Genomic DNA, 72,089 nt, shown 5'->3' with positions numbered 1-72,089 from the left:
AGGACATTGTTGTGATGGAGGTAATTACAGAGGGAGCAGATCTGCCGATGCCTGGTTTCTGATGCCTAATTCAAACGCTTTATCATTGTCACACGCCTATGTATGGCTTGATCCATCTAGGGGCTTAAGAAATTAGTGCTTAAGAAATAGAATCCATCATTTAACCAACAGTTTTATTCATTCTTTTTATTGCAAATAGCCATTTGTCTATGAACCTACAATTTCATTTGTATCACATATAATTACTCTATTATGGCCAGGTCTAATTGAATTCAGAGTCTGGGCTTCAGTTTAATGTATTCTACAGCTGATACCCTTTACAGAGACCATAAGATGTTTAGTATGTTTTACTTTTCTTTTCTTTTTTTTTCTTTCTTTTATTACTTTTTTCTTTCCGTCAGAGTCTGGATCACTCTTTTGTGATGCAATTTAATTGTACTCTTCTGGCCTGATCAAACTTTTTCATATAACATACATGCAATGGATAAAGTAAATAAATAAAACTAAATGTGTGTCTGTTTTCAGTTTATCCTGCAGGTTGTCCTCTGGTTGTTTCCAGACTTTGCTTTTATGTGACTGGTGGAAGAAGCCAAGAATAACATGCCTCTAGAGCTGGACTTCCTCAATGAGGGACAAAACGTTGAGAAAATAGCATACATGTTCAAGCAGTTTAAGTTTTTGAAGGTTTGTGAAAGTGTTATTCAGTGTGGCATTTAGCAAAACCATAAAAAAAGTAAATATTTTTTCCCAATGACAGTCTTTGGGTATACGGCAGCAATTGGTCTTTTTAAAAGATCTTAGTGTCTTAAATGACCTTGGCTTTTAAAATGAATCACAAGGACTTGCTACCCAGGTTCATAAATGGCAAAATTACTTTCTTGAAGTGACCACTGATTTTTACTTTGTCAACAGCCATCAGGAATGAATTCAGTTGCTCACTTTCATTTGGTACGACTCTTAAGAGTAGTGTGCCCTTCAAGGTTGCATGAATGCAATGAAAACTCCAGCACTACAAAACAAAAAGCTCAAACGTTTTTGACATTTCAACATTTTATTCTTAGAATTTTGTCAACTTTCAAGTGAAGCAAGTCACATTACAAGTCCCGTTAAAACACCATAGCTTCAACTTACACTTTTCCACACTGTTTTGGCTAGACGCCAGTACCCTCATATTTCTCCCCAGCAAAAAGACTTTGCAATAAATAATCTGTCATTACAACTGCCAAATGCTTCCAGGCAAGTCCCTCTTTCATTTTTAATGAATAACAAAAAGACCTGGCTGGCCCTGCAGGGTAATGAGAATTGCCTGGGTTTACACCCTCAGATTTGTGCCTCTAATGCACACTATTAGCTCTGTCAAAATGTTTGACAGCGTTGCACAAGCTGCCATGTCAGGAATAAATCCCAGGCTCTCTGCATCAGCCTCTCACCCTGTAAAACAAGCATGATTATACAGTGGCGGCAGTGCAGTGGAATCGCAGGCAGTTCATAGCATTTGGCTGTTGCACAAATGAAAAATGGCTGGGTTATATGGAGGTAATGGAGGGATTTTTTATAGTTGACGTTTGTTTGATAAGAAGAGGAACTAGGCTGAAAGTGTGTCACCAGAGGTGGTGGCAAAAGCCAGGCCTTAAAAAAACAAACAAACAATGAAACTTCCTCATTATGTAGAGAAAATGTTTAATTAGTGAGATTAGGTGGTAGAGCGATGCACCAGATAAGCAGTGATGTTCAGGAACAGGAAGCTGTTGTATGGAAAAGGAGGGTCATCTAAATCATCAAAAACGCCTGCTTCTTTGAGCTTTATGTGCAGATTATAGCTAATTCTGCGCATCTGCCATTATCCGTCACTGAAAATCTTATTGCTGGAACCCATTTTCTCGATGTCATTGTCTAGAGGTACAGATAGGCCACATATACATTACAGCTAAACTCATTTGTCAGTTCACTTTTACTACTTAATCGCGTTCTGTACACACGATTCACTAAAATACAAGAGTGACTGCCACATTTGACAACCACATTAACTCCCGCAAAATACAGGTAGTGATAACCGCATTTACAGAGACTCTGTGTAGTGTGTATGGAACCGAACTGAAAAACAAGTTGCTAAAGATGATGTCACGAGAAGCACGCACATGTGTGTATATTGTCAGGCGTCAAGTGTTTGCCTCAGATCTGACAGGATAGAGGAGAGAGGTGGATTGTGGACCGAATGGTCAACAAAAAATACTGTAGGCTGTTCAATAGCAACAGTTTAAAGAACAAAACTAGATTACGACGCCTCTCCCGACGACGTTTGAAAACCTGTGCCCTAGGAACAACCTAACAATGCTTAAAAAAAATACACTTCTCCCTAGCAACCACAAAGCAACACTCTACAAAACATTTAGAACTCCTTAGCAACCTTATAGCAATGCTTAAAAAAAACACTCAGAGCGCGCTAGGGACTGCACAGCATAAAACCACTCAACTCTCTAGTAACCACATAACAATGCTTAAAAAATACTTAGCTCCCTAGCAACCACAATGCAATACTCTAAAAAACATTTAGAACTCTCTAGCAGCTGTATAGCAACCATACCAATACTATCTAAATAAATACAATATACTAAAAATGGTTTAACTACTTCAACATTTTATTCCTAACTGGTTCACAGAAGTGCAAAAATGTTAAATGTCAAAAATAAGACTTGGGAATGGGATTGTGCTTTAGAGATCTTTTTTTTTTCATTATTTATTTAAAATGCATATCTAATTTGCCTAGAACAACTGAAATAAGATGTGGCACAACTTATCCCACTCTCTCATCCTGTAAAAACTGACATTTGCTTTGTTTTGTTCCTGGAGATTCACTGGGATCTTTCCACCAAGCGTATTCTAACCATGGACTATGCAGAGAAGGGTCAGGTCAACGACCGAGAGTACATGAGGAGAAATGGCATCAATGTCAATGAGGTAAGAGAGACGCCCTTACCTCTGTGGAACTCTAAAACAGAGCACCAGTTCGTCAGAAACCCTCAGAACAGCAGCCCAACAAACAGCACTTGTCTCAGCTCCACCACTCAAGATCGCTTAATCAGTAATTTCACAATGCCGAAGTTAATTTGAGCATGGAAAAGTGTTCGGGAATGCTAATGAAGCAGTCACGTTCCCTGCGATGTTTGATGCCATGGGTTCTGGAAGCTTTGAAGACTTTTCTCTTTGCTCCATACTGAGAGGCTTTGACATCACTGCTTGGTTTGATGAATTATGCCTCTAAAATATCATTTCATTTTTCTAGCCCTTAGCAGATGAGCACTAAATTAAATCAGGCTCTTTTTCATATTTTTATCACAGACTGTTTTTCCGTCGTGGCTGCAATTTATTCTACTCCGCCGCTTTTGTAAGCACAAGGACTCACTGTGAGATTGAGCGCCTTTTTAATTTTGCACTTTCGTTAAGGTGACTCTGGTCTCAGGGTGAATGCGGTTGCACACAATGGCTTCGGTTAGAATGGAGGCCCTACTGAGTGAGCTAATCTGTAGTTATGTGGGGCCAGGGGACGAATAAACTGAGGGAGATGACTTTTGTGAGGCCTGGAGGATAACGGATGCTAATGGACTATTGATCGATGGACTAGTGTCTGTTCACACTGGGATATTTTACATCAAGATTGCCATTGCATTATCATTTTCTTGTTATTTGATGATGGTGAATAGGGGAAACTGGAGTAGGGTAAATTTTTTCAGTTAGTTGGGAATAGTTAAATTTATAAATGGATAAAAAATATAGATTAGTGAACTTCACTCCTCCTAAAATATAAATCACAAATTTTGTAATGCTCTCATCATTGCAATGCTCACAGGTGGGAGTTATGACCAAAATCTTATATAACATTTTATATATAAACAAAAAGTTTACATCACAGTATCTTGTACAGTTTACAAATTTTAAATAATGTGTGGTAATGCCTGTTTTTGGATGATATGGAGCATATTAAGTATATTTAATCCATTGTTTCTTTTATTAGGTCCAAAAATAGTCTTAAATGGGTTGCACAGGTCTTTGTTGACATTTGTTGATGGAAACACTCGAGATTTTTCTATTTAGGTGTTTTCGAAGTCGAAGTCTGTTCAAATTCTATTTAAACTTTGTAATAAAATGTCACAAGTTTATTTCCATGAAATATGATGATGCCTATATACTTATATATTCCAATAAACTTATATAAAAAAAAATTCATTAAAAAAAATCTATTTTTGTTCATATAATGAAAGTCAGTGGGGTCCAGTGTTGTTCGAATCTCAACATTCTTCAAAATGTACACACAATATATATACCATCTTGCCGCCCAGCTCTAGTCTCCTCAACACTTCCTATAAACATGGATACTGTTCATGGATGCCATCTTGTTCACCCAAATATAATATATTAGTTATTTTACAAGCAGCTTCCTTCATCATATTCCCTGATTTCATGGATGTCTCACCCATGGAAGAGAGGGAAATATTGAAAGCAGACAGCGAGATGGTTAGAAACTCAGAGCAAGGAAAAGACTGCGGCTGCTGAAAGCCGTGCAAATGTGCTTGCTTTTGTTAAATGACTAAATGGGATCATTTTAGCACCTGCTTTGTTTGTGTCACTCTGTCATTATATTTCCTCCAACCTGTTTTGTCTGTCTGATTTAATATGCACATTTGCCGCCAGTTTGTTTAGCAAAGCTCGCTGAGGCTTTAAACGGCAACCTTTCCTTATCGTTGTACACCCAGGCATCAGTGAGCCTGACAGACGGGTAAACACGGTCTGAAACCGGTCTTGTAAGCCACTGAGCTGTGCTTAAAGGGCACTGCACACCTTTGAAAGACGGAGGAGGGAACGGTCGGCGGGTGGATGGCACATCAAGCGTTTACCACACCCACCTCTCACTCACACTCGCACGTACACACAAGTGCACATAACATTTATTTTCCTTTACACAGTGCCTAGCCATTTTTCTTTTTCTTTGGAGATAGAGGACTGGGTTATGGGCGGGACTGATTAACTCATGTTCCCGGTACAGTGTGGCAAATGAGGATGCATATTAAAAGAAAATGGCGTACAAATTTTATGCAGAGCTTGAAAATGCAATCAAAGGGCTCAGTTCATCAGACTCATCTGGAGTGCAGCAATTTAGCGAATGTTTCCGTTTATATTTTCCCTGTCTTGTTTTAGTGTGGTGCTGTGGGTGTGTGTGCGCGACTACGTCTGAGCGCTTTTAAGAGGATTTTAGAGGCTCGAGGGAATAAAAGTGAGCATGGTATTAGCAAGCGTGCCACGAGACCGCTCAATGGGGCTTTGCTTAAGAGACGCTCTCCATTGGAACAAGTTGAAAAGGCAGTACAGCCCGCTTGCTTAAAAAGACACTTTATTTTGAAATTGCAGAGCTACGGGGGGTTAGCAGAGCTGGTGGAAAACAGAGCTTGAGGCTGCAAGAGGAAATGAGTCTGCTCTCTGGAAGGGCATCCAAACAGCGGGACCTGAAGACTGTGAAGAGCATATTTTTGGTGGCTTAAACCACACCCACAGTCAAGGTTTTGCGTGAAAAGCTTTACTTTATATTCAGAAACGAAGCAGAAATACTTTTGAAATGTATTTGAAAATATCTATGTAAATACAGTAGCCCCCAAAAAACACACGTAAGCCATTGTTGTATAAATATCTTTTTTTATACGCCAAACTTTCTATCAATTGGGATTTATTTGAAAGAAATATTATATGAGTAAATTTTTTTATTTTATAAATTATTATATTTTAGTGAAATGTTAGTGGAGCCATTTTATAGAATACTGTATTTCTGTCTAATATTACAGTTATAATATTATGACATCTTTGTACCTTCTTATTTACATGTTTCTATAATTGTATTTATTAGTTATAATGAATATTATAACATAAATTATTTCATAAATATTAGCAGTTTACGATTAAAATGTCTGTGTCATTGCATTTTTATATCTAATGTGATTTTTATTTGACAATTATTATATATGTGTGTTTGCATATACTATATATATATACACACACACATGCACACATAAATCTTGTTATTTAGTGTCAGCAATAAATGGCGGCGGCTATATTTTCGCGTTTATCACTGAATCCATTCAAATAATAATTCAATTCAATTCAATTCAAGTTTATTTGTATAGCGCTTTTTACAATACAAATCGTTACAAAGCAACTTTACAGAAAATTAAAAATAATAATAATAATACAAGACGTAGTCAGCTAGATGATGAACTATCAATATTATTAATTAATAGTAATTATATGATGCAGTCACACATGTAGCAATAATTGTTAGTTCTGTTTGTTGATTCAAGGTTAGGATCATCTGGGGTCCTCTGAGGGTCAGCATCATCTCTTCTCAGGTGTTCTGGATCCAGACTGGAGCTTGTGTAAATCCTAGTTACCACGGGATGTAAATCCCGTGGCAAAACATAGAAACAAGATAGAGACATCATTAGCATAGCTGCTGATCCAACAAAGTAAAATTAGTTTAACCCAAGCTAAAGAATAAAAATGCAGATGCAACTACACTCACAATTTAAGAGATACATTATTCGAATGCTTGGCGAAAGAGATGCGTTTTTAATCTAGATTTAAACAGAGAGAGTGTGTCTGAACCCCGAACATTATCAGGAAGGCTATTCCAGAGTTTGGGAGCCAAATGTGAAAAAGCTCTACCTCCTTTAGTGGACTTTGCTATCCTAGGAACTACCAAAAGTCCAGCGTTTTGTGACCTTAGGGTGCGTGATGGGTTGTAGCGTGGTAGAAGGCTAGTTAGGTACGCAGGAGCTAAACCATTTAGGGCCTTATAGGTAAGTAATGATAATTTGTAACAGATACGGAACTTAATAGGTAGCCAGTGCAGAGACTGTAAAATTGGGGTAATATGATCATATTTTCTTGACCTGGTAAGGACTCTAGCTGCTGCATTTTGGACTACCTGTAGCTTGTTTATTGACGAAGCAGGACAACCACCTAGAAGTGCATTACAATAGTCCAGTCTAGAGGTCATGAATGCATGAACTAGCTTTTCTGCATCAGAAACAGATAACATGTTTCGTAGCTTGGCAATGTTTCTAAGATGGAAGAATGCAGTTTTTGTAACATTGGAAATATGATTTTCAAAAGACAAATTGCTGTCTAATATAACACCCAGATTTCTGACTGTAGAGGAAGTAACAGTACATCCGTCTAGTTGCAGATTGTAATCTACAAGATTCTGTGTGGTGTTTTTTGGTCCAATAATTAATATCTCTGTCTTATCTGAATTTAATTGGAGAAAATTATTTGTCATCCAATCTTTTACATTTTTAACACACTCTGTTAGCTTAGATAATTGGGAAGTTTCATCTGGTCTCGTTGAAATATATAGCTGAGTATCATCAGCATAACAGTGGAAGCTTATTCCGTATTTTCTAATAATATTACCAAGGGGCAACATGTATATTGAAAATAGAAGGGGACCTAGGACGGATCCTTGTGGCACTCCATATTTTACTGATGATAAATGAGATGACACCCCATTTAAGTAAACAAAATGGTAGCGATCGGACAGGTAGGATCTAAACCATCTTAGAGCCTGCCCTTGAATACCTGTATAGTTTTGTAATCGATCTATGAGTATGTCATGATCTATGGTGTCGAACGCAGCACTAAGATCAAGTAAGACTAGAAATGAGATGCAGCCTTGATCTGACGCAAGAAGCAGGTCATTTGTAATTTTAACAAGTGCAGTTTCTGTGCTATGGTGGGGCCTAAAACCTGACTGAAATTCTTCATACAGATCATTTTTATGCAGGAAGGTGCTCAATTGAGCAGACACAACTTTTTCTAAAATTTTAGACATAAATGGAAGATTTGAAATAGGCCTATAATTTGCCAGTACACTAGGATCTAGTTTTGGTTTCTTAATAAGAGGCTTGATAACCGCCAGCTTGAATGGTTTTGGGACGTGACCTAAAGATAACGACGAGTTAATGATATTGAGAAGCGGTTCTTCGCCTACAGGTAACAGCTCTTTTAGTAATTTAGTGGGTACAGGATCTAATAAACATGTTGTTGGTTTAGATACAGTGATAAGTTTATTTAGCTCTTCCTGTCCTATATTTGTAAAGCACTGCAGTTTATCTTTGAGGGCGATGGATGAAACTGAAGTGTTAGACGCTGTAGAATCTACATTCGCTATTGTATTTCTAATGTTATCTATTTTATCAGTGAAGAAATTCATAAAGTCATTACTATTTAACGTTGGTGGAATATTTGAATCAGGTGGCGTCTGGTAATTTGTTAATTTAGCCACTGTGCTAAATAAAAACCTTGGATTGTTTTGGTTATTTTCTATGAGTTTGTGGATATGCTCTGCCCTAGCAGTTTTTAGAGCCTGTCTATACCTGGACATACTGTTTTTCCATGCAATTTTAAAAACTTCCAAGTTAGTTTTTCTCCATTTGCGTTCAAGACTACGAGTTACTTTCTTGAGAGAGTGAGTATTACTGTTATACCATGGCACAGTACGTTTTTCTCTAACCTTTTTCAATTTGATGGGGGCAACAGCTTCTAATGTATTAGAGAAAATAGTGCCCATGTTGTCAGTAATTTCGTCTAATTCATGTGTATTTTTGGGTACAAATAGCAGTTGAGATAGATCAGGCAGGTTATTTGCGAATCTGTCTTTGGTGGCTGGAACAATAGTTCTGCCAAGACGGTAACGCTGAGACATATAATTAATATCAGTTATACGCAGCATGCACGATACAAGGAAATGGTCTGTAATATCATCACATTGGGGTACAATATCTATAGCAGTAAGATCGATTCCATGCGATATAATTAGATCTAGTGTATGATTAAAACGATGAGTGGGCCCGGTGACATTTTGCTTGACTCCAAAGGAGTTTATTAGGTCAGTAAACGCAAGTCCTAATGTATCATTTGCATTTTCAACGTGAATATTAAAATCTCCCATGATTAGCGCCTTATCAACTGTAACTAGAAGATCTGAGAGGAAATCTGCAAATTCTTTTAGGAATTCTGTATACGGCCCTGGTGGTCTATACACAGTAGCCAGAGCAAGAGATACATTAGATTTCTTTTGCATGTCTGACAGTGTAACATTTAGCAAAAGTATTTCAAAAGAGTTAAACCTGTATCCTGTTTTCTGGGTAACATTGAGAATATCACTATATATTGTTGCAACACCTCCTCCACGACCAGTCTGACGGGGCTCATGCTTATAACAGTAGTTTGGTGGAGTAGACTCATTTAGACCAAAATAATCATTTGGTTTTAGCCAGGTTTCAGTCAAGCAGAGTACATCAAAACTATTTTCTGTGATCATTTCATTTACAATAACTGCTTTGGGTGTGAGTGATCTAATATTTATGAGCCCAAACTTTAAAAATTGTTTTTGTTCATTTACTTTACATTTTTCTGGTTTAATTACGATAAGATTTTTTCTAGATCCTACATTATATTTTGACCTCACTATTCGGGGAACAGACACAGTCTTAATAGTTTTTACAGCACAAGTACTTTTATCATTTAAGCGGGTGGAACAAAAGTCATCATAATAGTTATTTGAGAATTGTCTTACTAGTCACATGGAGCGAAGTGTCCTGGAGATGTTGTCAGAGAGCAGCTCCGCTCCGATTCTGCTGGGGTGTAATCCATCAGCGCGAAACAGCCTAGGACGCTCCCAGAAAAGATTCCAGTTATTAACAAATAGCAGTTTCTGTTCTTTACACCATGACAACAACCATTCATTTAAAGCAAAAAGTCTACTGAACCTTTCGTGTCCTCGTCGATACGTGGGCAGTGGTCCTGACACGACGATCGTCGCCGCGGGCGTCGTGCTGCGAACCGTCTCGATCAGGCTGCTGAAGTCCCTCTTCAGCGTCTCCGTCTGCCGCAGCGTGGTGTCGTTAACCCCGGCGTGAAGCACGACCGCTCTGGGGCTCTCGTCGACCTTCAGGATCGCGGGTATCTGCGCAGAAACATCGAGAACACGAGCACCAGGCAAACAATGAGTGTGCACTTTACCTTCGGCTAACGTAGCACTTACGTGTCGGACGATGGAGTCTCCGATGATCACAGCGTCGCGTCCTGTCTCGCGGAGGGGAGCGAAGCGGTTCCGGATGGAGATGTCGAAGGCAGGAGGGGGAGAAGTCGTCGCCCGGGACCCGGCTCGCGTCCTCCGCTGTGGATGCACCCAGGGTCCGTGGTGTCCCGGCGTCGCAGTGAAGGACATCTGGGAAGATCGCGTCCTGGGTGCACCGGGCCTGTGCAGAGAAACACACGGAGTAGACGTGGTGGGACTGTTAACAGATCGCTGTATACTTACCCCGGACTTGTGAGCGTCAGCCCGGGATGATTCCAGCGCGGTTCTCCGCTCTCTCAGCTGGGCCTGCCTTACCTCCAGGTCGCGAATCTGCTTTCCCACGGCCTCGAGCTCGAGCTGCACAGAGTGGAGACATTCATCCGCCATTAAAGCAAGTAACAGTGAGTACAGCAGTGGTAATGTGTGTGAATAGAGTATTAGCAATGTTAGCGCAGTTAGCTGCAACCACGCCGCTGATGCTAACGGGCTAAAAGCTAATAGCGGACCCGGGAGATCAAAATAAAACTAGTGATAGCGAGGCGCTCTGATTGTTTTTGTTGTAGAATACAATAGAGGATATATTCACACGTTATATAAACGGAAACGATGATGTATAAAATTGTTTTTTGAGTTAAAAATAGTCAATGAAAAGAATATAGTGACGGAGCTCAAACGCAGTACAGCCGCCAACAACAAACAGGAAGTGACGTCCTATAATAAACATCTCAGGTTACGAATGTAACCATGGTTCCCTGAGAGGGAACGAGACACTGCGTCCTCTGAGGGGACACTATGGGGAACACCTCGTCGTGACCCGTGTCTGAAGCATACTTTGAAAAATGCCAACGTGTTGGCCGGCGACAGCCTCTGACGTCACTACCAGCGCGACTATAAATACGCGCCCGTAGGACCCGTCACTTATCTTCTTCGTGAAGCTTGCGTCCGAAGCATGGCAGGGAGCTAGAGGACGCAGTGTCTCGTTCCCTCTCAGGGAACCATGGTTACATTCGTAACCTGAGACATTCCCTGTCAAGGGAACTTCGAACTGCGTCCTCTGATGGGACACTATGGGGAACAGTATTCCCACGCCGCCATGCTGAGGGGAGTGCAGACCAGAATCATGGCAAACACTAAGTACCAACTCTACCATTTCACCAGGAGGCACCCCTGGGACGGTTCGACGGCTGTCTATGACATTATCCCTTGTGGCCAAAGGCCTAAGCTACATACCCAACTTACCTGTAGGGCCCTGGCCCGGGGTAGAGGTGAAGGCTTGGAATCACAAAAGATTCCTTTAAAGGGATACGACTAAGAACCTAGCACTTTCTTCTACCAAGTCTTGCCTGTCACACAGGGGCTACTGCTAGCTTTCGCAAAAACTTGCCGAAAGAGCTGTCCCAACAGTATTCTAGTAGCGGCGCCCTGTTCTAGATAGGTATCAGATGATACCTGGGTGGAGTGGTGCCCAAGATGAACGGGGCTTTAACCGACTCAAGAAAGGGCACGAAGCAGCCACGCGAAGCCCTTACCATATAGGATTTTAGAAAGAACGCAGAGTACTAGCGTGCAAACTTACCACAGTGTGGATTTCAGAAAGTGTGCAATAACTTCACGTGCACACTTACCATAACATGGATTTAAAAATACTGTTCTAAGGAGGGGCTCTCGTGGCACTCTGATAGAGCAGCTCGTAGATGGAATGGCCTGGGAGCAGAACAATTAGAGGAAGGAATGTACAGACGAAGCCTTGGCCACATTTGTACCATGGCGTCCAGCCCCAATGGAGCTGGCTGAGTCAGAGGAAGCCAGAGGGGATAGTGCAATGCTCTCTCGAGCCGCAAAACCGATCCACCCAAATCTACCAAGAGAATTGCCCACACCGCCCCTCATATTGAGGGAAGCAATGCTCGAGGTGTATAACAAATACACACTGGTTGAATGAAGCCCAAGGAACCCAGGGCTAATCATCTTAAAAAAGGGAACGAAGCGGAGCGCGTAACCCCTACCATACAGGATTTCAGAAAGTGCGCAGAGTCTTGCGTGCACACTTACCACTTTTTTTGTTTTGAGAAAGTACACAGGCTTAGCGTGTGTACTGAAAGGTTACCTGACAACCACAGTATTTGGGAGCTCACCTTCAGAGAGGCCTGTGAAGCCTACTACCTGTTTACCACAATATGTGGGAGTTCACCTACAGGGAGGCCTAGAGAGGCCTACTACCTGTTACCAGATAACCACCTTAAGTGGAAACTGAAAGTTATTGGAACTCAACTCCAGGGAGGCCTGGTGAGGCCTACTACCTGACAACCACAAACCATGGGAGCTCGCTTTTTAGTGGAAACGCACAGTATGTGGGAGCTAGACCTCCAGGGAGGCCTGGTGAGGCCTACTAACTGACAACCACAGTATGTGGGAGCTCGCCTTCAGAGAGGCCCCACAGTACGTCCACACAGCCCCTCACGTTGAGGGAAGCGATGCTTGAGGTGTATAACAAATACACACTGGTTGAATGAAGCCCATGGAACCCAGGGCTAATCATCTTAAGAAAGGGAACAAAGCGGAGCGCGTAACCCCTACCGTACAGGATTTCAGAAAGTGCACAAAATCTTGCGTGCACACTTACCACTTACGTGGATTTCAGAAAGTGCGCAGAGTCTTGCGTGCACACTTACCACTTACGTGGATTTCAGACAGTGCGCAAAGTGTTCACATGCACACTGACCACCATGTGGTTTTGAGAAAGTACACAGGCTTAGCGTGTGTACAGAAAGGTTCCTAAGCATCGCAGAGGCGCTGGATCGCACGGGAGAGGCGAGCTCCAACCCTCAAGCGAGGGGAGCATCACCTGAGGCAGTACATACAGAAGAATTCCGTAACTACCACCTCCACGGATGTGCCAAGTGGCCAGGCGGCCCCTCAGGGTGACCTGGCCGGACATCCATGAAATTCCCCGCAGTGCTGTGCCAGTTCTGACAATCAGCCAGGCTCCTCGGGAGGGGGTGTGGGATGGACAACCGCAGAGCGCTTGCCTCCCACACGCGGGTCCCACTCCGCGGTCGCCTGTGATCTTGGCCAACTAATACCAGAGCACTGTAAAGGAAACTCACAGAGTTTGTTAGTAGAAATATAACCACCAGCAACATAACACCTATAAGCAGATAAAGAAAGGGTTACGAACTCACCCACCCTCCTGTACTGGAGTCCCGCTTACGGGGCGCCCCCTTCTGGTCCGGACCATCAGTAAGGTGGTTACTATGAACATAGAACCAACCAAAACATCATAGGTCCAGGATAGGAGACTGTTATGTGAGAAACTTTCCACCTAACCTCGATCAGGTGGAGAGCTGGTGGCTACAGGGGAATTAGGCAGGGGAGGATAAAAACCGAAGTTAAAACAGAGGTTAAAAACATCCAGAGCCACTGGATATCGCTCCGATCCAGACGAGGACGCTGCCTCGTCTGAATCACAACCCTCAGACCCTGCTTACCTCTCCGTGACCCGCGATTCCTCTTGCCCCTGCCCTTAGGCGGGGGAGGAGCGCGAGCCGCGACACTAGCCTTCTGCGCCCGTCTCCGATCCTCAGATCCAGATGGGCCAGGACCCCTTTGTTCGGGCTTGGACCTGGACCTTCGTGGAATGAAGGATTTAAAGGCAGCTGAGCGCGCCCTTGCCTCCCTGAACTTTTCGACCACCATCTCGACGGAGGTACCGAAAAGCTCAGAAGGCAAGACCGGAGCATCGGGAAGAAACCCCCTTTCTTCCCTCCCGATATCTGCCAGGTTCACCCACAGATGTCTCTCCGTTACCACCATGGCCGCCATAGACCTACCCATGGCGGAGGCGGCCTGCTTGGTAGCCCGGAGAGAGAGGTCTGTGGTGCGGCGCAGCTCGGCTACATGGTCAGCTGAAAGGCCCTCACCTGTATCCAGGTATTCAGCAGGTCAGCCTGGTAAGCCTGAAGCACTGCCATCGTGTGCAACGAAGCCACAGCCTGACCTGCTGCCGCGTATGATTTGCCATTTAAGCGGGATGTATCCTGGAGGGGCTTAGATGGCAAAGAGGGAGATTTAAGAGAGGACGTTTCCCCCACAGAGAGATAGCTAGCCAGCGTCTCTTCTACAGGGGGCATCCTCTCATAGCCGTTTTCGTGCATGCCTTCGATATTAGCATAACTCGTATGCTGAAACCGATGGATGCGAGAGGAAAACGGCCTCTTCCATTCCTTTTCGACTTCTGCATGTAAGTCAGGCAAGAATGGAAGGCTCACCTGGGCTGGAAGGCTATGGTCAGACAAATAACGCTCATCGAGGTGACCTCGCGACGTTACTTTTCTGGCACGCTTCCATGGCAAGTCTAATTTTGCCGTGGCGCGATACATAACCTCTAACAGCTCCCCATACGCAGGGCAGGAGGATTGAGAAGGAGATGTCCACTCTCAGACATCTCTGCTCTTCCTGGGTAAAACCCAGCAGAGCACTAACTCTGGCCGCTTGGCGCATCCGTGGAGGTGGTAGTTACGGAATTCTTCTGTATGTACTGCCTCAGAGATGTCCACTCTCAGACATCTCCTGCTCTTCCTGGGTAAAACCCAGCAGAGCACTAACTTCAGTGTCAGATTGGGTTAATGACAACGCATCTTCCTCCTGAAGTTTACTCTCGTTTGCCGCCAGAGAGTGTGAAAGGAAAAGTTCCTCTCTACACTCCTCAGCAAGATCCACCTGTGATCCCCACGAGCTCATTCTCCTCCGTGCCTCGGCAACGGCGGGTCCTGAGCCACGGGATCCAGATGGCTGTCCCTCTTTCCTCGAAAAGAGAGACAAACGAGAGCGAAGCTTTTTCAGAGAAAAACGCTCGCAGTGCATGCAGATTGCCCCCTCGAGGACATCGCGCGCGCGCTCTTCGCCCAAACAAGAGACGCAAAGAGTGTGTGTGCAGAGGTGGGTAGTAACGAGTTACATTTCTTTTGTTACATTTACTTGAGTAATTATTTGGGGTAACTAATACTTTTCAGTGTTATATTTAAAGATGGGTACTTTATACTCTTACTTGAGTAAATTTTTGGGGAAAAATCTGTACTTTTACTTCGTTACTATGGGCGACGCTCCTCTCGTTACTTTATCTTAATGCAATAAATGTTATAAATGCTTCAGTTTATTCCAAACGCGCCGTCTACTTTTCTCTGGGCAATGAGCGATGCCCATTCGCGAATGATTCATTCTTTTGAGTCAATTCTGTTCAAAGGCTTGATCAAACCAATTGCCAAACGAGTGAATTGGTTCATGAATCAGTTTGAATGAGTCGTTCAGTTCCCTGCCGCACGCGCTGAGCGTCTGAAGCAGTTCACTCAGAGTTGTAACGTTTAACATCAGCAGCGTTGAAAACGTGGCTGGAACTGCACTGAATTGAAAGCAAATCTCCAAAGGCTATTATTTGCTAGCGATGGAGATCCTTATTAGATGAACACCGCGTGTGCTGTCTACTGTTTAACAGGTAATAACTTGGGCTACATTCGATTACAGTACAATATACCTCTGACATTAGTTTGTTGTGCGTGTGTGGCTTATAACAGAGGGGAGTCAAGTTGAATGCAGCTTCCAAAAGACAAAAAATAGCCGATTAAGATTTTATTAATTTTAATACAATAACACCGGTGCGAGTACGTTCAGCAAGTCATATCATCAGCTGCTAGTTTTCAGATCTGTGATTGCTTGCTTGCGCTGAGCCAGAGATAGATGTGTTTTTACAGCACTGCGCATTATAACCAATCACACATGATTCTTTTGAGCTTATTAAAGCATTGGCCAATCAGAGGTGTTCCGATGAGTCATCGCTGAAATGCCGGTGCTTCCTTCACTCGCTCACTGACTGAATACCTCTTTCTGGTGAATTCTGTGTAATCTGTAAATAAGATATTGATTTGACAGTGTTAACAGGTTCAGTGATTTTAATGGGAGTTTCTGAGAGTGATTGAGATCTAGACTGTCAGTGAAAATGATCTTTGATAATGTAAATGTTATTTGCTCTCTTTCTAAACAATGAAAGATTAGTAGCAATATTTATATCACATTAACTTTCAATGTTAAATTCACATTTAATATAAAGTCAGTCGTATTAAAAATATGTTATGGCATGACACCTATATCTGTTACTTAAGTAAACAGACAGGGTTTTATAATAAATTACATAAATTGGAGTAAAGGCTGATGAAATATATACATTTATACACGCACACATACATTACATACATTTTATCTATATATCTAAATAAAAATAGGCTCAGTATATATGACCCAAAGTAACAAGTAACTAACTACTTGAGTAGATTTTTTATCCGATACTCTTTTACTCTTACTCAAGTAACTATTCAAGACTAGTACTTTTACTTTTACTTGAGTAAATATTTCTAGAAGTACTTTTACTTTTACTTGAGTACAGTTTTTGGGTACTCTACCCACCTCTGTGTGTGTGTCATCAGGTGTCAAATAACGCTGACACGGATGCACACACTGTTTAAACGCCTTGCTAGTGGATGCCATGATAACAATAATAGATCGCTCTTACCGTTTTGGTCGTTTCTCAGATGCACGCTTCAAACAAAACAGTCAATGAAAACGAAGAAGATAAGTGAAGGGTCCTACGGGCGCATATTTATAGTCGCGCTGGTAGTGACGTCAGAGGCTGTCGCCGGCCAACACGTTGGCATTTTTCAAAGTATGCTTCAGACACGGGTCACGACGAGGTGTTCCCCATAGTGTCCCCTCAGAGGACGCAGTTCGAAGTTCCCTTGACAGGGAACTGGACACATGCTAATTGTATAAGCACTATTAAATTTCATTTTGTTGGTTGGAAATCCTGGCAAATAGGGGAAAACCCTTTGGGAAATTAGCTGTGTGAAATTCCAATCATTGTTAGATTTCATACTGTCATTGGATTTTGTGGCTCCCAAAGCATATGTTGTCAAATGTTAGAATGAGAAATTGTGCTACCGAACACCAGGGTTGTGTGTGCATATAAAGGACAACAGATGTACATTCGTGTGCTGGTAAACAATGTAAAAGGCTGGTGGGATGGGGTGGAAAGAGGATAAAGTCATAATATTATTAGTATGTGTTGACTACTAAAGGCTTAGTTTGACTCAGTATTTAATGTTTTTTTTCATCAGACCAGATTTGGAGGGAACACCATTTAAAATTGGATGAAAATTCTAGAAAAAAATGTATGGCTTTTAATTTATTGCATCCATGAAGATGAATTAGTGCTTAAGGTTCTTTAACTTACTATAAAGAGCTCCAGATCAGTCAGCTCTCCTCCCTAGAAACCCTCAGTCTGTCAATCATGGTGTAAATGCTCCATCACCCTGTTCCTTCCTCCTGTGCTCCGTTTCTCTCTTGCATAGAGGTCACAGGTCCATAATATCTGACAGAAGCTACAGAAATGTTTACACTGTTTTCATGTGACAGCATCAGACCTTGAGTACCTAACACTCTAGGTCTTTTTTTCTCTCAGAGGTTGAGAGTACGTTATAGAATCACCGCATGCAAAATATTCCTCCAGATGCGACCCGAATAAGTGGTAATGATTAAAGTCAACGCTATATTAGCCAGCATCACGGACATTGCTGCTCTCCGTAACCTCGACCGTTCCCCCTGCAGTACTCATTAGCTGCTGGTCAGCCTTTACAATGCTCACAAAAGTAAATAAAGCAAACAGTGTAGCCAAGCGCTTTATCTCGGCCGAATACTGGCTCCGGCATTAGCCAATGATAATGAGAGTTATTAGACAGCTGATGAGATAGATATAGAACATAATAAATGATGGAGTCTACCTCTGAAAATGGATAGAATTATTAACTGGCTCTGACATCTGCGAGCTTCTGTGTGGGAGCTGGCGTGTAAGTAATCAAAAGATTGATGATGGCTGGAATGGACTTTTCTCTCTGTGTTCCGCCAACATGCACGGAATCTCGGATTGTTTTATTATTTTCTTTACTATCCAGATGCACCAAAGTGTAAATACTCCGTACATTAGCTTGAGCTAAGGTCCTTATTGAATGTATTTGAATTGTATCAGTAATGACTGCTTTATTTGTGATGAGATTAGTAATGGTGAATTATCCCTGCGGTTAAACCTACTGTACTACCTAGAAAGCAGAAGCATGTTGGTGCAATAGCTGTTTTATATGATGGACAGAAACATTATGCTTGTTTTAACCAATTTGTAAAGCAGCATCGTGGATGATGCAATCCCAGAATGCATTGCAACATGCTCAGTAATTTCCATTCAACAATGGAAAGTACTAATAATAAAAAGCTCAGTCTAAGTAAGCTTGAAATATTTTACCTAATATTTGTATGTTGCTATAGTTCCCTGCTGCTGTCAGCTTCTATATGATTTCGAACAGGGCTATTATCATATTATGTTTGATAATATAGAATATATAATGTGAATGAATGTAAGGAAGAAAACATATGATCAGGCTAATCGTAAGGAATTATTATAATTTTATTTATAATGTGCATTAAACATGGTTTTGGCTGTGTTTGTAAAATAAAACCCCAATAGCATGTAGCTAAGAGGATGTAAACTAGTAACCAGTGTGTTTGTAGTGCGTATGTGTGTGGTAAGTCAAATCCCATCTGGCCGATCCTTCTGGGTCAGGCAGTGCGAGGAATTATCTCTATTAGCAGTGATTCCTACATCACAGAGAATTGAGCGCTCTTTAAATAGCCACATGAGCCTTTGGGCTACTGTGAGAGTCCTCCTCTACTCCTCTACGAGGTCTCTGGAGGGCCCTGGATCTGTTACAGCATCCATGCTGATCTGAGAGAGACTGAGTGTGGAGGGTGAATCAACCCTGATGCTATTTTTGCCTTAAGATGTTAGTAGTGTTTTATCTTTTTATTTTTTATTACCTCATTTCTCTCTGGCTCTTTTCCTTCTCTCAGAATGTCAGAATTGGAAAATAATAATAATAATTATATATATATATATATATATATATATATATATATATATATATATATATATATATATATATATATATTTACAGTACAGACCAAAAGTTTGGACACACCTTCTCATTCAAAGAGTTTTCTTTATTTTCATGACTAGAGTCACACTGAAGGCATCAAGGGCTATTTGACCAAGAAGGAGAGTTATGGGGTGCTGCGCCAGATGACCTGGCCTCCACAGTCACCGGACCTGAACTAAATCGAGATGGTTTAGGGATGAGCTGGACCGCAGACAGAAGGCAAAAGGGCCAACAAGTGCTAAGCATCTCTCGGGGAACTCCTTCAAGACTGTTGGAAGACCATTTCAGGTGACTACCTCTTGAAGCTCATCAAGAGAATGCCAAGAGTGTGCAAAGCAGTAATCAAAGCAAAAGGTGGCTACTTTGAAGAACCTAGAATATGACATATTTTCAGTTGTTTCACACTTTTTTGTTATGTATATAATTCCATATATAATTCCACATGTGTTAATTCATAGTTTTGATGCCTTCAGTGTGAATCTACAATTTTCATAGTCAAGAAAATAAAGAAAACTCTTTGAATGAGAAGGTGTGTCCAAACTTTTGGTCTGTACTGTATATATATATATATATATATATATATATATATATATATATATATATATATATATATATATATACAGCTATATTTTTATGCTTTTAAATGTCTCTTATACTCATCAAGACAGCTTTTATTTGATTAAAAACACAGTAAAATCAGTAAAATTTTATTACAATTTAAAATAAATATTTTAATAATTTATTCCTGTGAAGGCAAAGCTGAATTTCCAGCAGCCATTATTGCAGTCTTCAGTGTCACATGATCCTTTAGAATATGCTGCTCAAGAAAGATTTCTGATTATTCTATGTCGAAAACAGTTGTGCTGCTTAATAATTTTGTGGAAACTATGATACTTATTTTACTTTTTTTTTATGAATAGAAAGTTTAAAATAACAGCATTTATTCGAAATAGAAGTTATGTCTTTTGATCAATGTAATGTGTCTTTACTGATTAAAAAGTTTTAATTTGAAAAATCATACTTGTATTAAAAAATGGTGGTGATAATCTAACAGTAAAAAGTTGGCAAAAACAAACTTCACTAAGAGGTGTGTTTCATATAAACTACACACAAGTGCGCTTTTCTCCATGATCTGACTGAGCTTGGCAGAGGATTTGTTGATATTATTTATATGATTATTATGAAGTATGTAATGAGGAGGTGAAGACACGCAGCTGTCACACAGAGCAGAGCCAACGCTGGAGTAAAGCTGCCCGTCGAGTGTTGATCCTTCATTGCCAGTGCCTATTAAAAGCCTCAAACTCAATTATATTCCTCAGGAAGTTGAGTCCCCTTTGAGAGATGCTGTTATAAGACTTGCTAAAATGATTTGGTTTGTCTCAAAGAGTCATTACCGCAATAATAAGGTGTGAAAGACTGTAATCCACATCTTCTGAATCAAACCAAATCTTTGACTGTTTGGGACCACTTGATGTTGGTTTTTGTCTCCTCAGAAGTGTTTTAGGTGTTTTACTGTTGGATCAGTTTGTACCGAATTCTTCAAAATCTCTTTTGTCTTCAGTGGAATAAAGTAATTTGTAACAGGTTTGGAACAACATAAAGACTCATAAAGCTGAGTAAATGATGACAGAATTAAATAACAATAAACAACAATGATCATAATGATGACAATGTTCTTTTTTTGGTAAATGATTCCATTGAATGGGATCACTTTTAAAGGGGTAGTTAATTAAAAAAAAAACATTTTACTTGCCTTTAAGCTGTCCCAGACCTGTACGAGTTTCTTCTGTTGGACACAAAATATGATATTTTGAAGAATGTTGGTAACCAAATGGTTATTGGTAGCCATTGACATCAATAGTATGGTTAAAAAAAAAAAAAAAAAAAAAATTATATATATATATATATATCTCACACACACACACACACACACACACACACACACACACACTGGAATTCAGTAGCTACCAGCAACTGTCTGATTAACAACATTCTTCAAAATATCATCTTTTGTGTTCAACAGAAGAAAGAAATTCATATAGGTTTGCAACAATGTAAGGGTGAGTAAATGATGACAGAAATTTCATTTTTGGGTAAAGTATCCCTGTTTACCAGCAGCCTCACAAAAAAGCCTGTGAAGTCGCGCTGCCATCTTTCAACATGCTTGACATCGTCCAATCAAACATGATGATTGTGACACTGAAGTGTGACAGTTAAGAATGGCGCTCCAGCGGTCGTCTCCTGCTGCAACACACTCGTACTCTCTCTTCATTGTCGCCCCTGTCCAACCCACCAGATAACAAATAGAAAAGACTTAATTGAATACCATAATTGAAAGACGGCGTCCTTTTGAGATCAATTGTTTGTGGTGCTGGTGGCTCTTTCTCCCAGTGGTCACTGATTAATGGGATGCAGGACTGTAAATGGCTTCTCAGTAATGCTCTGTGTTGTTATGCATTAGCGGCATTAGAGGACTTTTTTTCCAGCTCCGCTGTGCTCTGCCTGTCAGCCCGCTCGTCCTCTTTAAGGTGACTGTGAGTCGTGTTTGTACATGCCGACAGTGCTCGGCGCTGACAGTACAAAAAGCCTGCACTGGCTTATCCTCCTGCTGAAAGGGACTTGTGGATAATGATACAGTGTATAATTGATATTATGAACACAGGCCTTTTTTCCCCCTCTTTTGCAGTGTCAAGGTGCCGGAACGAGCTGTTCTCTGGCTCCGCTCATGTGTGTGTCGCTAGGTTGTCAGTATTTAGGTCAAACAGAGGCTTTCTAACAGGAAACCCTTACTGACAAGCTTGGCGGAGGTGAGATATTAAAGAAGACAGCTTGTCTTAGAGTGGATGACATGCTTGCAGATTGAAACTTCTTTCAGTACCTGACGCTCAGCCTGGGCCTTTAACTGAGCCCTGGAACTACACTCAACTGTCGTAGTCACACATAACACTCAATCAGCCATCATAAATAAAGCCTCAAATAATACCTCAATCAGACATCATAAATAATGCCTACGTAGAGGACTACGAATGTACGCCATTTATGTTGTGGGCTGATTAGTGGCATTTGCTTAGCTTCTTTAAAACTATTAAACTATATTTCTTGGGACAATTTTGTGTGTTTTTTTTTTTTAAGCAACTACCTAGCAACTTCGCAAAATACCTTCTTCAGAAAATCTAAAATTTTTGCTCCAAAAGAAAGTGCTAAAATATAATTGTTTCAAGGGGCCTTTTGAAATTAAAGAATGCATGTCTCTATTTAATTTTTACATTTAGTAGACACTCTTATCCAAAGCGACTTACCGTGCATTCAGACCATAAATTTTTTTACCAGTAAGTGTTTCTTGGGAATCAAACCCACCACCTTTTGCGCTGCTAATGCAATGCTCTACCACTGAGCCACAGGAACTATTTCAAGTTTGTTATTTTAGTACATAAAATGAATGAATTATTCCTGTTATATTATACATGTGTAATTTATTTCAAATAAATAAATGATTTTTAATGTATTTAATTTGTTTCCATTGTAGTTTTGTTTTAGTTTCATAGTGAATATTATAAGGACATGACGCCTGTGAATCCATGAATCCACTTGAAGCATTTGTTAGTATAAACTAGTATACTGTAGAATTAGAATCGCCCATGTATTCATACCATGAAAATAGTTATTGCTTATTTTTAGTTAAATTATAATTATAATAAAAAATACACATTTATAATATTACTTTTTAGCCTATTTAATAATCATTTGAAAGTATTATTTAGCAAATATCAAAATTAACATCCGTTTTTGTATTTTTTTGTGTAATTATGAGAAAATTCACATATATATTTTAATAAACAGAATCTTTATCAACTCCTCTGTATTAGCCAAAACAGTGATATTTATTGCATCTTTAGATGTTAATGCATGATGGCTTTCCATCCTAACTCCCGATAAACCCTCAAAGCTTCTGTTCTCAGAGTCTTGTTGTGAGTGGAGGTTGAATAATACCTAAGTTCTAGAGAGGCCAGTTAGACCCAAAAGTAAATCAAGCTTTTGTCATAGACATTTGTGTATGTTGTGTTGCAGGGTTGTGGAAGGGAGAGAATGATGATGCCAGAGGGCTGGACCTTCTTATCTCCCTCACAGATCTGCCAATTCAGCCGCACATGTGCCAGCCGCTGCGAGCGGCTCATTAGATTTAGTGCTGCTCTGTAAAAGTCTTTTTCTTTGTCTTACCCTATATTGATCAGCCAAGATTACAACAGGACGGTTGAAATAAATCTGCTTTTTGAAAGTTAAATCCAGTGACATTCGCTTTATGTTGTCCGTGTAAATAACCAAATGTGATTGGCTCAGTTGCCCAGGACAGAGAATGTGAGTGTTACGGATGTGTCTGAGCTTTTTGGTTGGATTTAGAACAAGGGTGAATAGTTGGTTGGTCATCCAGAAAAGAGTAATTTGGGGTTAGACGTTTCAGTCTTTGATACCCTACGCATTGTAGACCAACTATTCTCTGAGCTTCATGTTGTTGTGGTTTCCTTCTTGTGATTTTGTGTGTCAACCCGAAATCAAAATTCACACTGTGTAATGTTGTCATGCATGTTCATCTATCTTACATCTATGTTTCATTCAAATATACAGCAGACTACATCAGTAAAATGGGCTGCAAAGAGCATTTCACATTGACTACATTATATTTAGGCCAATAAAAACTATCTGAAGAACCTTTTTCCATTATAAAGACTTTTGTGTAATGAAAAGATTCCATGGATGTTGAAAGTTCTTTATGGAACCATCAATGCCAATAAGAAACCTTTATTTTTAAGAGTGTCAGACATAAACCAGCTTTTGTTTTGTGAACTGTGTGTAACACTTATTTTTTTCCGGATACTGAAAGAGAGAAAGTATTTCATGTGTTTTTCTATAGCTCTAATCATTCTGCTGTGCCACAATGACATGATATTCACTCGGCCGGCAGAAGAGGTCCATATGGAGAGTTTTTATTCTGTGTCAAGAGCCCCAGTAGGAGTAATTGCATCGTCCCTTCTGTAAAAAAAAAAAAAAAAATTCATTCTAGCACAACGCGACAGTCCAGCTGTGTTCAGATAATGCTCAGGTAGATATCATCTGCTCAGGCCGTCCTGGCAGATAATAACACGTGTGCATGCCGAAAGGCACCTTTCTCCGTGTTGTCCGATCTTTCTGTCCCCAAAGAGAGATTCTCTGGCAGGTGAATTTTTTGTGTCCTGTGACACGAACCACATCCTCAAACGAGTACAGAAGGAAGACTGGAGTCGTCTAACATTTCCAGCTCTAGCTATTTTTAGCATGCTGTTAAAAGAAGGTGTCCTGTCCCTGATCCCTGAGCCGGTTGAACCCCCTTTGCAACACAGCATGCATGTGAAGACAGCATCCTTCTAAAGGGCCAACTCTAGCATTAAAGGAATCCTATGCTGAGTCACTCTGACTATGTACGTGGGACCGGTGCGCCAGCCTCCTTCTGCTGAAACTTCAAACATGCATCAAACACGCATTAATTTGGTGTGTGTACGTGTTGGCCGCTGGCAGGAATCACCCCCCCCCCCCCCATTTATTCCTTATCTTCTTTGGTATGCAGTGCTGGTGAAGTTGTCAGAGCAGCCTGGGCCTTCGTCGTCTCCCTGTGGATGGTGCGCTCCAACGCTGCCAGGGAAACAGACTCATCAGTCTGGAGAAATGGGACAGAAAATTTGATTTATTCTCTGCATGCACTCGCTTCTACCCCAGCGGAAGAATTTGAAGGCGGCATAGAGGCATGGATAGAGGAGGAATTGGAGGATAGACAGGATATTTATTTGCAATACTGCAAGCTAATTGTGCACTTCATTGACGCGTTCTTTAGTCAATAGCAAATATTTGTTTTTGTGAAGGCCTCAGTTGGGGTTAGCTGAGCCCGGTGACCTTATACGGTTCATGATATCTGCCTATTTCCATAGTAGATGAGATTGATAATTTTTGGTGTGTGTGTTTTTTTTCCTGTAAGAGAGATTTTATTCTTGCTCTGTTTTTGCACAGTAGTGCACAGTAGTGTATATTAATATATTAAAATAGAAAACTGTTATTTTAGATTGTAATAATATTTCACAATATTGTTGTTTTTACTATATTTTTTATCAAATAAATGCAGCCTTGGTGATCTATACTAAATAGTAGAAACAGTAAGTAAATAGTAATGTCTCTAGGTTACGTATGTAACCCTAGTTCCTCGAGGGAACGAGACGCTGCGTCGAAGCGCTTTGGGGAACGCGTTCAGCGTACGCGACTCTGAATATCGTGTGTAATCAGTCCAATGGAAGGGCGTGACATCACCGACGTGGTGACGTAAGCGACCAGGAAGCTATAAAAGCATGTGCCACGCAGCTGGCGTCAGCTTCGAGTACCAGCAAGCGCCGGCAGGGGTGCCGGGGGTATGGCTCCGAGACGCAGCGTCTCGTTCCCTCGAGGAACTAGGGTTACATACGTAACCTAGAGACGTTCCTCTTCAGGAACTCGAGCTGCGTCGAAGCGCTTTGGGGAACGAGTCCTAACGCCGCCAGACTACCAAACCCCTGCCTGGTGTGTATCCGAAGAGCACAGCTCAGGACAGGAGGACAGAAGCGCCTGGAGTGACTGGCATATCTAGGCCATAGAACCTAACAAATGTAGAGGGCGTGGACCACCCCGCAGCGTTGCAGATGCCCAGCATGGATACACCTGCTAAGAAGGCCTTAGAGGCCGCCATACCCCGAGTAGAGTGAGCCTTGGCTCCCGACAGCGGGGGACGACCAGAGGACTCATAGGTGACGTTGATAGCCTCGACTATCCAACGACTAATAGTCTGCTATAGTCTAATAGACTAATAGTCTAACGGGGGTTTGCACATAGCCTCTAACACCACAACCAAGTCCCACGGGGGAATACGGGACCGTACTGGAGGTCTCAGCCTCAGTGCACCGCGGAGGAAACGTGTAACTAGGGGGTGTCTTCCCAAAGACTGACCGTCGAGAAGGGTGTGGTAGGCCGCAATGGCCGCCACGTAGACCTTCAGAGTAGAGTGGGTCAACCCTGCAGAGAGCCTAGCCTGTAGAAACTCCAGAACTGTACCAACTGGGCAGTTTGCTGGGTCTAGCTGGCGGTCTCTGCACCATGAAGTGAAAAGCTTCCACTTCAGGGCGTACAGTTTCCTCGTAGAGGGAGCTCTGGATTGGAGTAGGGTCTCCACAACCTCAGTTGAGAGACCAGCTGCTACCAGTTGTGCCCCCTCAGGGGCCACACCCACAGCTTCCACAACTCCGGGCGAGGGTGAATTATCGTGCCCTGCGCCTGTGAGAGTAGGTCTGTCCTGATCGGTATCTCCCACGGAGAGCCGTCGAGGAGCGAGACTAGATCTGAGAACCTTACTCGGCCCGGCCAGAACGGGGCTACTAATAACAGACGGACCCCGTCCCGGCGTACTCTCGCCAGAACTCCCGGAAGCAGAGCGATAGGGGGAAAGGCGTACAGACGAAGCCTCGGCCAGGTCTGTACCATAGCGTCCAGTCCCAGAGGAGCTGGATGAACTAGAGAGAACCAGAGGGGACATTGTGACGTCTCCTGAGTCACAAAAAGGTCTACTTGAGCCCTGCCAAACACTCTCCATATCCCTCGACAGTATGTCTGCTCCCATATTTAACTTCCCAGGAATATATACTGCTCTTAATGAGAGGAGTTTGTTCTGGGACCACACCAGGATCTGGTGCGCCAGCTTGTACAAAGGGCGCGAACGCAGACCGCCCTGGTGGTTGATGTAAGGGACCACTTATGTGTTGTCGGTGCGCACCAACACATGGTGACCTCTCAGGTCTGGGAGGAAGTGCTTCAGTGCACGATAAACTGCTAGCATTTCTAGACAATTGATATGCCACGTTAGATGGCGATCGCTCCACAGACCACGGGCAGGGTGGCCACTCATGACCGCACCCCAGCCGGTGAGGGACGCGTCCGTCGCTAGTGTCACACGGCGACAAGGAGCTCCCAGCACCGGGCCCTGATTCAAGAACCAATGTTTCTTCCACATGTCTAAGGCACGGAGGCAGCGCCGCGTGACCTTGATAGTGCGAAGCGGATTGCCCCTCGGGGAAAATCCCTTGGTCTTGAGCCACCACTGTAGGGGTCTCATGTACAGCAGGCCAAGAGGTATCACGTTGGACGCAGCTGCCATCAGACCCAACAATCTCTGAAATTGTTTGACAGTGAGTGACTGGCCTTCTCTGACTCTCTTGACTGAGATGAGGATCGACTCGATACGAGCAGGGGACAATCGTGCCTGCATCGCGGTCGAATCCCTTACTACGCCTAGATAGGTGGTTCTCTGAGCCGGAGAAAGTACACTCTTCTTGGCGTTCAGTCTCAAACCCAGCTCCCCCATATGTGCGAGAACGACATCTCGATGTCGAACCGCAATCTGCTCTGACTGAGCTAAAATCAACCAATCGTCGATATAATTGAGAATGCGGATGCCCTGCCTGCGCAGGGGGGCCAGAGCCGCATCTACACACTTTGTGAACGTGCGGGGTGAGAGTGCGAGGCCAAAGGGAAGTACTCGATATTGGTAGGCTTCGCCCCCGAAAGCGAACCTCAGAAACTTCCTGTGCTGAGGAAGGATGGAGATATGAAAATATGCGTCTTTGAGATCTATCGTGACAAACCAGTCCTCGGACCTGATCTGAGCTACAACATGCTTGATTGTGAGCATTCTGAACTTCAGTCTCATAACTGAACGATTTAAGACCCTCAAGTCTATAATCGGACGCAGCCCCCCATCCTTCTTTGGAACTATGAAATACCGGCTGTAAAATCCGGACTCCCTGTCCTGAGGAGGGACCACCTGTTCCATAACCAGACCCTGCCCGGGGCCCACTATCGTGTGAACGACCCTGTTGAATATAGGCGGCACGGAGCCGAACTGAATGCGGTAGCCTTTTTCTACTATATGCAGGACCCAACGAGATACATTTGGCAGTAGTTTCCACGCTGCTAAATAATCTACTAAGAGAATCACTCTCTAGAGATTGACCTCTGGTGTAAGAGACCCCCGCAGGGGCGGCGAGCGTCCCAGCCCCGCTACGCGCACGATCGGAGGATACTGAGAACGATGCTCGCCCGGGGCCGCTGCGCCCTGGAGCACTGGCAGGGTTGGCAGAACGACCCCTAGAGGGCACTGAGGTGGGACGGGCACCGTGGACTGCGGCGTGTACCGTTCTACCCCAGCAGAGGCTACCCTCTGAAACCCCGGGCCATTGGCATCAGGGTTTCTTGGCCGAGGACTTCTTAGCTTCGATAACCGCCCTTAAATCTAATTTGGGCTTAGAAGACCTCGGCCTAGAGCGTCGCTGAGACTCTCGTTCCCGACGCGGAGGAGCACGAGAGGCGACGCTCTGCTTCTGGGCCTCGCGGTGTGAGGAGCTAGGGTGCGGCTGGGGCATCTCCTTCCCAGATGCCCCGAGGGAGCGACGAGGGAGGAACTTATGGAACGCCGCCACCTGTTTGCGGGCCTCCTGGAACCTGTCGACGACAGAATTAACTGCATCGCCGAACGGTCTCCTTGGTGGCGCGGAGGGAGAGATCAGCGGTCCTTCTTAATTCAGAAATATCATGGGACTTGATCTCCTCTCCCTCATCTAGCTCCTTGAGCAGGTCGGCCTGGTACGCCTGTAACACCGCCATGGTGTGCAGACACGCACCAGCCTGACCTGCAGCCGCATACCCTTTGCCCACCAAAGCCGAAGTTGTTCTTAGTGGCTTTGAGGGCAATGCCGGGGCCTTCAGAGACGATGCCGCGCCAGGGGACAGATAGCTCGCAAGCGTCTGTTCCACCTGGGGCATCGCTCTATAACCGTGCTCTCCCATCGCCACTACATTTCCGTAGTAATCAGACGAGGGGATGTAGAGGCGGGCCGAGAATGGACGTTTCCACGACCTGGCGATCTCATCATGCAGGTCGGGAAAAAATGGAAGGCCCCGGCTGGGAGGTGGCTGACTCGCGCGCAGGAAGCGTTCATCCAGCTTGCTTCTCTGCGGTACGGTAGACTTTTCGGCGGGCCAATCGATACTTAATTTGGCCACCGCGCGAGTAACCACCTCTAAGAGCTCCTCATACTGTAGCGAGTGGGGTGGCGAATCCCTATCGAGCGACTCCACATCGACCTCCTCGGAGGAAGAGAGGCGGAGCGTCGATCCCTCACCCTGAGTGGAAGGAACCGCTGTGCGTGCTTCCGACTCTAGGGATTGGGTGCCGGATCTGGCAGAAGTGGAAGGAGATAGGGACTGGCCCGTCTCCATTCCCTCTACCAGATCGACTTGCGAACCCCACGAGTGCAGCCGCCGTTCTGCCTCGACAGAAGCGGGACCAGCACCGCGGGGAACGCTGGCGAAGGCCCCCTCCTCGAAGAGGGCCCTCCGGGAACGAAGCAGCCGCACCGACATTCGCTCACAGTGCGGGCAGTCGGCCCCCTCGAGAGCCGACTCAGCGTGCTTCGAACCCAGGCAAACCACGCACAGGTTGTGTGTATCCCCACCCGTTATGTATCTCGGGCAGGGAGGAACACACAGCCTATAACGCGATTTGGAATCGCCATCTGAGTGCTTAACTTTCGCCTTGCTTTTTGGCATGTCTAGGAGCTCTTTTAACTGGACAGACAACAGTAAATAAGACTCACAAGACGGACAAATGACATTCACACACAGAGCGCTTGCTGAAAGACGCGAAGCTGACGCCAGCTGCGTGGCACGTGCTTTTATAGCTTCCTGGTCGCTTACGTCACCACGTCGGTGACGTCACGCCCTTCCATTGGACTGATTACACACGATATTCAGAGTCGCGTACGCTGAACGCGTTCCCCAAAGCGCTTCGACGCAGCTCGAGTTCCTGAAGAGGAACTGCTTCTTGCTGCAGCAGAGTGTGGGCAACACCTCTTTTTTGGAGAAAACTGGCAAGTTTATAGTTTATTTTTTTTACCTTTTTTGTTTAGCCTTTATCGAAGTAGCGACAAAGATATATCACATTTTTCATATTGTGTATATACAATCAGACAAGGGCACCAAGCAATGACCTATAAAACTATTCACTTCACCTTTAAATAGCCTCACCCACTTTTTCTTTTCCTGCATCAAGTTCACTTTGCTCCACACAACTTCTTTTAATCTGCCTTTTGCATACCCTTCACATGGCACCTTGCCTTGGGGATATTCGTCTGCGTCTTCCCTCCAAGGGCACTGTTGATGAGCTTTTCATCCGCCGCATCCTAGAGTGTTTATTAGCATACTAAAACTCTTCTCGCTGTCTATGCATGCCCAATCAGGCCTTTAGGGGTCCTCTGCCATCCCAGGATGCATTGCTTTTAATATAATGATTATTATTGTGATTTTGGGGGATATGTTAGGGATCCGACTGCCTGACCTTTCTGTATACTTTACACACTGTGAATATTGATTTTTATTTAATTTTTTTACACAAAGTGCAGGGGTTAATCTGTTGATTTAGAAGTTTGATGAAGTTAAAATGATAGTTCACCCAAAAATGAAACTTCTGTCATCATTTACTCACCCTCAAGTTGTTCCAAACCTGTGTGAGTTTCTTTCCTCTAAGCACAAAATAAGATTTTTTTTGAAAAGTCTTGCTAATCTAAGATTTCATCTCAGAGCAATGGTTCTGGTGTCTGAGAGGTGTCTCACATCACACTGTCATTGTTTTTTATTTTAGATGGCATAATAGATTTAGATCACCACTTTTGTGAGCTACATAGTCTCGAAAAGCAATTTACAATGAATCACACCAATCAAAAGGGCTTGATAAACTCCTAGCCATGTGTGTTCATCTGGGCACGATTAGTATGTGTTGTGCCACAGAATATCCATCAGCTCACAACAAAAAATGCCCTATCTTTCACTACACTTTTCTTCTCATAGCTACATTTGCATTTCCAGAAGAAAATACCAGTTCCTGCAAGGAAGCAAAGAAATATGTGCTGTCCTGTAAAAAACTGTATAAAAAATAATTATATAAAATATAATAATAATAATAATTAAGCTAAACAATTAATTAATTTCAATTATTGGGGTAAACTGTATGTGGACACCAGCAATGGGAGTATGAGTAGATGCTTGATTTGTTCTCTGTGCTTCAGGCTGACATTTCCTCATCCTACTTCACGTTGGCTCTCTGCATTATAACACAGCTGCAGGGAGATGCTTATCGCAACTTATCTTCAAAGAGTGAGAGTGGGTGGAATAATTGCATTGGGGGTTGTTTTATAATAAATACTTTCTCATCTGTTGGGGCCATGGCATCTTCTGGGAAAAGTTTTAAGTAAACTTAAATGGGCTCCTCATTTCACACGCCACATGTACCATTTATGCTATATGTTATATTTCTGCCATTTTTTTGTTGATATTGTTTGTCTTTTATTTTGAAATGTTGCAAGTCTTTTTTTTTTACTTCTATGTTGATGACTTAGAATGCTTCTCTTAACCAGTGTTATGAACTCCATTTTTTAATTTTCCAAGTTTTATTAATCTGAATAATTAAAGCTATTATTGGCCTATTATTTAAAGAATAATATTTACTAACGTTTCACATTTTATATATGGAAAGTTAAGCTTTATATAACAGTGCTTTTTTTTTTTTTTGCTTTAAGTGCTTTTATTTGTAATATATATATAAAAAAATTGTTTATACTTAGAAAATAATAATTTTTTAAATTATTTATATATCAAATATATATATATATATTTGTTTTTAGTATATCTACTTAGTATAACTAACATACTGAGTAACACTAAGCTATTCAAACTGTTTATGAACTTTTTTACATTTATATGATGTTTAAATCATTATATAAATTATTATGTAAATCTTTTAATAGTAATATTTAATGATTAATTATTATTTAATAATAATGTTTAATACTTCATGTACTAATGTAATATGTGACCCTGGACCACAAAACCTGTCTTAAATCACTGGGGTATATTTTTAGCAATAGCAAAAAAAAAAAAACAACAACAACACATTGTATGGGTCAAAATTGTTGATTTTTCTTTTATGCAAAAAATTATTAGGATATTAATCAAAGATCACGTTCCATGAATATATTTAGTAAATGTCCTACCGTAAATATATAAAAACTAAATTTTTGATTAGTAATATGGATTTCGACAACTTCAGAAGTGATTTTCTCAGTATTTTGATTTTTTTTATTTTATTTTATTTTTTGCACCTCAGGATTCCACATATTCAAATAGTTGTATCTCAGCCAAATATTGTTCAATCCTAATAAATGGATGCTTTCAGATCTCAGTTTTGAAAATTTTACACTTAAGACTGGTTTTGTGGTCCAGGATCACTTATTTATAGTTCTGCAATATAGGATTAAACAAAATAAAATAGTGCTTAAATAAATCTTTGCATTTAAGACCAGTTGTTACATAAAACTACTATGCAGCAGAATGAGTATCTGTGAGAGGAGTTGGATGACCAGTAAACCTGTATGTGTGGTTAACCTGTTTACTTTTCTCTTTCTCTTACTTTTCTCCCCTTTCTCCCTTTCCATAGATCTCCCCTGGAACCTGGGCAAGATATACAGTGAGATAATATTTGTCAACAGATTCGTGCACTGTGATCCGCATCCTGGCAACGTGCTGGTGTGAAAGTGTCCTGAAAGCAATAAGACGGAAATTGTGTTACTCAATCACGGTCAGTATCAGGTAAGACATTGGCCGAGACTGCCACAGAGTCGACATAGAAACTAATTCATCACATATTACACCCCATTTTTCACCCGCTGGCTCCCAGGTCAGCTGCGTACCCAGTTCTGTATGTACTGCAGCAGACTAAAAGCATTTCATTTAAGTGGCCCTGAAGCTCTAGTGTGTTTTAAGAAGTGCACATATCCACTTCCCTCTTATTACAAGCAGATATGCAAACACACTGGTACAAACTCTCCTGCAGTTCACTGGACTTCTGTTTTCCCAGAAGATGTAACAGCTCTAAATAAATCCATGGAGATAATGTGGTGATAAATATGATAACGCCGTTCTAGCAGTGACATTTGGTTAGTTTCTTTGTCCAAAACACTAATTCATGGCATGTCATGTTAAGTTTGCTGAAAACCATGGGTTGTGTCTGCGTTGATTAATTGGAGTGGCAAAATGGTGTAGTCCTAGTGGTATTCCATTGAATTCTGTTTGTCTCATTGAGGGATTTGCTGGCCTTTAATTTAACCCGAAGCATTTAATGAGGCCCACAAGATTCCATATTAGCAACTATCAAGTAATCTCATCTGTCTTTCTGTAATGCTACAACATCATGAAACACAAGTTTCCATTTACTTAGCCGTCTAAGACTCTTGATAGCTCTCAGTATTTGGATTATAAATGTATGCTGATGTTTATCTTTTTTTTCATGTTAAACAGTAAGTTTTTTTTGTAAGAAATTAATACTTTTACTCAGTAAGGATACTTTTTTTTTTAACTTTTAAAAATGTCACAAAAGACTTCTATTTCAAATAAATATGATATATGCTGTTCTTTTGAGCTTTCTATTAATCAAAGAATCCTGGAAAAAAAAAGTTTAGAAACCTAAAACCTAAAAGAAATGTTTATTGAGCAGCCATTTAGCATATTTGAATGATTTCTGAAGGATGATGTGACAATGAAGAGTGGAGTGATGCCTTTTACTTTTGAACATTTGTTCAGACACCTCAAACACTAACAGAACACTTTGTGTCTCTGTCCAAGGTGCTGAACCAGGACTTCAGGTTGGACTACTGCAGACTGTGGCAGAGTTTGATAAAGGGAGACTTGAAAGGCATCGAGCGTTACAGCAGGCGTCTGGGCACAGGGGATCCTATCCTGTGTTCACTTGTGTCCTCACCGCCCGCTCCTGGACGTCAGTAAATGTTGGTATCAGCCAGACACCTGTCACTCAAACTGAGGTAATCTATGAGCATAAGTGAGACCTTTTATTTTGCATGTGTGAGGGGATTTCGACCAGGTCTACAACAGACACTACCGATATGTATTTTTTATACACGTACGTATTCTTTATTAAAACTATTTTCCACTTACAATAATGCAAAATTTTATGTAGTGATCCAAAAAATGCAAAAATTTTAGCTAAACCAAAGTAACCACCTTTTAAACAGTTTTGGAGGAGGTCCTGTGAATGCTGGACACTTATTCCTTTATTAGCTGGTCCAATTCATGCATACATAGATCCATTTATACAGTACATAGGCACGATATATATTGGTCTATAAAATGAATCTGAAGCACTTAAGTATAATCGTTTGAGCTTCAGTTGGTTTTTAAAATCACAATAAACAAAATTCTTTTCCATTTTTTGGACTGGTAGTGTTTTTTTTAATTATTTATTATTATTATTATTGCCAGAACAAAGCTGAACAGTTGTTACTTGATGTAACTTAGCAATAGACTTTAATCAGGTTGGATGCCATATTGAATTTAACTAGAATCAGAATGAGCTTTATTTGTTAAATGTGTGTAAACACACAAAGAATTTGTTGTGTTTTTTTAGGAGCTCTTGGTACAAACATAGTACCAAGCCATTGAGAACAGAAAGAACATAAGACTAAGGGGGAAAAAAAGGAATACATAATAATAATAATGTGGTATGCATCGGTAACAGAGGATTTTATGTAAAAATTTGTGCATTATTTACTGTATATACAGCTGTATAAATAAAAAATGTATATGTATTTACATAACACTTGAGAGAGAGGCAATAATTAGTTTTAAGAAATGAATTACAGAAGACAGGTGGTCATTTTATTGTTAGCTGCTTAAACTGGAGATGGCATGGGGGAAAAATCTGTTTTTTGTCTGTATGTTCTAGTGCACAGAGATCTATAACGTCTGCCTGAGGGGTGAAGTGCAAACAGGTTATGTCTGGGATGAGAGGGGTCTGTGATGATGTTTCCTGCCTGTTTGTACAAGTCCTGAAAGTTGGGCAGATGCACACTAATTATCCTTTCAGCTATCCTAACAGTCCATTGCAGTCTTTTTATATCTGATTTGCTGGCTGACGCAAACCAGACAGTTTTACAGTAGAAGTGCACAGAACCAACTCTATAACAGCTGAGTAAAACTGTGTCATCTGGGCCTTTTTCAGTTGACAAGAAAAGTACAGCCTGCAACCTCTGCTGGGCCTTTTTCCACTATAGAGTCAAAGTGATTGTCCCACTTCAGGTCCTGCGAGAAGGTGGTGCCCAAAAATTTGAATGACTCCACTGCTGCCACAATGCTGTTCCTTAAAGCCTCTTTTTCATTACTGTCAGATAAGTGTCTATAACCAGAGAGTGGTCAAAACATATGAAAGCCTACTTTTGCCATGTTGAAAAAAAAGTTGCCAAACTGAAGTGCTGTTTAATTATTGTTAGTGGTCACAAAGGGCCTCAATAACACCAGTTAACTAAATTTCTGAACAAGGTTAACCTGTCCTCTCATTAAAACTGTATAACTAACTGTCCAGGTGTCTGGCCTGGTGGCCCCGTGGCCCCGTGACCAGAGGAGGGCTGTTGGGTCGGTGTGATGGTGGTAGAGGGTTTCTAAAGGCCAGGCCGGAGCTGGCCTCTGTGGGGGACGTTTGGCCATCTGGAGGGTGTCAGGGACATTTATTTATACTTTTATTACATAACCTTATACAGGAAATTTGGGCTGTAAAAGCATGTTAAATCAGAGCATCAGAGTCTTCAGTAACACACTATTTGTTATTGTACATTAAAGCTATCATATTAATATAGGCCTAATATATAATGAATAATATAATTAATAACCAACCCTTTTTTTATAAATCTTTAAGCATTATTGTTTTATTGTTGAGTGTGCATATTAGAACAGAAGTCTTCAGCATTAGTATAACAATATACACTATAAGCTTTTTATTCTGATTTTATTTTCCGAATAGATTTTTTTTTCATATACATTTATGATAAAATATGAATGGTTTTCTTATAGTTGATTATGCATATTAAGGTTTAAACATTATATACATTTAAATCTTTTATTTTTAATTTCTTAATTTTGTTGATAATCTTAATAATATAATAGTATTATCTGTAACTATAACTTTATTTTTCTTTGTAGTATATTAAATATTAATAATGTAACATGTCTTAGTATACATAGCTTACTAGTTAACACTAAGCCATTTGAATTGTATTTATTAACCTTTTTACTTTTATTTAAAATAGAGTTGGGCAACTATAAAAATTTTAAACTGCGATTAATCACATTATTTTTTTTTCTGCAATTAATCACATTATGCGCAATATTCAATAATGAATTCAAAAGTACTGTATTGCACACTTATTTTAAAAGTACTGTTGTATGAACAAAAGTGCAGAAACATTTGGTTTGCATTCATTAACATTTATCTAAAGTTTAAATCATTATATAAAAACATTGTATAAATCTTAAAGTGGGTTTTTAGAGTAATGATGAATAATTCATTCTGTTCTAATGTAATATGCATAGTCAACTATAAGTAAGCCATTTGAATTTGATTTTACATCAGTACGTTTCTGAAGATGGATTTATTATGCTGCATTTAATTTGACAAAACCAAACAGGAAACAGTACCAGCGTTTGACACCATCAGACACTCTTGACTATTAGCTGATTTGCTGCTTACTTGCTTTCAGATCCCCATCATTTTCACTTAGGCCTGTTTAGTTAGTCATCTCAGCGTGCAGCATTTGAGTGCACTTTCCAGCAGGTGGCTTTCTTTGTATATTAATTACCCAGAAGCCTTTGCGAGAATAATTATGGCCCGGTCCATGACCACTTGCGTTGGGTGTGCTTTTTTAGTGGGATGTAGTACCTCTTACCCTTTCTATACCCCTCTGAAAGTATCTGATTCTCCAAGCCCCCCACCAAACATCACCAAATTACTAGGAGGATTTGAAGTAGTCTGGTCTGACATAATTATAGGCAGTTATAGAGGCGTATTTCACATATACAGCTGTGGCATTTGCAGAAAGGGAGGCTGTCTCATCTGCATAAGAATGGAGAGATAAGAACATATTGTATTGCTAGGACGGAATAATGGGCGTTAAAAACTACAACAACAGAGCTTCATGCTTTGTTTTAGAAGAGCAGATCAAGAATTCTTGTGTTTGTGTCTATATGTACATGTGCAAGGGTTTTATTGATGATTAAGACTCTAGCAGCATCACAACCATGTGTCAAGTATGCATTATTCAGTATTTCATGGAGAAATTAACATTAATACATATACACTGCCATTCAAAAGTTTGGGATCAGTGAGATTTATTTTATTAATTAATTTAAATTGACTTTCAATTAAATGTTGTTCTTTAAACTATTCATCAAAGAATCCTGAATTTAGAAAAAAAAGTTTCACAGTTTCCACATAAGCATTAAGCAGCACAACTGTGTTGAATGCAGCAACACAGATAATAAGAAATGTCTTCTGTCATAACGATTTCTGAAGGATCATGTGACTCTGAAGACTGGAGTAATGGCTTCTGAAAATGCAGCTTTGTCATTTTAGCAATAAATTAAATTTTAAAGTAATTTCAAATAGAGAACAGTAATAATATTTCACAATAATTTTGTTTGTTTGTACTGTTTTTTTTGTTTGTTTGTTTTTGGACTGCCATTCTAAAAGTTGAGCTACAGCAATGCTGTTTTTGTTTTTACATCAAATGGCGTTTTTTCTTTTTAATTGCCCTTTTTAATTCTTAATTAATTCTGCAGTGCTAGATCCTGGACTGTATTTCCCAGCATGCAGCGTGGCATGAATAATTCATGCAAATTACTACCTCAGTGTTTAGTGTTTTTGCACTGGTGTTGTTCGTTTTGAGTTATGTGTCATGTGGTGACAACATAGCATGCATTTCTTTTTTTTAATTATGTGTTTTCGAGTGTTACCATTGTTGTGTTTTGCATGTGGAATGTTAGGGACTTTTACCAGCCTAAAGCAATGCTCAAGAACATATTTATGGTAGTGCTTTATTGATACTTGCATAGCTGTCCACATGGCTCACCTCACTGGTCAGAGTGAGCAGATGCAGATGCGGTTCTTTTATGTGTAATATAGAAATTTGCTAATTTGCTTCCTTTGTTCATTTTTGCAATTTTTGAGTCTTTTTCTTCAATTTTGTAATTTAGTAGATGAGGTTAAAGAAGTCTGTGATGATCTATTGTATAGGATGAATCCAAGCCTCCATGGCGTCATTAGCCCACACAGTTTTCTAGAAGTTTTCTGTGTGCCATGTTTTTGTTTTATTTTGAGTTCTGAACAGTTCTGTTGTCTGAACTCATTAGAAAATTGCAGCCAGGTAATAATTTTAATTTGTCCATGTGCACATATAATAGATCAGATTATGTTGCATTACACTCTTTAAAATAAAGCTTCTTTATTTGCATTTATGGTTCAATATAGAACCATTTAACATCCATGGAACGTTTTATTTACATTTATTCATTCTGCAAATGCTTTAATTTGTATATCATAATTCGTAACAAAGCAAAACATATATAGTCATTTTATATTTGTAATGCTCAATGCCAGGTTTATTAGACAAATAGATTAAGAGAAAGCTAGAGAAGAGTAGAGATGCAAGATTTTTCTGCTGGGTCCGACGTGCAGTGTGAAAGGGGCTTATGTGTGTTTGTGTGGAGGTTGACAGCTTATTCCACCTGAAAGGAACACAGAAGGTGAAGGTTTTAAACTGAGACTTTTTTTTCCCTTTTCCAATGCACAAAAGGTTCTTTACAGTGTGAAAGAAAGGTTATTTAGATTATTAATGGGGTCATGAACGGCCTTTTTTATTGTTTTGTGCTGTTCACTGAGGTGCCCTTATAATGTTATCAAGATTTTGATATCAAAAAACATAATCATTTAGAAGTAATAGGCTATTTTCTGTCCTGTTTTGACCCCCTCATCAGAACGCTCTGTTAGGTGTGGCGGATTGTAGACTCGGAAGTAAACACCCACTGCTATGATTGGCTAACGGTTATGTATGTTTGACAGCCTACATCCTTTATAGATGAACGCTGCTGTGATTTATATTCAGTACATATCAAACAATCTTTAATAACTGACAAAGCAATAATAACTACAGTATTTACACTGGTGTGGTGCAACATTACTGTCAAATCTAATATATTCGGCACTGCATCGTCTTTTAGTTTTAAGCTTTCTGAAAATCCTGTGTTAAAATTTATCTTTATCTTTTGGCTTCTGCATAGACCTGCATTTACTTCTCTCGTTATTTACACTACATGTGTGAATTGGTGGGCAGGGCTAAACAGTCAGTGATGTAGAAGCAGGCGTTGATCTTCTGTGGAGGCACGGTTTAGCCATACTCATAAAATGACACATTCCACAACCTTACATTTTGGCAGACTGTCTTCAATGTTAGCTATTTGTAGACTGACGAGAAAGTTTTGAGTACAGTGGCCTCTTATATGATATGATTTCTCAGTTCATGACCCTTTTAAAATGTTCTTCACATACTTGTACTTTCCAGACAGGAGAAAGTAATCTTTATTTTATTCTTGACTGAGAGTCTTTCACTTAGACTGCAGATCTGGACAGTAAGTCAGTATGCTGGTTAAGTTTAGAGTTATTAGAGTTGTTTACTCATGAAGCTATAAAAAAAAAAAAAAAAAAGATTTTCCTCACAAGTGTAGGTGCATACAGTATGTTTGTTTGTGAGCTGGTGTTTAAGTAACAGTGCTTTGAGCTCTCTCATTGTGTGATTGAGATCCCAGGTACCCTCCTGACTGTATGAAGGGCTCTCAGTATATAAACACTCTGTGTCCAGTGCAGTGTGTTTCCTATCAACAGCTAGCCTGCTTTGTACAGGACTATCAATATTAATGCTGTTGTCTCTGCAGAAACCAACAGTAGCATCAGAGAAGCTCCTGTCTGTCATTCTAACACTGAAAAGAGATGGACTTGCATTAAATTTCCAATCAGCATTCAGCTTTACACATGGTCATTAAACGCTGAAATATGAATGCACTAGGAATACTTTTGCTTAAGAATCCAGCTTGCTGTCATTAATCAAATTCATTGTGCTGATGCATACAGTACATGCAGTTTGTGTACCTTTTTTGTTACAATTCTTTGTCCAATTCTAGTTCATTTTGACGAATTCGATTTGGTGTGCCTTAGCATGTTCTTGTTTATTTTTATATTTTTTTGTTAAACGCATTTTATAATAACATTCTATAATAAATATATTATTAGTAGTACAATTATTGTTATCACTTTTAGTTTTATAGATAGACAGATCTTCTTTTTAATTCTATATATTAATTCTATAATATAGATATTCTTCTAATGTATTATATTTTATTTTAATATTCATAAAATAATTGAAATAAATTAATATTTCAGCACAAACTTGTTGGCTGTTTTATTTTAAAAAATAAATGTATGCGTAGGCTCTATTTATATTTGATAGCAATGCTAATTTCAAGCTTTTAAGTATTTAATTCTTCTTTTTCAGCTTTATTGTTTCCCTCTTGACAACAACATTTATTCCGACAGTGCAAATGAAAAAGAGAGAGAGAGAAAAAAAAACACCTCACACAAAAGCACAAAAACTCAACTGGAGCTACAGGTTTCTGTATTTGAAGTGCAGTAAAGGCAAAACCACTCAAACATTTTGATAAAAACACACCATTAGTGTTGCGAGTGAAGTGGAGTGCTGGTCAATATGAACCTGCCCCCTCATTAGAGAACACGCACTCCTTGTCTACCAGACCTCCACAGATAAAAGGCTTCTCTCTCTATGTCTCTCCATCAGCCTCTCATAGGTCTGCCTCAGCAATTACCTGCCACCCAGCACCGCCACTGCCCACAGAAACCACAGCCCTATTAGCTCTCTGTACAACTACAGATATGTTGTACCTACAGTATGTGGTTATCAATTCACCATCTTTATTTGACTGCCTGTAAGTCCTTGTTTATATATGTACCTTTCAGCTTTTGTACCTCAGGGCACTACTGCTCCAGTGTTACCATTGTACCTTTTTTCTCAGAGTGTAAATAGGGTGGTTTTTGAAATATGCAATGGTTTTAGATATTGATGTGATCCTGAGGTTATATAAACCCAAATGTCTGGACACATTTGACTGAATTTAAGTTTCACATGATCTTAAAACCTTTTGATTTGAAGACTTATCCTTAAATGCTTGAAATGAGTGTTGTTGACGAAAACAACTTGTGCCTACATATCAATTCATTTCTAAAACTAAATAGTTATTTAGTATTTTTTTTTTAAATTATATTAAATTATGATTATTATATGATCTGTATGAACACATTTCATATTCTTCTATGAAGACACTTTTATGAACATTATCAACATGAACAGCTTCTTAAACTTAAACTGATATATGGACTACTTTACAGATGTACAGTTGTTTACAAATCAACTGTAATTGTTCCTAGAATATTAAATTCTTTGATTTTATTGTATTTTTAATAAAATGTATTAAAATGGCTACCAAAATGTGACCCTGGACCACAAAACCAGTCATAAGTAGCACAGGAATATTTGTAAAAATAACTAAAAATACATTTTATGGGTCAAAATTATAGAATTTTCTATAGTAAAGATCATGTTCCATGATTATGGTAACCTCTGAGTCAGACGGGAGGGTAACATTCTATGAAGGACTGTTTTAATCTCTTTAAAAGAGATTTTATGTTCCATGAAGATATTTTGTAAATTTCCTACCATAAAAATATCAAAAATGTATTATCATTAGTAATATGCATTACTAAGGACTTCATATGGACAACTTTAAAGGCGATTTTCTCTATTTTCTTTTCTTTTCTGTTTTTTTTTTTTTTTTTTTTGCATCCTCAGATTCCTGATTTTCAAATAGTTGTATCTCGGCCAAATATTGTCAGATCCTAATAAACCATACTTCTATGGAAAGCTTATTATTATCTAAATTGATTATCTATCAAAATTGTGGATTTTTATTTTTTTTTATTTTGTGGTCCAGGGTCACAAATCATTTAATTTATAGCAACTAATTTCTTAATTTAACTTTACAACTGGCTCTGATCTTTTAATTTATGAACAAAGTGTTCATATATAGAGATTTTACTTATCAATGTCTATACAAAGATAAAGAAATGTGTGGGTGCTAGAACTGATGTGTAATATACAGCAATGCAAATAACTTTTTAGAGTATATCTCAGCTAAAATAATTCTATAATGTTCTATAATGTTTTTAGTTGTTGCTGTCTAATTACACGCCTGATTAGACAGAACATAATCATATATCAGACCGCAGCCAAATGAACTAGAGTTTCTCTCAGGGATGGCAGAGTGACTTGGCTGCAAAATATGCTCTAAATCCTAATTTTGCAATCCACCAAATGGAACTGTATTCCATTTTGTTTGTTTTGCTGTGAAACAGGAACAAACATCAAGAAATTTAGTGCTGAAATTGAAATGAGTGCAATTTACATCCATTGTTCTGGAGAAATGCTCGCTTTGTGGATGAATTGAGAGCTGCAATCATTTCTGTAAAAAGGCTACGAGGAGGGGGCGATGAGACGGCAAAGACTGGGAGGAAGTGAGAGCTAGAGACGTAACCTGTCTGTAGATCATAGATATGGGTAGAATAGAGCCTAAGGAAGATGGATGAGTGAGAGAAAACTGAGAGTTAACAAAATAAAAAGGTTAAGGCCAAGGTAGATCAAGTGAAACAGAGTTTTTATAGTCCACCAAAACAGACGATCAATACCATGCAAAACATGAGCATGGAAGGACTTTTTACATAGACACTTTGTGATAAGTCAAGCGTTTGTCTGTACGTAAACATGAAGTTTATCACGTTAATGCAGTAGGGATGACTTACGGTTTTACTTGGTGAGGCGAAACAAAGAAAATCTCCTTTGAATCGATCTGCTCCAACAGATGAGGAGAGGCCTCCTTTGCAAACCCCACCGTCTCCAGAGATTTCTCCTCAGTCCTAATCAAAGTTTTTTGTTGGCTTTGGGTCCGTTATCTGAAATTGGGTTTATGCTAAAAAGGAAAAGTAACTACTGAGCTTTGAACCAGAGCATGCTAAGTGAAAACAGAGACCCAGAGGGTGTCTAGAGCAGTGAATGTGAGTGCACTACCTGTCAGCCTGGCATTACACTACTTGCCTGTCCGTATTACTCTAATGGGAGTTTATTATTATTACACATTTAGATTTTCAGTTATAATGATAATGATAATTTAAATAATAATTTATTATAGTAATAATTAACATCATTATCTCTTTTCTAATATCCAAGACAGGGATTTTATTCTATTTATTTAATTATTTTTTTGTTTGCCCGTCATTTTGTAGAATGAGCGTTGAGTTCTACGTGATGGAAAATGTGTCTGACAAAGCTGACCCTCTTAGATGTTGCTGAGAACATGGAATTGAACATAATAGCTTTGCCCTTTAAACTTCCCAGAAATTATATGACTGCCTAAATGCAAGTTCCTAGAGCACTGCATTGTTCATACAGTATGTGCTGAAGTCCTTTCTGTCTTTCTTTCCAATCTTTAAATGGATTGTTTTGTCTGACTGTGTTTTTTAGTCCTTGACGGTGGAGAAAAGTGCCATTTTCTTGCGAAACAATGCTGTTTCCTTGAAATCTGCAGGTAGAAGTGTGTGACTGAGTCTAGAATATATATAAATGTATTACTTTATTGAGCCATAGTCTTGTGGAGTGAATATATATGCATATATAAAAAAATATATATACTAAATAATTTCTAAAAAATGACATGATGTATATGTATGTGTGTGCGTGTGTGTTTTTGTATTTATTAGTAATTAGTTAGGTAGTTCTTTTGGTAAGCGTGGCCTCTTACCCCCTGCTAAGCTTACTCGGTTAACACAGAGCCCTGAAAAGCCTACGTATATGTGAATAATGAATTGTGGTGTCAGGCATGACGAATAGCCTCCCTCCTGTGTAATTGCTTTTGTGTTTGTCCCAGGGGAGAGCTTTTTTTGGCTGTTCATGGCATTGTCCTTGCTGATCAGCCCCATGTCTCATAATGTCTGCCCCGCAGCGGCATATAGTTGAGGGAGAGACTGTTTGATCTGTCTGCTATATAAACCTATATGCTAGCATGTCTAGGTCTCCTGTGGTCAGCAGTTTTTGTCTGTCCATCAGAGAAGAGCCGATTCAGAGATTCAGTATGTTTACAGAAGGGTGAGTTTTGAAAGCCTATCCCTTTACGTGACTTCACACCTGTCAGACTCACCTTTTTTCACATGCTTTAGAGAAGGAGCGAGGGAAAAAAACAACAACAAAAACCAAAAAATAATCAGTATCTAATGTTGAGCCTCAGGCTTTGTGACAGGGCACACACTCAGCTAAAAGAAAGAACTTAAGCTCTCCTCTGAGTGGCTCTGGCCTTTTTATTTGGCGGACAGCTGTAAAAAGTTGGGTTGTCCTGGTGTGGCTTACTGTCAGAAAGCTGAGCTCTAAATATTCCACCGTCCAGTGAGCTTGAATTAAGCAGTTAAACCAATTTCTGTGTGCAAAGAATTTAATAGTTACTGTCCCAACCTCCTATCACTTACACAGTCACATAAATCTCGACTATTACTAAACCAGCTGGGGTTATTATCAACCGCAGCTCTCATAAACATCCATTAAAAGCCCCGTGCTTTGCATGCTTTCTCAGTGGATGAGTAAAGACATGACATTTTAATTCCGTTTACAGTAGATGTTTCTTCTTGCGTCTGTGCAGTCGGATGGTCACAGTAAAATCGAATCATGGGGGGCGCTCGAGAGCGCCGAATGGAGTAGACGTAGTTGTGAGGAGCTCCAGCATTAACCTCGAAAAAACTAGTTTCATTTAATCATAATCAAAACAAAACAATATCATTTGAAGCCTGAAGTCAAGATGACGAAACCTAAAACTAAGAAATGTGACCAATCGGCCAATGTAGACGAACAGTCAATGGAGAAGCAAACACTGGCTGAACAAGCGGCTAGTGCTACTGTCAACGACGAGACCGCGGCCTTATCCCCAATTTTGGCAGCAATCCAAGCGTCTATCCAAGCTATGGATAAGTCGATGAACGACAGATTTAACTCCATCGAAAATACCTTGTCGCAAATGCAGGCATCGCTTACCGAAACTAACTCCCGTATCTCCGATCTCGAGGGCGCGAGAGTCGAGCATGATAGTCGCATTTCCGAGTTGGAGGCTCTCTGCAAGGATATTGTTGCCGCCAATAAAGCCCTACATGTCAAGCTTGATGACCTGGAGGGCCGCTCCCGTCGGCAAAATATTAAAATTGCAGGGCTACAAGAGAAAGTGGAAAATGGTCGCCCAACGGAATTTGTGGAGAAGCTGATACCGGCCATCCTGGGAGACCAAAATTTCCCATCTGGAGTAAAGGTGGATCGCGCACATCGCATTGGACCCCTGCCAGCCAAAGGTGGGCGCCCCCGGATGCTAATAGCAAGAATCCACCATTACCCAGTGAAAGAATTAATCCTGAGGTTGTCCAGACAACAGTCACCTCTACAGTTTGAGGGTACTCGGATCTCTATATATCCTGATTTGAGGTTTTGTCGCAGCGCCGAAACTTTGACGGAGTTAAGAAGAAGTTGAAGGAGGCTGGTGTCAGATATGGACTACTGTTCCCCGCACGTCTGATTGTCACTCAGGGATCGGAAAAGAGAATCTTCAATTCAGTCGAGGACGCCGAAGCATTTGCCAATTCAATTATCACAGCTTCTTGACTTCTTCCTACGCACGTACACTTGACAATTTCCTCAATTTTTCTAAGTGCGTCAAGCCTGTGAGTATGGTCTTGTTTATCTGCCGCTATACTGAGCGGTGACCCGGGCTCTCGGATGTAGGAAGCCGGTGACTTCCTCGGATGCGCGCGCCCGCGCTCACTAGTATAACCAAGACTTTTGACTACATTGAAAGTATCCTTTTAAGGGATTATGGCTCCGGTATTTTGCTATATTATGTTGCTATGTTCGGTAATGCTGTTGGCTTTATGCTAATGTTCAAAATCACTAGTTTTGTTAATTTTATGCGTCGAGGGTAGAGGAGGAGCCGTTTGTTTTTTATTTGTATTTTTTTCTCTTCGACGGTTAAGTTTATTGCTGCTGATAAGTGTCCTTATTGCTCCTTAGGAAGCCTTGTAGCTCCACGGTTCATATGGGGTTTGTATTTTGTATTCCACTTCGTTTGGGGAAGCGGATGAAAGAGAGGGAGGGGGGAGGGCGCTGGGGGTTCTCTTTTTTCACGAGTGTGTGTTAAGTGTTATATGTTTTGTCCTGTTTTCTGTAATAACTCCAGTTCCATACAGTTATCTTAAAATTGAAGATCAATTGTACTGCCATATAATATGCAAACCTTAAATTGTAATGTTACCTTAGCCAGCTGGAATGTACGAGGCATTAATAACCGGGTTAAAAGGTTCAAAGTCTTCTCTTATTTGAAGTCAATTTCTGCTGATATCATATTCTTGCAAGAGACACATATCAAGCATAATGAACAAAGACTGCTTAGGTGTAACTGGGTTTCGCAGGTGTTCCAGTCTACCTTTTCATGCAGGGCTAGAGGAGTGGCCATTCTGTTCCGCAGAACAATACCTTTTAAGCATATATCCACCATTAGTGATCCAAATGGTCGATATGTGATAGTCTCGGGTTAAATTTTTTCTGTATATATTACACTATTGAATCTATATGGACCAAATTATGACGACCCATCCTTTTTCCGTAAAGTTTTTAATCTCCTCCCCAACTTGTCTAACACACATTTAATAATTGGTGGTGACTTTAATCTGGTTCTAGATCCCACTCTGGACAGGACTCCTGCCCGTTCTGTGAGTCATTTGCCCAACTCCACTTCCACCTTAAATGAATTAATTAACTCATATGATTTAGTTGATATTTGGAGGCTGAACCACCCAACTGATACACAATATACGTTTTTCTCTAATGTTCATAGCTCATACTCCAGAATAGATTTTTTCCTGGCCGACTTCAAGGTTGCCTCATGTGTAACTGGAATTAAGCATCACAACAGAATAATCTCAGACCACTCTGCAGTGACCATTTCTCTTGACCTTTTTGAAATTAAGCCCAGTTACAGCTGGCGATTTAATCCTACATTACTCTTTGATTCTCATTTTTCCCAACGTGTAACAGAATGGTTAGATGAGTATCTTATGTTTAACGATACAGGGGAAGTATCTGATTCAACACTGTGGGAGTCACTTAAGGCGGTATTAAGGGGATACATAATTTCATATGAATCCAGCCTAAAAAAACAAAGACAAAAATGCCTGTCAGTAATTGAAGCTCGTATTAATCAACTTGAACATTTACACGTAGACTCAGCAGATCCTGAGGTTCTCAAAGAGATTGCAGCATTAAAATTAGAGTATAATACAATTTTTTCCAAGCAAATTAGTAATATGCTATTAAAAATAAAGCAAAAGCAATTTGAGCTAGGAGACAAACCAGATAGGCTGCTCGCGCGTCAATTAAGAACTATTCAAGCTAATAGAGCTATTCACCAAATTAGGAAAAAGGATGGAACCCTAACAACAAACCCCAGTGACATCAACAAATGTTTTAAGGAATTTTATGAGGCCTTGTATGAATCTCGATCCCCCACTGTTCCTACAACCCTTTCCCACTTTCTTCAATCACTACATCTCCCCAAGTTAGATGAAGCAGATCGAGACGCCCTTAATGCAAAGATAACAATAAATGAAATACTCGAAGCCATTGCATCTTTTCCCAATGGTAAGGCTGCCGGACCTGACGGCTTCGGAATTGAATTTTATAAGAAATATGCTCAAAAACATGCTCCTCTGATGCTCAGATTATTTAATCATTCTATTGATGATCAGGAATTTCCACAGTCAATGTACGACGCAAATATTTCTCTAATTCTTAAAAAAGGAAAAGATGAAACAGATCCGGCATCATATCGTCCCATAGCCCTTCTAAATTCAGATCTGAAAATTTTTACTAAGATCCTTGCAAACAGATTAAATAAATGTATAGCAAAAATTATTCATCCTGATCAGACCGGTTTCATCCCTGGGCGCTTTTCCTTCTTTAATGTGAGACGCTTAATGAACATTTTATACTCAAAACAAGATTCTGCTTCAAATGTCGCCATCTTATCTCTGGATGCCGAAAAGGCGTTCGACCAAATTGAATGGAGTTATATTATTGCAGTGCTCCAGGAATTTGATCTAGGAGAGTCGTTCTCCTGCTGGGTGAAAATGCTTTATGCCAAACCTAGGGCTTCGGTGCTCACCAATTTTGATAAGTCTTCACAATTCGCATTGCATAGAGGCACTAGACAGGGGTGCCCACTCTCACCCCTGCTTTTTGCCATAGCTATAGAACCACTTGCGACTGCCATTAGGAATAACCCACTTATTTTTTCACCCAAGATAGGCCAATTAGACCATCACATATCTCTCTACGCCGACGATGTTATTCTCTACCTACTCGATCCAGAACAATCCATCCCACCCCTATTAGATTTACTGAAGACTTTTGGAAAGTTCTCTGGTTACTCTGTAAATTGGCAAAAGAGTGAACTCATGCTCGTGACTAACAAGACTGACCCAACCTTGATAGAAAATCTTATCCAACGGGGTCTTCAGATGACATTCCTTCTTGGCTCGCCATCGAACAAAGTGTTACAAATTACCTTCTTTCCTCCCTGCTTTTTGCGGCGCCTGTACCATCCATAAAAGTGGTCAACACAAACTTTATAGTAAGCAGCTCTCTCAAAATATGGTGTCAGGTCCGGAAGGCATTTAAGTTGCCATCAACCTCATTGTCCACCCCTATTGCTTATAACCACGCCTTTAAGCCATCACTCATTGACTCCACATTTTCGATTTGGTCCAGTAAAGGAATGGTCACTGTCAGAGACTTGTACATGGATGGTAAATTTGCCACATTCCCTCAGCTGAAACAGAAATTTGATCTTTCACCATCACATTTTTTTAGATATCTACAGCTGAGAAACTATGTTCGTACATCTATCTCCCACTTTGAACTATTAGCAGATGAACATGATATATATAAATTACTCTCTGCCTCCCCTGATGCCTCTAATTTGATTTCTCATTTTATGGATGTTTTTATTGGTCAGTTAGACATATCTACCCTGTATTTGAAAGATTCCTGGGAAGAGGATTTAGGTATTCAAATTACCAATGAGGATTGGAAAAAGTCTATCAAGGTCATAAATAAATGCTCTATTAACTCAAGACACCAACTTATCCAATATAAAGTAGTACATCGGCTTCATTATTCTCGGGTTAAGCTTAACAAATTCTACCCCTCCATCTCCTCTAACTGTAACAAATGTGAATCTGCAGAGGGATCCTTGGGACATCTTTTCTGGTCATGCCCAAAACTTTATGAGTTTTGGAGCGAAATTTTCAGATTCTACTCTGAGGCTTATTCTTGTATCCTTGCCCCTGATCCAGCAATTGCTGTTTTTGGTTGGTCTGACTCACTTCGTCGGTTCAGTCATCAAATTAAAAAAGCTGTCCAATATGGAAAGGTGATAGCTAAAAAAATTATTCTTTGTCTATGGAAAAAGGCATCAAAACCACTTTTTAAATCCTGGCTTTCTGAACTCTCTAACACTTTGCATTTAGAGAGACTTAGACACAGTTTTTCTGATAGCATTGCTGGCTTCGAATCCACCTGGGAACCCTTTTTTAATTACCTGTCAAATGTCAAGGATAACAGTTTGAAGTTATGACCTTTTCATTGTTTGTGAGATCATCATATTGCCTGTGCCCACTGGCCCAGAAATATATGTGTAACATAGTAACCTATGTATAAAACTGGAGGAACTGATGTAACAATGGTTTCAAAATCCTTTTTTTTTTCCTTCTTTGTCCTTATAAGTTGTTGTTGCCTTTTTGTATTGTTCTGTGTTGGTCAAAATAAAAATAAAAATATAATATTCAAAAAAAAAAAATCGAATCATAACCCAGACATTTTCTATAGTGCTTTCCTTGGTGTTAACGCTTGAAATGTCTCAGGCATATTGTCTTAATGTGGAACAAATTCACTTTAAGGTCTGATGGTTTAGCCAAGTCAAGTTAGGTTTTGTTTTGATATTCTTTTGCTCTTATCAACATTTGGCCACGAGAAACCAGTTTCACATTTGCCAAGTCAGCTTGGTATTTATGGTACCTCCAGGGCCATTTTTCCAAAAATAGAAAAGTACCTCCACGTCATCTCTCTTCAAACTTTCAAGTATTTTCACATTTTTTTCAATCCTGTAAAGCATTCAGAAAAAAATTGCTTCTTTAAAGTAATTAGAAATTAGTTTTTGTCTGCATCATTCTTTATGAATATGTTTATACAACTTAGTGGCCCATTATTTATGTAGTTTTGCATTTTGTCCTTTTCACGTATAAATGTGTCAAGGTGTATTGTCTTAATGTGGAATAAATTCAACCTAAACAAATTCACATTTTTATATAATATATATCCATGAAATAGATATTTCAGAAGTAAAGTTTTTTTTTTCTTGTTACATTTGTACAATAAACAGTTCTGGCACTATGTTGATATAGTTGATGTAAACACATTTGTGTATAAAATATATGGAGTTCTGAAAAGTTCTGACTTATCAGATTTTCTCCATGCTCTAAAAATTAATTAATTACGGGGTGGTGTTGGTGCAGTGGATAAGACACATGCCTTTGGTGTGAGAGACCCGGGTTCGAATCCACTGTGAGACACCAATGTGTCCCTGAGCAAGACACTTAACCCCTAGTTGCTCCAGAGGTGTGCAACCTCTGACATATATAGCAATTGTAAGTCGCTTTGGATAAAAGCGTCAGATAAATGTAAATGTAACTAATAATCCTAATATCACGTTATTCTCATTATAAAGACCCACAGAGATACATTATTTTAAAGTTTTTTACTTATTTATTTATTTTATGTATGTTTCTTGCTTATTTGTGCCACATATAGGCCTACTCAAATCAGAAGGTGGCTTCTACTACGTTTCTCCAAATCTCCCAGTGGACCTCCACTCGCATGATCAGATCGACCCATTTGCTTAGTGCCTTGATACAGAAAGCTGCAGAGCAGAGAGCGTTAAGCTGTTAATCCTTTTATGTAGTGATTTTGACTCCTCACGGGGATGAAATGGAATGTCTATTTGCAGCATTTGTGAATATGCAGAAGGACTGTCGCGTTGTTATTTTAACGTCCTCTTCCTTATTTTCTCCTAGGGCAAGCTGTGAATTTTTCTTCATTAAGTATTTCGACTGAGGGCTGACTATCAATCTCAATGCTCCTGAATGCTGACTGATTTGATGGGTAGCACTCATGTTGGCCGGTTAGTTATGTGCAGTCCTGGCCCTCTCTGGCTGATCACCAAGATCCCCAGAGGGCCGCTAGGACATGACCATATTCTCATCTTCGGCTGTACTGAACAGGCAGAGATAAGAGAGCGCCATGGCTAATCAGGACTGTCTCTCTCTCTCCAGCTGTCAGAGCTGGTAGCACGACCCAGTCAGTCTGTCTCTGATTTTGTCCAATTCACATCCACACAGAGCGATTGACCCTTTTATGCAGTGCACCGCGTCCACCCAAGAGTCATCAGGGCATAATGGCGCATGAACGGAGCAGCGGGGTGACTTACCTCATGATTACCCCTCGTCTTTAAAGTGGAGAGATGCCTTGTAGTTGAACTTTGAAGTGCCGGCTAACTTCAAAAGCAGAAGGCGAAAGCTGAGAGATGGGGCTCGGTTGCTGAAAGGCAGAATGCATCATCAGGCATGTAAAAAATAGCATATAACGAAGAGAAATAATAACGTGCAAAGTTAATTAAACTTATAAAAATAAAAACTGAAGATTAGCCTGGATGACAAACTTTTTTAGGCGTTTTCCAGGCATGCAGAAGTAAAAAGAAAATTTATTTGGCTAGATATTGCTTTTGCATAGAGTAAAAATTACTTGCAAGCCAGTATGTTAAACATAAATAAATAAATGATTACTTAATTAATTAATTACTCAATAAATTTTGCATGTGTGTATATAGTCCATAGAACTCTCTAGGGTCTGGGCTTACATTCGTCCAAAAAATGAGAGGCAGAAATCTCTTAGTGGGCTTTTAATCCAGACAGACTCAGTCCAGAGATGGGGGACATTGGAACAAGCCCAAAGTCAGTCTTGGACTATAACCAGCTATGCAGCACCACAGGAAACAAGGCAGTGAGCCTGTCAAGTTAGTCTTTCTTTAAAGAGAACGTGTGCACATAGATGGAGCGCATGTGTCACTGTCTTACTGTTGCTGCAAGTGGCAGGATATTTATGCAAAGAGATGTGAGGGCATATGAGTTGGATATTAGAGCAGTAGCTTGTGGTCATAGACCAAGTGTTCAGTGTCCTATTTTAATCCGAACCCCTCACTTTTGCTCGCTGCTGCTGCCGGCGCCTTTAAATCCCACCCAAGTGGTAGCAAACTTAAATCCACTTAATTTAGTACCTTATCCCCCCACCCCCCGACGGAATTTTAGAGATTGAGATTTAAGGATTAGCAGATAAATGGACAGGAAAATAGAGCTTGCACATGTTTTATAAGCTCAAGCCATTGCAGAGCAATCAGTTATTAAAATACTGTTGCTTCTGGAGTGCACTTAAATGACCAGACGTGTTATCCTGCCAGGGAACTGAAGTAATTTCTTGGACCTCACTTTTGGGATATTGTCTTTGTATTGTTTTCCCTTTTATAACAGAACCTGTTTGGGATTTTGACATCCTGACCCGCATTGCTGCTTACTTTAGGTCATTAGCAATGTTTGACCAATGACCAATGGCTGTATATCTAGACTGTGGTTGTACAGTTTGCGCTTTGTCACTCATTTTGAATTTGAATTTTTTTATTAAGTCACATGAAAGACTTAATATAAAAGAGTATAATGTAGACTTTTTTTCTGAAAGAGTCTACATTATTCTCTTTCATAGCAGTTTTTCCTTGTAGTCCACTTAACACATGAGTTTATTATTGCCAGATCCTACATTTTACAAATACAGTGTCTAGCCGATACTGAATATACAAAATTAAACGTGTTGCCTAGTGTAGTCAGACTTTCTGAAGGCTGTGGACTCTTTTGAGATTCTATTTGGTAAATCAAAACCATAAAGTGCAGGTAATATTATCCAAATGATTCCAAAACGAATGACTAGGAACCAGTTTTTTTTAGTCCATCAAATACGATTTAGTGAGACCAGTGCATTTCTATTCCTTAACACGTGACTCTTATGAATTGGTTATTTTTAGTAAATAAAAAACATACAGTGCTACCACTGTATTCCAATTCCCCAACAAGTGACTCTTATGAATTGGTTCTTTCTAATGAATCAAAACTATTTACTGCAATTACTGTATTCCAGTTCCTGAACATACAACTCTGAGTCTGTTCTTTCGAGTGAATCAAAACCACAGGGCATACAACTTGCAGTTACCGGTATATTACTCATAAGACTTGTGAGACTTGATGTGTTGTAGCTCTTTTATAAAATTTTATGAATAGTTTTCACATTTTTGTTTTAGTGCTGTTATACAATATAGCCAATAGTTCGATATGATTTCCATTTCTAAAAGTCTCTGATATATTAATGTGGTCAGTCATGTGTTAGTGTGGTCATGGTTTAAAATGACTTGGTTTTCAGCTTTGCTTCTACAAGTGGTCTGGGTGGATTGTACTTTATGTGTTATCTGTTATTTAATATATCTTGATCATTCTGTTCCTCTGGGCCTGTTTTCTCATCTCGGTGGTACAAATTGTTTGGACAGACATGTGTTTGGCATTGAGGCAGCTCTACACCTTTCCTGGCTGTTGCAGCAGCTTGTGGTGGGCCCTGGGCTGCTGGGGGTCTTCATGGGTCTCTGCAGGCCCCAGACATGTCTCTTGGCTCCTGGCCCTCTCAGGATAGATTAGCCCTGGGGTAATATTGAGCCAGACACAACCAGGATGATGCCAACTGTTGGAGCCATGCCCAAGTGATACCATCAGGGGCTGTTTGCATGAACAGTCGGACCTTAATATAATACTATATCATTTTATTTTGGTAGTAAGATCTAATTTTGAAGACAGACTGTGTATATAGAAAGATTTTATTAAGAGATTTCACTCTGGTTGTTTGCCCCCTCTGTCCTAATGATTCTTCTGAGGATGTACATACCCTGTAAAATTGGGTTATCTCAGGACAGGACACAGGGTCTCTGTAATGTTCCGCAGAATCCACCTACTGTCACATTCACCTCAACTGCTCTTCAAACCACAATCCAGCATAGCCAAGAGCAGATAATACTGTAGTGCCATCACAGCCCATATGTATGTGTAAACCTATCATTTTGGTTTATAGAGACTAGAAACATGTTTCAAAAGAACATTATCCAGAACAACCCCCGGGTTCTTGTGGGGTTTTTACATGCAGCCTTTAAGTTACTAGTCCAGATCTTTAACCACTAGGCTACTTATTCCTACAATGTAGTATCACTTTTGATTTTTACACATAGGCTCTTAAAGTTAATTGAAATGTATATCAGTGGTTAAAATTTAATCACATTTTGTATTCTGAGTAAATAAGTCAAAATGTGCAGTTGTACAGCTCTTTGTACTTTGTCTCCTACAATGTTGTCATTTTATGGAACTATCGGCTTATGTTTTTGCAAGGACTACATTAAATTTAATTACCTTAATCGAGGTTTGTGATTGTTAATTGTGAACTGTGATTTTAATCACTTGGTCTGCTGGTCAGTGGAATTAATAGCTTTTGATGCAAATTGCCGCTGCTGTCAAACCGAGACCACAAAATTTCATAACAGTAAGTGTTTTTGTCTGTACTTATTGTGTTATTGTCTATTTTATTCAATAAATAAATACAGTAAAAACAGCAATATTGTTAAATATTATTACAATTTAAAAAAACTGTTTTATGTTTTCATAGCTTTATATTAATTATATTTAATTATATACAATATAATTATAACCCATTGCTCTGGTGTTCATTGTCACATAGAAATCATTCTTATATTTGCTGTTCAAGAAACATTTATTATTATTATTATTAATTTTAAAATTATTATTGTTGAAAACAGTGCGCTGCTTTATATTTTTGTGAAAGCAGTGATACAGGATTATTTTAACAGAATATTTAAAAACAACATTTGTATGAAATGGAAATCTAGGTAACATCAATGGTTCATAAACAGTGGTTTAAGTGATTTACATTTAGAGATTAAGTCTGAGATGTGAATAAAAAATTAAAATGGTTATACATAAGGAATTAACATGCTTATGAACTGCTTCCCATATGTTTTTGTTGTTGATGTCAAAGGCTGCATGTCCAGTCAAACCCAAAGCTGAATAAAGACGTTAAAAAAATGAATAAATAAAATGTAAATCTTAAAGTTATAAAGCTAATGAATAGAATATAGAATGAATGAAGGAATAATATATAAGAAAAAAAAATAAAATGTGAAATAATTCAGCAAGTAAGGTAAATTACAGCATACTCTTTAGTGAAAGAATGCACAGGTATAAAGATCTGCTTATAGCCTGGACTTGAATGTGGCCAGTGAAACCACAATTTTTTTTAATTTTTTTTTTCAGTCTGGCAGGGGGAGGAATGGAGGTTTTCATGCCTGGTTACTAATAAAAAATTAGCTGGGAGTATCAACTCGGGAGACTGATGTTGCTGAAGTGACTGAGCCAAAACAGCTAATCTTCACAGTTGCAGTTTCAAGCACTTCGTTTTTCAGTTGTCTGTGAAATAAGCTATTCCATTTCCCTGCAACCTGCTCTCTCTCTCTCTCTCTCTTCTCTCTTCTCTCTCTCACGCACACTCTTCTCTGCACTCTGCCCCCTAATACTGAATATTTTAATAACTTATTTAGGTGGTTGTGCCTTTAGAAAGGCAAGGCTATCATCTCTAATGTAGTCTACTTAATTAAATTCTAATTAAATTTCTCTCATTATATATTTAAACCCATATGAATGGGTTTAAATATATTTAAACCCATCCTTTTATCTGTGTAACACAAAAGGCACATTTTTGAAGAATATACCAATTATTCTGTTCAGTTTAATCATATTAATATACGCTTAATAATGCAATCTTCCAATAGCACTGTTTTGTTTTACCCCTCAGGATGTGGAGATCTGAATGAATGTGGTGCAGTACATCCCTCAGATCAGTGAGCTGCTGAACAGGATTCCCCGACAGATGCTGCTGCTTCTGAAAACCAACGACCTGCTGAGAGGCATCGAGACTATCCTGCAGACTAGAGCCAGCTCCAGCTCCTTCATCAATATGTCCCGCTGCTGTACTCATGCCATCGCCAGGTAAGACATCAGCGACAGCAAAGTAGTTGCATTTTAATTTCTTTTTTTTTAAGTTTATTTATTTGGCAAGGGGTTTTGTAAATGGATAAAAAGTAAAGAGGCTTTAAAGAGTAAAGACTATACTGTTAAAAAAATTATTAATAAATCTTTCATGTAAATGTGTTTCATTAAAGAATCCTTAAAATCTATTTTCATGGTTTCCACTAAAATATTAATCGGCACAACTGTTTGCAACATTTATAAAAATAAGAAATGTTTCTTGAGAACCCAAATCAGCATATTAGAATGATTTCTGAATTATCGTGTGACACAGAAGACTGGAGTAATGATACAGAAAATTCAGCTTTTGGATCACAGGAATAAATTCTATTTCTCAAATATAATTTAAAAAATAATAAGATTTCCCAATACTGAGGCTTTTTTTCAGAAACATTTCAAAATCTTACTGACCTCAAAATTTTGAACGGAATTTTATATTTAATTTATTTATTAAATAAAATAAATAAATAAAATAAAAATTCTATTTAATAATATTTAATACTGACTTAAGTAGCAGTAATATACATTTATTTTACACAGATTTAATCTTTATATTTTTCAGAATTTCTTTCTTTTAAATCTCTTCTCTCTATAATAGTGAGGTTCTGCGATATTCACTGCCACATTACTTGAAAAGTCACAAGGTTAGAGCTCCAGCAGCACTCAAACGAACCGGTTCCCACACATTAAGAGTGTGTCTGCTCTTAAACACCTCATTGTCAAGTCCCTGATGTCATCTCAGTGCTAAAAAAGGACAGTGTCATTCCTCTCACACCAGTAACCCACAGACACTATACCACGCACCATAATATCTCTCGTTAATTTACGCGGACTCTGTGGGACCTCACAAAGCATTTAAATGCACTCAGACACACAGGCACACAACTTACCAGCCCCCCAGCCTCCCCCACCCTGAAATGAATGCCACTATATTCTACTATATTGTACTTTCCACAGCAGTGAGCAGTGATCATATTGATTTATTCTCACCATTATAATGAAGAACACGATGATTTGGAGGAAAAAATCGTTCGGATTTGAAGGAGGGCCCCTGACAGTTGTCAGCGCAGAGGCACTTACGTCTGCTCGTAAAGGATTTCACGGTGATACAGAAAGAAAGAAGCACCCAGACATGAAACTCAATGTCGTCTGCCTCAGCGCTTCTTTATTAAAACCAAATGGCAGCAAAGTGCAGAATGCAGAATCTGAAATCCATTAGCAATTGCTGTGCTCGCAGAAACAGCAGAAAGAGAAAGACGGACCTAGAGAAGTAACCAGACCATCACCAACTGATTTAGTTTGATGTGAGCTGAAATGTTTGCGTTATCAACTATTATGGTGGTTGGGTTTTTTAATACAAGCTGTAGATTGCTACAGTGTGTAGTATAAAAAGCCTAACTCACTGTAACCATTCATCCAAAAACTTAAATTCTGCCATTATTTACTTACCCTCAGATCAGTAAGGCTTTCTTTTTTTTTCTTTTTTTTTTTAGATGACAAAAGTAGACATTTTTAAAGAATTGTTATGTAAGACTATAAAATATAACATAAAAAACTCATAAAAGAGTTCATAGAGTGCTTTAGTCACATAGACAACTTTTATGGTGCCATTACAGTGTTTTTGATTGGAACAATATGAAGGTGAGTAAATAATGACAGAATTTTCCTTTTTGAGTGAACCATTCCTTTAAAATACAGAAATATGAGTCTTGTTCTTTCTTTGTGGACTATACAGCCCACTCACTTTCCTTTGAAACACGCACTCTGTGAAGCAACGTCATGAAGAAATTAGGTTATTTTTCTTAGTCTCCCCATGAAAGCAAAGTGACATTAGCATTCATTCTGTAGCCTCACACTGTTAAGTATTATTTTCAGCCTCACTGTAAAAGGAGACTAATGCAATCCGTGTGATCATGGTTCTGGAGGTGCCCCTGCACTTTTCAAAATACTTAATGGTGGCTGGAGAAAATTAGAAGAAAAGAGCATGTTTTCAGATCCATTTATATGTTTGCCTAGCCTTTTTTAATCAAATTTAGATTTCACACTTTGCCGTATATGCATATGCAAATATGCAGTGAGCCACTGTCCACCAACTTCAGTACAGATTTGACAATTGCTTGAATGTGGTTTCCTTTTTACCCCTGCATATAATATAATATAATGTATAATCATTGTAATACACAGCCTATAAAGTTAATTAAGTGGTTAACTTCATTAAAGCATAGTTGTCAGCAGGTCCTTAAGTATGAACCATAAATGCTAGTTACACACTTCAGCATTTAAAGAGGTCTGAGTAATTAATCAGACTAATTCTAACGATTAGCCTGTATAGTGATTAACAGATCTGTAGTGCATGTCCATTAAAATATAAATATAAATGAAGTTTAATGACATATCTGAGTGTATTAATGTACTTTAAAATCTCTTAAATATGTGATGCAAAGATCTGTAGTGTTATTAACATTGTTATAAGTTCAACATATGTGTTCACTTGCTGCCATTTTTTTAAAGTAAATAACCACTCATTTAAAATACTTTTAAAATCTATTTATGATGTCCTCAATGGCATTGTGGCCACTTCCCTAGAAATAAATACTTTCCAATAAAGAGTATGTGAACAGGATTAAAGTTTCTGAGTTGCCATTTTGTGAATACAATAATTCAGATATAGAAATGTTAGGAAACTTGAAGTGAGCTTTAGTCTTAACCAAGTAAATAATTCAGGACTACAAGACTTATTTCTTGGTTTATGTAATTGACATTAAGTTTTTTCCACCCCTCCATCAGACTCCTTTTTTTTTTCTGCCAACCACTGAGCTGCCCACATAGAATTGTTGCATATCATAACACAGCGAAGATGCATTTATGCGCCCTAAACATTCTACCAGATTAAGAATGTTGTGATATATTGGTTTCAGATGTGCTTTAATGCCTCAGCTTCCTGTAAAGTTAGTCGTTTTCAGTTTTCCAACATATGCAAGGTGATGAGAAACGAGGAGTGGAGGTGTATGCTGGGTTCACTCTTTCTGTCATTCTCTGTCCGCTCACAGACAGACAGTAATTAATCTCCTGCTCAGCTGTGATGACCACCTCTCTATCTTATTTTGATATGTTAAATATGGATAATTCACAAGATCCACAAAGTTATACTCTTAAATATATACATGTAGGATCCAAAGTTAACTCTAGTGTCACATGTAAAAATCAGCTTTGGCTGTAATGGAATCACTTACACACTTACTCACACACACACACACACACACACACACACACACACACACACACACACACACACACACACACACACACATTTGTTTTTGTGAAAAGTGGGGACATCCCATAGGCGTAATGGTTTTTATACTGTACAAACTGTATATTCTATCGCCCTTCACTAACCCTACACCTAACACTAACCCTCACAGGAAACTTTGTGCATTTTTACTTTCTCAAAAAAACTTATTCTGTACGGTTTATAAGTGTTTTGAAAAATGGGGACATGGGTTATGTCCTCATAAGTCACCCTCTCCTTGTAATACCTATGTCATACCCATGTCATTATACAAAGTTGTGTCCTGATATGTCACAAAAAAACGCCCACACACACACATATTACACTACTGTTCAAAAGTTTGGGGTCAGTAAGATATTTTTTCAATAAATTAATACTTATATTCAGCAAGTATTGATCAAATTCAAAATCAAAAGTAACACTAGAGACAGTATAATGTTGCAAAATATTTCTTTTGCACATAAATGCAGTTTGCATTCTTAATATTTTTTTTTTTATTAAATAAATTAAAATCAGCTTGGCCATCACAGGAATGAGTTATGTTATAAAATGGTTAAGAATAGAAAACAAGTTAAATTGTAATAATATTTCACAATTTTTTTATGGAAGCTTGTTTCCACTATGGAATGCAAAGATAAGGTATTTGAGACTTTTTATCTCACATTTCTGACTTTTTCTCAGAAGTGTGAATTTATATCTCACAATTGCACGTTTCTTAGTTTATATCTCAGAATTAAGAGGGGGAAAGTTAGAATTGTCAGATAAAAACTGCAGTTACCTTTAAGTTTTTATCCCATGGTTAACTCAAGGTTTTTATAGTTTTAATGTATTTTTGATCAAATACATGCAGCATTTTGCAGCAAAACATTGAAAAATCTTAAAAAACTCGACCTTTGAATAGCTGTGTAATTCATAATTTTTGTGTATATATTTTTACATGTATATTATATGCAAAGTCTACTTCCGTGACTTCTGTGTTATTCTGTAAGAGTAAATGTAAGAATAAATATTTAAGATACAGTACAGACCAAAAGTTTGGACACACCTTCTCATTCAAAGAGTTTTCTTTATTTTCATGACTATGAAAATTGTAGAGTCACACTGAAGGCATCAAGGGCTATTTGACCAAGAAGGAGAGTGATGGGGTGCTGCGCCAGATGACCTGGCCTCCACAGTCACCGGACCTGAACCCAATCGAGATGGTTTAGGGGTGAGCTGGACCGCAGACAGAAGGCAAAAGGGCCAACAAGTGCTAAGCATCTCTCGGGGAACTCCTTCAAGACTGTTGGAAGACCATTTCAGGTGACTACCTCTTGAAGCTCATCAAGAGAATGCCAAGAGTGTGCAGAGCAGTAATCAAAGCAAAAGGTGGCTACTTTGAAGAACCTAGAATATGACATATTTTCAATTTTTTCACACTTTTTTGTTATGTATATAATTCCATATATAATTCCACATGTGTAAATTCATAGTTTTGATGCCTTCAGTGTGACTCTACAATTTTCATAGTCATGAAAATAAAGAAAACTCTTTGAATGAGAAGGTGTGTCCAAACTTTTGGTCTGTACTATATATATATATATATATATATATATATATATATATATATATATATATATATATATATATATAACCTTTGGACTGTGCTGAGCATGCAACAAATTACTGTTGACATTTTTGCAAGGTTTTTGGCAAAGTAGGATGAGTGACAATTCGTGACCTCCAGTCCTTGCTTTCGGTTTTCAGCCTGTGTTCTGTTCATGTGGTCGCTGTGCTCCTGTCAGATGGTACAGTAGATATGATACCACAGTGTGACATCTCCAGTCTGACACAGCAGCTATGGCCTGAGAAGTCAAACTTGTCCACCTCAAAAAGCTTTCTACAGTTTGAATACTCAGAAATTAGAGTGAATTTCCTCTCCTCTCATTTCTCACTGCCTTCATCTTTCTTTTCCCCAAGGGAAACATGTAAGGAAATGAATGTGATTTCACTTACTGTTTGTCAGTTCAAAGCTGTTAGCTGTGACAATGTGAGATGCGTTTCACCCCAAGGACTTACAGTACTACGGCCTCGACACTGCTGTCTCTCGCTGTCTCTCTCTCACACTGTTAATATTGGACCCAGAGCCAACACAATCTAAATCATTTACAGCCAACTTACTTTAACCAGTGTAATTTCACCTCTCCTCTACTGGATCTTTGTCTTACTTATCTTTCTCTGTGTCTCTCTCTTAGAAACCAAGTCTCGGACCAGGCGACCGTAGATCTCTCTGTTTGAGCGTTGGTCTCTCTGTATGAACTTATGGTGTGGCTCCGCAGCTTCACACTGGCCAGATGGGTCTGTTACTTCCTCAACTTCCTGTCCTACTCAAACTAAAAGCCTTGAACCAGGGCATTACACCCTCTGCACTGAACTCAGCACACTGCCAAGTGCAATGTGGGTTGATCAAGAACTCTTTTTAATGAGAGTCTTTTTTGTTGTTTGTTTTGTTGTCTACTGACAGCCATAGTCATGAAAGGTGGCTGATCATGTGATTGATTAATCGTTATCTGTCCGTGTGAGCAAATGCTCCATGCATGCTCGCTTCTATTTTTTTTTAAGTGCCCAAATGATAATTTTCACAATATTGTAAGTTAGTTTGCATTGTGCAGTATCTCAGACTTGTGAAATCACTGCTGGAATCAATATTGAGCTGCAATGTGCACATCACAGCTCTACAGAATTTCATGGAAATTCAATATTCAATTTAATATAAGTTACAGAATAATATTAAGACAATTATACTTTATTTTGTAAATTCTATTAGATTTTCTTTGAGTGAAACAGTGGTTTATATGTCATGCTGGATAAATAAATGGGAGCATTTTTATTTTTCATGTTTGTCTGCAAGTTTGTGTTTTATTGTGTCAGTTTTCAGTCACATTAATTAATCAGTGAACCAAAACTCTTGTTTGTTACAGATATTCTAGTCAGTGTCATTGATACACTATTATAGTTTAATTATTAGATTTTATATTTTTTTTGTTTTCATTTTAGTTATTAATTTTGTTGTGTTTTTGTTATTTTTTTAAGTTTATTGTGTTTTTGTTGATTTAGTTTGACTTCAGTCAGTTAACTTTAAACTAAATGAAAATGAGAAGTCAGTTAATGTTTTTATTTCAAGGGATGTTTTTTTATGATTTTAGGTCTAGTGAAGGATAATAATATCCCTGATTCTAGTCTAGATCCTCATGAACTTTGAATATGTGGAAAAGTACATTAAATGTAAAAAAAAACATGACATGAGGGTGTGTTATTTTTTTGGACAAAGTACTACTTTAATGGGTTCTTTCTTTCTTTCTTTCTTTCTTTCTTTCTTTCTTTCTTTCTTTCTTTTGTTTCTTTCTTTCTTTCTTTCTTTCTTTTTCTTTAATAACTTTAGACCTCCATTACATTTAACAGGTATATATGTAATATTCTCTGAATTAATTGGACCCAGTAGAATCAGGAGCTTATAACTGCATAAATGCTGTTAAACTAGACCTGTATCAGATGTTAAAGAGTACATCACAGTCTTTTTTTTTTATCCAGAGGGCAAGTTTTGGATCAATTACACCCTGCTCTTCCTTCCCAGGTTAGCTTTGGATCAATTACACCCTGCTCTTCCTTCCCAGGTTAGCTTTTTTTAAGGTTGAGGGGCTACAGGGGCATGCATCACAGAAAACCCCTCACTTCCCCCAGCCTGAAGGCAACAGCCAGCAGTCATGAAGTCCAAACCCCGCCATACTAATGCCCTCTAGAGAGCAGATTGTAGCTGCCAAGCATCGGATGATGGAAGCAGTTATCTGCTCAACAAGTCTCTTCCACATCACTCTCTGCTCAGCTGCACAGCTGAAACCAAATTGCTGAATCCCAGCTTCACCATCAACCATAATGTGTAATTTACTGTGTCCACAGTTAATCCTGTCAGGCACGAATTGCAGCTATAGTGTGTTTCCAGGAACCGTTCAAATTTGTATTTAATAATTTCAGTGGATGGGATGCACTCGTAAGTGCACTATTACATTTTTCTGTCCCCTTGATATTAGCTCTTTACAATTTCTGTTGTAAACTCTTTCTCACGTGTTGTTGTTGTTGTTTGTCATGTCAGGAAAATTTCCTTGGTTTGCAATAGCTGAGCTTATAGCCCAGAAAGATGGAGGTAACACTTAAAAAAAAAGAAGAAGGAAAGATTGATTGATTGATTGATCTGTGTTGTTCTTGAATGAACCAATTTAGTGTATTTTTATTATATTAGAATGATTTCTGAAGGAAGACTGGAGTAATGGCTGTTAAAAAATAAGCTTTACCATTTTATTTTATTTATTTACTTTTTTATTATTATTTAATTATTTTAATTATTTTACCATTTTTAATGAGATAATACAATTCTTTATTATGCCTTTGTGCTTTTATTAAAATAGCATTTTCTCCTTTCAGAGCTCTAAATGAGACAAACAAACTGTCTTTTCTAGCTGTGGTAATTTTTTTATATCTATTTTTAATCGTTATTTTGTCTGATAAAAATATTTAGTCAATATTGCCTGTGCATTCTTTTTTATTCAATAATTGTAATGCATCTCATTTTAACTGGTGTTATGATGTGAACATATTCACAACATAAATTACACGTTATGATTAGCACATAACGTTCATTTACATACTAATGTGTGTGTGTGTGTGTGTGTGTGTGTGTGTGTGTACACACACACACACACTCACATACACACTGGTATATAATGTGTGTGGTAATATTCATATTTCTAGTGCAAGACACTTCAATGATGTTCTGTTGTTTCAATCCCTCTTCCACTGTTTTGAATTTCCTTCTCCTGAAGAGTCAGAAATGGAAAATCTCTCCCCCATCTCTCTATTCTGAGTCAGAAAAGGACAATGGCTGCTTTTCCCTTATCACTTTCTTTCCATCTCTTAATTAGACTCGACCTCTGTAGGCAAACCCAGAGCCAACGTTAAGCCTGTGTCTGCCCAGAATAAAAAATCCATCCATTTTGATCAAAACGCTGACGCTGGAGCTGCCAAATGTAATCACCCTGGTAATAGGTCTGAAGCCTACCTTGGGTACAAAAAGGTAACCAGAGAAGTAGAACTTCAGCTTCAGGTGTGTTCTTTGGTTTAGTTTCAGTAAGGTTAGCAAAAATGTGCTTTAACTGTGCATGGAAAACACTGGCATTCTAACTATACTCTTATTTATTTATTTTTTTCCATTAGTCATATTTGACTCAGTGTTCCTCATTGTGTGAGCTGTATACCAATATAATATGCATATCTGTTTGTAATAATATGTTTCTTTAAAAAAAAAAAAAAAAACACTGATATGGTGATTTGATGTACATAATTTGTCCAGTTATTATATTATCAGATTTTGTTGCTGCAGTTAAGTGAGGAGAAGAAATAAGGCATAAGAAGTAAATTAAATGTTGTAATCAATTGCCCCACATAGTAGAATGTAATTTCTTTAATTCACTACGGATGAATGAAAGGGGAGTACACCATCATCACCACTCTACTATACCTGTTTGTGGCAGGGGGGGGGGGGGTGGTTTAGCGAAGTCTGCAGCGAGAGAGAGAATCAGGAGACGAGCGGTAAGTGAGTGGTTTGGGAAAAATTATCATCACCTGTCTCTTGTTCTAGTAATTGGCGTGGAGAGAGTATAAAACGCCAGGAGAGTCGGAAGCAAGCGAGAGAGAGACGGACTGCTGACCCAAGCCGGAAACGGAAACCGGAAAGAGTGAAACGAAAGTAGTGTTGACGTCTAAGAATAAGAGTCACCGTTTGGGTGTTTGTAACTTTTTAGTTCTTTTTGTTTATAATAAACCTGTCAGCAGTCCAGCCGACCCCTTTGTCCTCTTCCTTCCATCCAACGAACTTTGCTACACTGGTGCCGAAACCCGGGAGGAAGTAGGACTGTCGCCCCCGCCATGCAAAGTCCGGCCGCCACGGCGCTTGCGGATTTCATCGCCTCCCTCGCGGCCCTACACCGCGAACAACACCAGGCCCTGCTGGACCTAAGGACGGATCAGGAGAGGCGTTTCCAGGCCATTGTCCAGGCCCAGCAGGAGGACCGCGAGAGGTTCTGGAGCTGGATCGATCGGGAGGTTCACGCCGAGGTCGCCGGGCTGCCCGCCGCACCCATGCACCTACCGCTGCACAAGATGGGGCCCCAGGACGATCCGGAGGCCTTCCTGGAGCTATTCTAAAAGTCGGCGGAGGCCTGCGGGTGGCCCCAAGAGCAGTGGCCGGTGCGCCTCATTCCCCTGCTCTCTGGAGAGGCCCAGGTGGCCGCCCAACAACTTCCGGTGGCGAACCTCCTGGTCTTCGACGATCTAAAGAGGGCCGTCATCCAGCGGGTCGGCCGGTCGCCCGAACAACACCGCCGGCAGTTCCGGTCCCTGGACTTGGGCGAAGCCGGTCGGCCCTTCGCGATGGCCCAACAGCTCCGGGACTCCTGCCGCAAGTGGCTACTAGCCGAGGGAAGCGACGTGGAGCATGTCGTCGACCTGGTGGTGCTGGAGCAGTTCATCGCTCGGCTTCCCAAAAAGACGGCCGAGTGGGTCCAGTGCCACCGCCCCACATCGTTGGCAGAGGACCACATGGTGGCGTGCCCAGGGGTCGGCGCACCCCAACCTACTAACTCTCTCTCTCCTTCCCTCTCTCCCCCCTCTCTCTCACGCCCTGTCCCTCTCCCTAGGTCCTGTCCACCCGGCCCTCCTCGTGTCCCGCCCCGGGGGTGGGGCGGTTCTGACCCAGGCCATTTCGCGAGTCCAAGGGCCCCGCCCAAGGGGGTGGGGCTTGTGGCTGCCAGAGGGGACAGTGCTTTCGTTTCTCCGCTCTCTCTGCGCCAATTCTCCAATCCACTCCTTGTCACTGGGGTGGCGGGTAGGTCTGGGCTGGCCTGTTGGCGTTGCGGGGACCCGGAGCATTTCGTGGACAGGTGTCCAGTGATGGAGGTGATGACGATGATCCGGGTCCCGGATGTCCCACAGTTCACCCCCGGTCAGGCTGGCGAGTACCAAATACCAGTGAGTATCAAGGGGGTACATATCCGGCCTTGGTGGATTCAGGATGTAACCAAACCTCAATCCATCAAAGCCTGATTCAACCGGGGGCATTGGATACAAGCCGCGTGGTTAAGGTGCGGTGCGTACACGGGGATGTGGTGGAGTATCCGGTTGTCCCAATTATAATTCAATTCCGGGGACAAAAGCATAGTGTGGAGGTGGCGGTTAGTCCCCACCTCCGGGATCCGATAATTTTGGGAACAAATTGGCCCGCGTTTACGGTTTTATTGGGGTCTTTATGTGCTGATGCCTCTTGGGGAAATAAGGCGCGGAAGGAGACCGCGCGGGTACAGGTGGGGAAAACTGAGCCAGGACCGCGGGGTTCTGCTTCAGGGGAACCGAACGAAATCGAGAGACTGATTCTCTCGGAGCGTGATGACTTTCCTCTGGAGCAGTCTCAGGATGAGACCCTAAAACATGCATTTCAACAGGTCCGCGCCATCGATGGCCAGTCTCTCCAAACAGCCCTCCCACTCTCCTATCCGTATTTTGCCATTTTAAAAGACCGGTTGTATCGAGTGATCCAAGACGCTCGGACAAAATTGAATACAACCCAATTGTTAATTCCAAAGGGCCGCAGGGAAATGCTTTTCCATGCGGCTCATTCTAATCCTATGGCGGGCCATTTGGGACAGGCAGCAACACTAAATCGCCTCATGGCCCGTTTCTTTTGGCCGGGCATTCATGACAATGTGCGCAGGTGGTGCGCGTCTTGTCCGGAATGTCAGTTGGTAAACCCACCGGCCGCCCCAAAAGCGCCTTTGCGTCCTCTTCCCTTAATGCAGGTCCCCTTCGAGAGAATTGGTATGGACCTCATCGGGCCATTAGAGCGATCGGCATGAGGACATCGCTTTGCATTAGTCATAGTTGATTATGCAACACGATATCCCGAAGCGGTGGCCCTCCGCAACATTTCCGCTAAAAGTGTTGCGGAGGCCCTGTTTCGTCTTATCTCCCGGGTGGGGGTTCCAAAAGAAATCCTCACCGATCAGTGCACGGCGTTTATGTCACGTACGCTACGCGAACTGTACGGATTGTTGGGCATTAAGTCGATTCGAACTAGCGTCTATCATCCACAAACCGACGGCCTGGTCGAGCGATTTAATCGCACACTTAAATCCATGATCCATAAGTTCGTTCACGAAGACGCCAAAAATTGGGATAGGTGGCTAGAGCCCTTGTTATTCGCTGTGCGAGAGGTCCAGCAAGCCTCCACGGGGTTTTCCCCCTTCGAGCTTCTCTATGGATGCCAGCCCCGGGGGGTGCTCGACGTACTGAGAGAAACTTGGGAGGAGGGACCATCTCAGGGCAAAAACGAAATTCAGTATGTGCTGGACTTGAGAACAAAACTCCACACATTGGGGCGGCTATCAATGGAGAATTTGTTACAAGCCCAGGACCGCCAGAGCCAGCTGTACAACAGAGGAACTAGGTTACGCAAATTTGCACCGGGAGAGAAAGTAATTTTATTACTCCCAACGTCGAGCTCCAAATTAATGGCTAAGTGGCAGGAACCGTTTGAGGTCGCAAGACAGGTCGGAGATCTCGATTATGAGGTAATACGGTCCGATAGGAACGGGTCCCGTCAGATCTACCACCTCAATCTCCTTAAAAAATGGAATGAGGCGGAATCAGTGATGTTGGCAACGGTGATTGGCGGAGAGGATGATCTCGGGCCAGAGGCGAATATCAAACCACAATCCCTCGTCCTGGCTCCAGGTGGAGATCACCTCTCGCCGTCCCAACTCACTGATTTATCGAAATTGCAGGCAGAGTTTGCCGACGTCTTCTCGCCCCTACCGGGCCGTTCTAACCTGATTCACCACCATATCGAGACCGAGCCGGGCGTGGTAGTTCACAGCCGGCCATATCGTTTACCTGAGCACAAGAAAAAAGTAGTTCAGGCTGAATTAGGCGCTATGCTTGACATGGGGGTAATAGAAGAATCTAATAGTAACTGGGCGAGCCCGATAGTTTTAGTTCCGAAAACGGACGGCTCAGTCCGATTCTGTGTAGATTACCGCAAGGTGAATGCTGTGTCGAAATTCGACGCGTATCCAATGCTGCGGGTTGACGAGTTGCTTGAACGGCTAGGCACGGCTCACTTTTATTCGACATTGGACTTAACAAAGGGCTATTTCCAGATCCCATTGTCTCCATTGTCCAGAGAAAAGACAGCTTTCACAACGCCGTTTGGATTACACCAATTTGTTACCCTTCCGTTTGGCTTGTTCGGGGCCCCAGCTACCTTTCAGTGCCTCATGGACAGGATTCTGCGGCCCCATGCTGCGTATGCGGCTGCCTACCTAGATGATATCATTATATTTAGTAATGATTGGCAGCGGCATATGCAGCATCTGAGGGCTGTCCTTAGGTCGCTGAGGGGAGCGGGCTCACGGCCAACCCAAAGAAGTGTGCGATTGGGCGTGTGGAAGTAAGGTATCTGGGCTTCCACTTGGGGCATGGGCAGGTGCGTCCCCAAATTGATAAGACAGCCGCTATTGCGACCTGCTCACGTCCCAAGACCAAAAAGGAGGTAAGGCAGTTCTTGGGGCTGGCGGGATATTATAGACGGTTTATTCCTAATTATTCGAACCTCACCAGCCCTTTGACTGACCTTACTAAAAAGGAGGTGCCAGATACGGTCCAGTGGACGGAGCCGTGTCAGCAGGCCTTTACTCAGGTCAAGGCTGCTCTGTGTGGCGGGCCGTTGTTACACCCTCCTGATTTTTCTCTCCCTTTTCTGTTACAGACAGACGCGTCGGACAGGGGGCTGGGGGCAGTCCTGTCCCAGGAGATATAGGGGGAGGAACGGCCGGTGCTGTACATTAGCCGGAAGCTCTCGAAGAGAGAGGCTAAGTACAGCACCATCGAGAAAGAGTGCCTTGCCATCAAATGGGCCGTCCTCACCCTCCACTATTATCTCCTGGGATGGGAGTTCACCCTCTGTTCGGACCACGCTCCGCTGCAGTGGCTCCACCGCATGAAGGATACCAACGCGCGGATCACTCGTTGGTATCTAGCTCTTCAGCCTTTTAAGTTCAAGGTGATCCACAGGCCGGGTGTTCAGATGGCGGTGGCCGACTTCCTCTCCAGAAATGGGGGGGGGGGGCTGCAGGCCGGATTGCTCCCCTGCCTAAGTCGGGCGGTGGGGGTATGTGGCAGGGGGGGGCGTGGTTTAGCGAAGTCTGCAGTGGGAGAGAGAATCAGGAGACGAGCGGTAAGTGAGTGGTTTGGGCAAAATTTATCATCACCTGTTTCTTGTTCTATTAATTGGGGTGGAGAGAGTATAAAACACCAGGAGAGTCGGAAGCAAGCGAGAGAGAGACGGAAAGAGTGAAACGAAAGTAGTGTTGACGTGTCAGAATAAGAGTCACCGTTTGGGTGTTCGTAACTTTTTAGTTCTTTTTGTTTATAATAAACCTGTCAGCAGTCCAGCCGACCTCTTTGTCCTCTTCCTTCCATCCAACGAACTTTGCTACACTGTTGTATGTTGCTATCCAGTTTTATAATAACATTTGAACGTGTGTTTCATGGTGAACTGTATTTGTGACCGTAATTACAAATCTTTTATTATACAAATATTTGACCTCGACCTTACTTTTACATAAGGCAGAACATATACTGCTACTAAATGTGGACATCCATAACTGTTCTCAAATGGAGAAATTTGTTGACCAGTGAATGGATCCTCTGCAGTGAATGGGTGCCGTCAGAATGAGAATCCAAACAGATGATAAAAACATCACAATAATCCACAAGTAACTGACTTAAATTCATCAATATGACATTATAATTTTAATATTTTAAAGTTTTTACCTAAAATATGATCCATAATAACAATCCAGTGAAAAAGTCCATCCCCTGTTGTCTTCTCACATTAAAATCCATAATATATATATATATATATATATATATAATTTACTTCACAACATTGACTGACTGGAGTTGTGTGGACTACTTGTGGATTATTAAATTTCTCCAAATCTGTTGTGAATCTTGGAGTAAATTTTCCAGCCTTTTGGGGTGAACTATTCCTTGCAATCCATTGTGTAGTTTTGTTCTAAATACATTTATGAGAAAGCATTCATGTATATTTGGTAAAAATTTTATTGTATTCATTTTCAAATCACTCTCATAATTTGGAAACGGACATTCTGTGTTTCAGAGAGGGTGGTGTTTACATTTGAAAATCACTTTTAAACCATCTGCATCACAATTTCCTGACGTTTTTAGGTTGGGTTGATACGCAGTGGTTTAAGCTTGGCAATAGATTTAAGAGCAGCGGCAGCCATGAAAGACATTTTAATCTGCTAATGGAAAATCACATTACGTTTTTTCCCCTCCAATTTGGCTCTTCTGTTAGTGCAGTATCATAGATTCTCGATTGCAGTGCAGGCTTGGATTGAGCCACTTTTCTTCTGGCTGTCCGCATGGTAAAACCCAGCATTTGAGATGGAGATTACTGCTCTCCCAAAGAATAATTTTCCCCTAGGATTATCTTCATTTGCTCTTATGCAGCTGCGACTTGCAACCTATTATTCCAACAGTTAAGGTTGGTGTGTTACCCGAGGGGTTCCAGAGTCCCTCTGAATATTTCAGATATCTGATATCTTTGTATGGAGTTCTCAAGGAAACTCTAGGAGCAAGGTATTCATGTAATCCTGCCAATCATATTGCTCCAGGTAAAGAAAAAACTGCCTAATTCACTTATCAACGTGTATATATGTATATATATAAGCGTTCTCAAGCTGCAGTGAGAAATTAGTTCATTTAATACTGCGAAATTCCATTCCATTTTATATATATATATATATATATATATATTCACAAATATATTAATTATTCATTATTTATAATATTAATGGAATAAAAACACACAGTTATATATTATTTATTTATTTATTACAACAAATCAAATATAGACATCCACCCTGTATATATTATTAATTTATCGAGGTTTGAACCTGCAACCTTTGGTTTCCAGAACTTGAGCCCCATGAAACAAACCTTGTTTTTTTTTTTCACACAATAAGAGGAAGAGTTACAACAACT

General features: G+C 40.2%; 1 protein-coding gene and 1 long non-coding RNA gene across 5 annotated transcripts in view; both read left to right on the top strand.

Moving 5' to 3' along the window:
- The window catches only part of LOC132111438 (uncharacterized), a 61,982-nt gene extending 61,304 nt beyond the window's left edge, over nt 1–678 (top strand). The window contains exon 3 of the long non-coding RNA XR_009424806.1: nt 526–678. This is a non-coding gene — a long non-coding RNA (uncharacterized LOC132111438). The remainder of the gene's footprint in view (nt 1–525) is intronic.
- Nucleotides 679–33,705: 33,027 nt separating this feature from the next.
- LOC132111437 (aarF domain-containing protein kinase 1-like) lies at nt 33,706–64,241 on the top strand. Of its 4 annotated transcripts, XR_009424804.1 has the most exons (4): nt 33,721–34,130; nt 56,415–56,608; nt 62,171–62,372; nt 63,590–64,241. XR_009424804.1 is itself a non-coding variant. In XM_059518729.1 (3 exons), the coding sequence occupies exons 2-3, from the start codon at nt 56,430–56,432 to the stop codon at nt 63,681–63,683; spliced, it is 273 nt and encodes a 90-aa protein (XP_059374712.1). In that variant the 5' UTR covers nt 33,706–34,130; nt 56,415–56,429; the 3' UTR covers nt 63,684–64,241. The 4 variants fall into 4 exon arrangements, 2 of the variants coding, with proteins under 2 accessions (XP_059374712.1, XP_059374713.1); XM_059518729.1 differs by lacking the exon at nt 62,171–62,372 and having other exon boundaries at nt 33,706–34,130; XR_009424805.1 differs by lacking the exons at nt 56,415–56,608; nt 62,171–62,372; nt 63,590–64,241 and adding an exon at nt 35,051–35,149 and having other exon boundaries at nt 33,706–34,130.
- Nucleotides 64,242–72,089: the final 7,848 nt, after the last annotated feature.

The sequence above is a fragment of the Carassius carassius genome, chromosome 31, assembly GCF_963082965.1.
Source record: "Carassius carassius chromosome 31, fCarCar2.1, whole genome shotgun sequence".
NCBI lineage: Eukaryota > Metazoa > Chordata > Actinopteri > Cypriniformes > Cyprinidae > Carassius > Carassius carassius.
This window is presented reverse-complemented; position numbering and strand designations above follow the sequence as displayed.

Coding starts and splice junctions, on each gene's coding strand:
- LOC132111437 (XM_059518729.1), top strand. CDS start 56,430: ATGAATGTGGTGCAGTACATCCCTCAGATCAGTGAGCTGCTGAACAGG. Junction 56,609..63,589: donor TGTACTCATGCCATCGCCAG/GTAAGACATCAG, acceptor CTTCCTTCCCAG/GTTAGCTTTTTTTAAGGTTG.